At 41.5% G+C, this 72,089-nt stretch overlaps 4 non-coding genes across 4 annotated transcripts; all 4 read left to right on the top strand.

Annotated features, from left to right (window-relative positions):
* The first annotated feature begins 14,911 nt into the window (after positions 1 to 14,911).
* LOC130971857 (small nucleolar RNA R71) lies at positions 14,912 to 15,019 on the top strand. The gene has a single exon (XR_009083062.1). It is a non-coding gene; the product is annotated as a small nucleolar RNA R71 (small nucleolar RNA).
* Positions 15,020 to 19,638: 4,619 nt separating this feature from the next.
* On the top strand, positions 19,639 to 19,746 carry LOC130971614 (small nucleolar RNA R71). The gene has a single exon (XR_009082826.1). It is a non-coding gene; the product is annotated as a small nucleolar RNA R71 (small nucleolar RNA).
* Positions 19,747 to 42,862: 23,116 nt separating this feature from the next.
* Positions 42,863 to 42,970, top strand: LOC130971972 (small nucleolar RNA R71). The gene has a single exon (XR_009083179.1). It is a non-coding gene; the product is annotated as a small nucleolar RNA R71 (small nucleolar RNA).
* A 16,114-nt stretch (positions 42,971 to 59,084) lies between these two features.
* LOC130971342 (small nucleolar RNA R71) lies at positions 59,085 to 59,192 on the top strand. The gene has a single exon (XR_009082566.1). It is a non-coding gene; the product is annotated as a small nucleolar RNA R71 (small nucleolar RNA).
* Positions 59,193 to 72,089: the final 12,897 nt, after the last annotated feature.

The following is a 72,089-nucleotide window of genomic DNA, read 5'->3' as shown; positions in this document are numbered from 1 at the left end:
GTGTGCTTTTTCGTGATCACTAAGCCAAGATTCATCAATATCATGGCTCCTAAGGGAAAACAAACCAATTTAAGAGGCAAGAAAGAGAATAATCCAAAGAATCTTTGGAATCAAGAGAAGTTCTTAACCAAAGAACATGAAGACCATTATCACAAAATAATGGGTCTGAGGTCAGTGATCCCGGAAGTGAAATTTGATCTGAAAGAAGATGAATATCCGGGGATCCAAGAGCAAATTCGAAACAGAGGATGGGAAGTTCTAACCAATCCTGAGACAAAGGTTGGAAGGAACATGGTTCAGGAATTCTACTCAAATCTGTGGCTAACAGATAAGCAGAGAATGACTGGAACCGCTTACCATACCTACAGAACCATGGTCAGAGGGAAAGTTATGTACTTCCATCTGGACAAAATAAGAGAAATCTTCAAGTTGCCTCAACTGCAAGATGATCCTGACTCCTTCAATAGGAGGATGGTGAGAGTAGATAAAGGGTTGGATCAAGTTCTAGAGGACATATGCCTCCCTGGAACTAAGTGGATAACCAATTCAAAGGGTGTCCCAAACCAACTCAAGAGGGGAGACCTCAAACCAATTGCAAGAGGTTGGCTAGACTTTATTGGGCGTTCCATATTGCCCACTAGCAACTGTTCTGAGGTCACCATCAAGAGATCAGTGATGATTCATTGCATTATGCTTGGAAGAGAAGTGGAGGTGCATCATGTGATTGCTTGTGAGATCTACACAATTGCAAATAAGAATTCCACTGAAGCCAAATTGGCTTACCCAAGCTTGATCTCCTTGCTCTGTAAAGAGGCTGGGGTGAAGATGGGAGTAGATGAGTTCATACCCATTGAACATCCAATCACCAAGAAGTCAATAGAGGGACAAGTGCAAGACAACTCTATCAAAAGGAAGGCGCATGAGTTCCTCCCTGAATTCCCTGAAATTGGCTATTGGGCCAACCTAGAAGCATCTATTAACAAGTTGCAAGAGACTATGGAGCAACTGATGGAAGAACAGCAGAATCAAAACTGCATGCTCTGCAAATTGCTGAAGGAACAAGAGAAGCAGGTGCGTGAAATTCAAGAGATGAAACGCCAAAAGCTCTCCTCCCAAGCTGAGGGAGCATCCACTTCTCAAAATCAAGGTTGTTGAGTCCTAACTCTGTGAAAACCTCTATCATTAGGAGCCTATTTTTTTCGTTTTTTTATTTTATTTTTCTATTTCTACTTTCATCTTATATTTATTTTCTGAGTCTTGTTCTTAATTCATAATTAATAAAATTAAAAGTTTATGCCTTAAAGCTATGAATGTCTTATGAATCCATCACCTCTCTTAAAAGAAAAATGCTTTAATCACAAAAGAACATGAAGTACAGGGTTTCGAAATTTATCCTTGAAACTAGTTGAATTAGTTTGATGTGGTGACAATACTTTTTGTTTTCTGAATGAATGCTTGAACAGTGCATATGTCTCTTGAATTTGCTGTTTTAAGAATGTTAAAAAATTGTTGGCTCTTGAAAGAATGAGGAGAAAGAGAACTGTTATTGAGGATCTGAAAAATCATCAAATTGATTCTTAAAGCAAAAAAAGCAGTATTCAAAAAAAAATATATTTTCGAAAAAAAAAAAGAGAAGAAGAAAAGAAAAAGAAAGAAATAAAGTTGTGAACCAAGGCAAAAAGAGTGTGCTTAAGAACCTTGGACACCTCTAATTGGGGACTCTAGCAAAGCTAAGTCACAATCTAAAAAGGTTCACCCAATTTTGTGTCTGTGGCATGTATGTATCCAGTGGTAATACTGGAAGACAGAGTGCTTTGGGCCACAGCCAAGACTCATACACTAGCTATGTTCAAGAATCATCATACTTAACTAGGAGAATCAATAACACTATCTGAGTTCTGAGTTCTGAGTTCTCATAGATACCAATCATTCTGAACTTCAAAGGATAGAGTGAGATGCCAAAACTGTTCGGAGGCAGAAAGCTACTAGTCCCGCTCATCTAATTGGAGCTATGTTTCTTTGATATTTTGGAATCTATAGTATATTCTCTTCTTTTTATCCTATTTTGATTTTCAGTTGCTTGGGGACAAGCAACAATTTAAGTTTGGTGTTGTGATGAGCGGATAATTTATACGCTTTTTGGCATTGTTTTTAGTATATTTTTAGTATCTTTTAGTTAGTTTTTATTATATTTTTATTAGTTTTTAGTTAAAATTCACTTTTCTGGACTTTACTATGAGTTTGTGTGTTTTTCTGTGATTTCAGGTATTTTCTGGCTGAAATTGAAGGTTCTGAGCAAAAATATGATCCAGAGACTGAAAAGGACTGCAGATGCTGTTGGATTCTGACCTCCCTGCACTCGAAATAGATTTTCTGGAGCTACAGAAGCCCAATTGGCGCGCTCTCAACGGCATTGGAAAGTAGACATCCTGGGCTTTCCAGCAATATATGATAGTCCATACTTTGCCCAAGATTTGATGGCCCAAACCGGCGTTGCAAATCAGCATCAGAAATTCCAGCATTAAACGCCGGAACTGGCATTAAACTTGGAGTTAAACGCCCAAACTGGCATGAAAGCTGGCGTTTAACTCCAGAAAAGGTCTCTACACGAAATTACTTCATTGCTCAGCCCAAGCACACACCAAGTGGGCCCGGAAGTGGATTTTTCTGTCATTTACTCATTTCTGTAAACCTTAGGATACTAGTTTACTATTTATAGGACCTTTGGACATTGTATCCGGACCTTATGACCGGATGACACTTTACACGTTTCTTTGTGTACTTCTTACAGCATGAGTCTCTAAACCCCATGGTTGGGGGTGAGGAGCTCTGCTGTGTCTTGATGGATTAATGCAATTACTACTGTTTCTTATTCAATCATGCTTGCTTCCGTTCTAAGATATCACTTGTTCTTAACCCGGATGAATGTGATGATCCGTGACACTCATCATATTCTCAACTATGAACGCGTGCCTGACAACCACCTCCGTTCTACCTTAGATTGAGTAGATATCTCTTGGATTTCTTAATCAGAATCTTCGTGGTATAAGCTAGAATTGATGGCGGCATTCAAGAGAATCCGGAAGGTCTAAACCTTGTCTGTGGTATTCTGAGTAGGATTCAATGATTGAATGACTGTGACGTGCTTCAAACTCCTGAAGGCGGGGCATTAGTGACAGACGCAAAAGAATCACTGGATTCTATTCCGGCCTGATTGAGAACCGACAGATGATTAGCCTATGCTGTGACAGAGCATCAGGGACGTATTTTCACTGAGAGGATGGGAGGTAGCCACTGACAACGGTGAAACCCTACATACAGCTTGCCATGGAAGGAGCCTTGCGTGTTTGATGAAGATGACAGTAGGAAAGCAGAGATTCGGAAGATGGAGCATCTCCAAAGCCTCAGCCTATTCTCCACTACTGCAAAACAAGTACCTTTTTCATGTTCTTTTGCTTTTTACAATCAATCCTGATAATTCCTGATATCCTGACTAAGATTTACAAGGTAACCATAGCTTGCTTTAAGCCAACAATCTCCGTGGGATCGACCCTTGCTCACGCAAGGTATTACTTGGACGACCCAGTGCACTTGCTGGTTAGTTGTGCGGGATTGCAAAAGTGTTATTGCAATTTCGTGCACCATGGGCCAGTTGACTAAGAAAATCACTGAAACTCCTCCTAGTACTCTCCCAAGCAATACTGAAGAGAATACGAAAAGAAAGTGCAAGGCCATTGACATAATCAAAATGGTCAAACCCCATACGTTAGCTTTCCAACACAACTGAAATCGCCTCATTTGGACCTTTGTAGCTTAAGTTATGATCGATTTAGTGCGAGAGGGTCAGGCTGACAGCTTTGCAGTTCCTTCAATTTCTTGTATTCCTTCCACTTTTGCTTGCTTCCTTTTTGTTCTCCAAGTCATTCCTGCCCTGTAATCTCTGAAATCACTTAACACACGTATCAAGGCATCAAATGATAATAAGAGAGGATTAATAATTAGCAAATCTAAGGCCAAAGAAGCATGTTTTCAATCAAAGCACAAAATTAGGAAGGAAAATGTAAAACATGCAATTAGTATGAATAAGTATGCAAAGACTTGATAAAAACCACTCAAGTGAGCACAAGATAGACCATAAAATAGTGGTTTATCCCATTTTTTGATGAATGGATTTCTATCGGTAAAGAATTTCACAAATATAATCGCGTTGTAAGTATAGTTTCTAAACCAATAGAGAATCTTTTCATACAAAAGTTTGGTTGTCACAAGTAACAAACCCAGTAAAATTTATAAACCGAAGTATTCAAATCTCGGGTCGTCTTCTCAAGGAATTGCAGGGAAGTATGATTTATTATTGGGTATGGAAAACAATATTTTTGGGTTTTTGAAAGGTTGAACAAGGAAAATAGATTGCAGGGAATTAAATCAATAGCAAAGAAAACTCTTGGCAAGGTATGAAAACTGGATGTCCTATCTTAGTTATCCTTATCAATGGTGATGAGAATTATATTTTTGCTCCCACTCAGTCAACCTCTAACTATGAAGGTAAGTCAATATTCAGCAAAGATAACAATTATCAATCACGATGAGTTTAACAACTCAAGAGTCACCAATAATCAACCAGAACCAAGAATATAGAAAGCTAAATAAAAATCGTATATCTGAAATACCTCAAATTGCATTAATAAAAGAAATAAAATCTAACATGGAAAATTTCATAAGTTAAATTGGGAAAATAAATAAAAGGAACATTAAACCTGGAAATTGAGAAGAAGAAATCCTAAATCTTTTAAGAGGAATCCTAATCCTAAATCCTAAGAGAGAGGAGAGAGCCTCTCTCTCTCTAAAACTACATCTAAAAACTAAAATTGTGAATTATGAATGAATGATGATGAATGAATGGATTTTCCCACTTTATAGCCTATAATCTGTGTTTTCTGGGCCGAAAACTGGGTCAAAAATAGCCTAGAAATCGCTGATTGCGAATTCTGTCAGGCTTGTCAGCCACCTTGTATAGTTCTAGAGGTATGATCTCATGAACTTCCACTTCCTCTCTAGTCATGATACTATGGATCATGATAGCCCGATCCACGGTTACTTCGGACCGGTTGCTAGTAGGAATGATAGAGCGTTGGATGAACTCCAACCATCCTTTAGCCACGGGTTTGAGGTCAGGCCTTCTCAATTGAACCGGCTTGCTTTTGGAGTCTATCTTCCATTGGGCTCCTTCCACACAGATATCCATGAGGACTTGGTCCAACCTTTGATCAAAGTTGACCCTTCTAGTGAAAGGATGAGGATCTCCTTGCACCATTGGCAAGTTAAATGCCAACCTCACAGTTTCCGGACTGAAATCTAAGTATTTCCCCCAAACAATTGTGAGCCAGTTCTTTGGGTTCGGGTTCACACTTTGATCATGGTTCTTAGTGATCCATGCATTAGCATAAAACTCTTGAACCATTAAGATTCTGAATTGTTGGATGGAGTTGGTGAGCACTTCCCAACCTCTTCTCCGAACCTCACGTTGGATCTCCGGATATTCACTCTTTTTGAGCATGAAAGGGACCTTGGGGATCACCTTTTTCTTGGCCACAACTTCATAGAAGTGGTCTTGATGGGCCTCTGAGATGAATCTCTCCATCTCCCATGACTCGGAGGTGGAAACAACTGCCTTCCCTTTCCTCTTTCTAGAGATTTCTCCTGCCTTAGGTGCCATTAATGGTTATGGAAAAACAAAAAGCAGAGCTTTTTCCCACACGAAACATCAAAAGTTTGCTCGTCCTCGAGCAAAAGAAGAAAGAAAGGAGGAGGAGAAGAAGAAATGGATGGTATAGAAGGGTATGAGTGGTTCGGCCAAGGGGGTGATGAAGTGTTTATGATACGTGAAAGTGGAGGAGGAAGGAGGGGTATTTATAGGGTAAGGGAGAGGGGGAATCCGTGTGAAATGGGGTGAGTTTTTGGTGGGGGGGGGGAATGTTTTGAATTTGAATGGTGACGTAGGTGGGGTTTTATGATGGGTTTTTGGGGAATGGTGGATGGATGTGAGTGGTGAAGAGATTATGGGGAAGAAGGTAGGATTTGATAGGTGAATGGTGTTTGGGGAAGAGTGTGATGGAAAGGTGTGTGATGCCAGGGCATCTTGGCTAGTTTTACTAGCCATTTTTTGTATGCTTTAGGTTGGTTTCATGCATTTTCTTAGGAAATAAGCAAGTATTTGGTTGAAAATGCAATCATACCATGATTCAAGCAAACATTGTGAATTTTGAATGATTTCATGAGAATTATGCATAAATTGAATGATAAATTGGATGATGCATGATCCCATGATTAAGAGCAAGACTTTGATGCACTTTGTTTGATTGATTTCAGGCTAAAAGAAGAAGAGAAGAGCCATGTTAGTGGCTACGTTAGTTACACTAACATGGGCACTAATGTGGAAGGAAGGAAAGCCCCAACGTTAGTGAGAAAAGTTAGTGGCATTAACTTTGAAGAAGGAGAGCATGGAACGTTAGCAAGGAAGACCCACGTTAAGAGTCACGTTAGTTACACTAACGTGAACTCTAACGTAGGGACAAAAGGCACCAAGCAACGTTAATGGGAAAGGTGAGTCCCAATAACGCTTGCGAAAGGGGTATATGCCAACGTTAGTGGAAAAAGTGAGTGCCACTAACGTTGGCGAAGCAAAAAGACCCACGTTAACAGCCACATTAACTAAGTTAACGTGGTAGTTAACGTGGAAGGAAAGGGAGATGCCAACGTTAGTGGAAAAAGTGAGTGCCACTAATGTTGGCGAGGCAAAAAAGACCCACGTTAACTTCTACGTTAACTAAGTTAACGTGGTAGTTAACGTGGGCAAAAGTCCCACATGGCAGCCTGACCATGCCTTTTTCAAACACGCATAACTTGAGCCACAAAGCTCCAAATGAGGTGATTTCAGCGGAATTGGAAAGTAGGATTCCAGAGCTTTCCAAACATATATGGCACTACATGGTTGACACTAAATTTGAGGTAGAAAACCTGCCCCGAAAGTGCAAAGATGAACATGGTATCAACCTGTAGTAAGGCCAACTGACCTCTTCACCTTCCAAGAAGTGTAACTCGAGTTGTAGAGCTCCAAATGATGCACTTCCAAAGACGTTAGAAAGTAGACATCCAGAGATTTCCAAAAATATATAATAGTATGGGGTGGACATTGATTTTGAGCTCCAGAACTTGGAAATATTAAGCCCCTGGTCGCTAGCGTTATCGGGACTCACGTTCTCCATTAATGCTAGCGACTATGCCAGCGACCATGTCCACTTCAAAGGAGTATAACTTGAGTTACAGAGATCCAATTGAGATGATTCTAGTTGCGTTAAAAATATGACATTCAGAGCTTTCTAGAGATATATAATAGTCTATAGTGGGCATGAAATTGAAGCACAAACAAGAGGCATCTTTTAAGCCCCAAAAACACCAACTGGGCAGCATTTCACCATGGGCCTCAATTTGATCACTTCTCTTTCAAGGACCACCCAACCTCAAGGAAGCAAGCCCACAAGTGTCAACCAATCAAGGCCACAAGAAGCATCTAGAATAGTAATTTTCATTTAATTGTAATTTGCTTTTAATTTCATTTTGTAATTTAGGAGAGCCTATATAAAGGCCTTAGTTTGTACATTCAAGGAGGCTGGGAAATTAGGGATTGAAGTGGGGTCTTCGGACTCCCTCCCCTCACACACTTTTCCTTCTTTTCTTTTCTTTGTACTTTTCATTTATGAATTTGGAAGTTTCATTTTTAGTTTTAATCTTCATCTTTACTTTTCTGCACTTTCTTTCTTTCTATTTTGGTAGAGCAATGACCAACTAACTCTTTTCATTGGGTTAGAGAGCTCTATTGTGATTCAATGAATCAATTGTAGTTCTTATTCTTCTTCTTCTTTCTTTTCTCTTGATTTTACTAGAGAGCTTTTGATCTTAATTCAATTGGGTAATTGTCTTGGAAGAGAAATTGCTCATACTTGGATTTCCTCTAAACCTTGGAAGAGGAATGAGGAAATCATGCTAGAAATGCTCTCTCACATTGGATTAGGTTGGGGGTTGGATGGATATTGTGACATGTAATCCTACCAATACTTTGATCTATGAATGTGTGTGGTATAATCAGTGACCAAACTTCATCTCTTCCCATGAGCAATTAAATCAAGGAATTGGGCAATTGTTCAAGCTTAGAGAGATTGGATTGCCAAGAAATTGGGATCCAATCACTTAAGATTGCCAAGGAGATCAATGAATGCATTGATTGAGGAAGAGATGAGAATGAACTTGATCTGGAGGATTGCAATATCTCTTGATCCCAATGTTCATTTTATTTTTAGTTCTTACATTTACTTTTCTTGCCATTTTACTCTTCTGCACTTTATAGCTTGTCTTTACTTTTATGCCATTTACATTTCCTTGTTACTTATCACTCCAATATGATTCGTCTAACTAGGATAATCAATTAATCATTGTTTGCTTAATCCGTTAATCTCTGTGGGATTCGACCTCACTCTATTGTGAGTTATTACTTGACGACAATTCGGTATACTTGCTGAAGGAAAATTTGTTGAGAGACAAGTTTTCACGCATCAGTGTGAAGAGGAGAGAAAGTGAGTTGGGGTAGGTGGGGATCCTGTGGGATCCACAGATCCTGAGGTATCAAGGTTTCCTCATTCCTACACCTTTCTAGCGTTTAAACACCCTCTGTGTGCCATTTCTGGCGTTTAATGCCCAGAATGTTGCCAAACTAGGCGTTAAACGCCCATTCTGCCATCCTTACTGGCGTTTAATGCCAGCCAGACACCATACACCCTTTTCTGGCATTAAACGTCAGTCTGTCTGCCAATTATGGCATTTAACGCCCAGAATGCTGCCAGACTGGGCGTTAAACGCCCATTCTGCTATCCTTACTGGCATTTAAACGCCAGTAAGCTCGTCCTCCAAGGTGTGCTATTTTTGATTCCACTTTTAAGTCTGCAGCTGTTTTTGTGATTCCACATGATCATCAACCTAAAGAAAACATAAACTAATAATGGAAATTGAAATGAAAAAGTAATTAACATAGATAAATAAAATTGGGTTGCCTCCCAATAAGCGCTTCTTTAATGTCAATAGCTTTGCAGTAAGCTCTTACAGAGCTTCACAGATACTCAGAGCATGATTATGGCCTCCCAACACCAAACTTAGAGTTTGAGTTTGGAGGCTTTGCTTGACTCTGTGTGGAGAGAATTGGATGAAGCTTTTCATGCTTTTTCTCTATATTTACAGAAGAAGATCCTTGAGTCTTAAACACAAGGTAGTCCTCATTCAATTCAAGGACTAACTCTCCTCTGTCCACATCAATCACAGCCCTTGCTATGGCTAGGAAGGGTCTTCCAAGGATGATGGATTCATCCTTATCCTTCCCAGTGTCTAGGATTATAAAGTCAGGAGGGATGTAAAGGCCTTCAACCTTCACTAAGACATCCTCTACAAGTCCATAAGCCTGTTTCATTGATTTTTCTGCCATCTCTAGTGAGATTCTTGCAACTTGTACCTCAAAGATCCCTAGTTTCTCCATTACAGAGAGTGGCATGAGGTTTATACCTGATCCCAAGTCACACAAAGCCTTCTTAAAGGTCATGGTGCCTATGGTACAAGGTATTAAGAACCTTCTGGGATCTAGTTTCTTCTGAGGTAATGTTTGCTGAACCATGGCATTCAGTTCATTGGTAAGCAATGGAGATTCATCCTCCCAAGTCTCATTACCAAATAACTTGGCATTCAGCTTCATGATTGCTCTTAGGTATTAAGCAATTTGCTCTTCAGCAATGTCTTCATCTTCTTCAGAGGAAGAATGCTCATTAGAGCTCATGAATGGTAATAGTAAGTTTAGTGGAATCACTATGGTCTCTGTATGAGCCTCAGATTCTTTTGGTTCCTCATTAGGGAACTTCTTAGTGGTCAGTGGACGTCCATTGAGGTCTTCCTCACTGGAAATCACTGCCTCTTCCTCCTCTATAGGTTCGGCCACTTTGGATGTATTGATGGCCTTGCACTCTCTCTTTGGATTTTCTTCTGTATTGCTTGGGAGAGTACTAGGAGGAGTTTCAGTAACTCTTTTACCCAGCTAACCCACTTGTGCCTCCAAATTTCTGATGGAGGATGGTGCGCGAAATTGTGAACAATACTTTTTCACAACTCAAATAATCCCCGGTAATGGCTCCAAGAACTTGGTGGCTCAATACCATGGCATTACACAACTTCGCACAACTAACCAGCAAGTGCACTGGGTCGTCCAAGTAATAAACCTTACGTGAGTAAGGGTCGATCCCACGGAGATTGTTAGTATTGAAGCAAGCTATGGTCATCTTGTAAATCTTAGTCAGGCAAACTCAGATGTATATGGTGATGAACGAAAATAACATAAAAGATAAGGATAGAGATACTTATGTAATTCATTGGTGTAAGAGCTTCAGACAAGTGTATGAAGATGCCTTCCCTTCCGTCTCTCTGCTTTCCTACTGCCTTCATCCAGCCCTTCTTACTCCTTTCCATGGCAAGCTCGTGTAAGGTTTCACTGTTGTCAGCAGCTACCTCCCATCCGCGCAGTGAAAGCTAATGCACACACTCTGTCACAGTGCTGCCAATCACCGGTTTGGTTCCCTCCCCTACCGGAATAGAATAACTCTTTTGCGTCTGTCACTAACGCCCAGTAGGTTACAGGTTTGAAGCACGTCACAGTCATTCAATCATTGAATCCTACTCAGAATACCACAGACAAGGTTAGACCTTTCGGGTTCTCTTGAATGCTGCCATCAGTTCTTGCCTATACCACGAAGACTCTGATCTCACGGAATGGCTGGCTCGTTTGTCAGGCGAGCACTCGGTTGTCAGGCGATCAACCATGCATTGTGCAATCAGAAATCCAAGAGATATTCACTAAGCCTCAGATGCTTGTAGAACAAGAATGGTTGTCAGTCACCTTGTTCATGGATGAGAATGGTGATGGGCGTCAATCATCACCTTCATCAAGTTGAAGAACAAGTGATATCTTGGATAAAGAACAAGCGGAATTGAATGAAAGATCAATAGTAATTGCATTAATACTCGAGGTACAGCAGAGCTCCACACCTTAATCTATGGTGTGTAGAAACTCCACCGTTGAAAATACATAAGCATAAGGTCTAGGCATGGCCGAATGGCCAGCCTCCCAATGATCTAAGATAGCATAAAGCTCAAAGATAGCTACCCAGATCTCCCTAATACAATAGTAAAAGGTCCTACTTATAGAAAACTAGTACATAGATGAGTAAATGACATAAAAATCCACTTCTGGGCCCACTTGGTGTGTGTTTGGGCTGAGCAATGAAGAAATTTCGTGTAGAGACTCTCCTTGGAGTTAAACGCCAGCTTTAGTGCCAGTTTGGGCGTTTAACTCCCAATTAGGTGCCAGTTCCGGCGTTTAACGCTGGAATTTCTTGAGGTGACTTTGAACGCCGGTTTGGGCCATCAAATCTTGGGCAAAGTATGGACTATCATATATTGCTGGAAAGCCCAGGATGTCTACTTTCCAACGCCGTTGAGAGCGCGCCAATTGGGCTTCTGTAGCTCCAGAAAATCCGCTTCGAGTGCAGGGAGGTCAGAATCCAACAGCATCTGCAGTCCTTTTTGGTCTCTGGATCAGATTTTTGCTCGGGTCCCTCAATTTCAGCCAGAAAATACCTGAAATCACAGAAAAACACACAAACTCATAGTAAAGTTCAGAAAAGTGAATTTTAACTAAAAACTAATAAAAATATACTAAAAACTAACTAGATCATATCAAAAACATACTAAAAACAATGCCAAAAAGTATACAAATCACCCGCTCATCACAACACCAAACTTAAATTGTTGCTTGTCCCCAAGCAACTGAAAATCAAATAAGATAAAAGGAAGAGAATATGCAATGAATTCCAAAAACATCTGTGAAGATCAGTATTAATTAGATGAGCGGGGCTTTTAACTTTTTGCCTCTGAACAGTTTTGGCATCTCAATCTATCCTTTGAAATTCAGAATGGTTGGCTTCTTTAGGAACTTAGAATCCAGATAGTGTTAATGATTCTCCTAGTAAAGTATGATGATTCTTGAACATAGCTATTTATTGAGCCTTGGCTGTGGCCCAAAGCACTCTGTCTTTCCAGTATTACCACCGGATACATACATGCCACAGACACATAATTGGGTGAACCTTTTCAGATTGTGACTTAGCTTTGCTAAAGTCCCCAATTAGAGGTGTCCAGGGTTCTTAAGCACACTCTTATTTGCCTTGGATCACAACTCTTATTATTATTTTTTTTCGTTTTCTTTTTTTTTCTTTTTTTTTTTCGGTTTTTTTTTTTTTTTTTGAATAGCAATGCTTTTTCTTGCTTCAAGAATCATTTTATTGATTTTTCAGATCCTCAATAACATGTCTCCTTTTTCATCATTCTTTCAAGAGCCAACATTCATGAACCACAAATTCAAGATACATATGCACTGTTTAAGCATACATTCAGAGAACAAAAATATTGCCACCACATCAAAATAATTAAACTATTATAAAATTCAAAATTCATGCAATTCTTCCTTTTTCAATTAAGCACATTTTTATTCAAGAAAGGTGATGGATTCATAGGACATTCATAATTTTAAGGCATAGACACTAAGACACTAATGATCATAAGACACAAGCATGGATAACATAAAGCACTAAAATTCGAAAAACAAAGGAATAAAGAACAAGGAAATCAAGGAATGGGTCCACCTCAGTGATGGCGGCTCTTCCTTGCTTTTGAAGGTCCTATGGAGTGCTTGAGCTCCTAATGGCATCAAAATCCACGTTTTGAGCCTTTTCTGGCGTTAAACGCCGGGCTGGTGCCCATTCCTGGCGTTTAACGCCAGGTTTTTGCCCTTTACTGGCGTTTAACGCCAGTCTGGTGCCCCTTTCTGGCGTTAAACGCCCAGAAGGGTGCCAGACTGGGCGTTAAACGCCCAACTGCTAGGCTGACTGGCGTTTGAACGCCAGCAGCATCTTCCTCCAGGGTGTGCTGTTTTTCCTCCTGTTTTTCATTTTGTTTTTGCTTTTTTCATTGTTTTTGTGACTTCTTATGATCATCAACCTATAAAAAAGATAAAATAATAAAAGAAAATAATTAATTATAAAACATTGGGTTGCCTCCCAACAAGCGCTTCTTTACTGTCATTAGCTTGACAGAGGACTCTCATGGAGCCTCAGAGATGCTCAGAACCGTGTTGGAACTTCCCAACACCAAACTTAGAGTTTGATTGTGGCCTCCCAACACCAAACTTAGAGTCTGACTGTGGGGGCTCTGTTTGGCTCTGTTTTGAGAGAAGCTCTTCATGCTTCTTTTCCATGATGACAGAGGGATATCCTTGGACCTTAAACACCAAGGATTCTTCATTCACTTGAATGATCAACTCTCCTCTATCAACATCAATTACAGCCTTTGCTGTGGCTAGGAAGGGTCTGCCAAGGATGATTGATTCATCCATGCACTTCCCAGTCTCTAGGACTATGAAATCAGTAGGAATGTAATGGTCTTCAACCTTAACCAGAACATCCTCTACAAGTCCATAGGCTTGTTTTCTTGAGTTGTCTGCCATCTCTAGTGAGATTTTTGCAGCTTGCACCTCAAAGATCCCTAATTTCTCCACTACAGAGAGGGGCATGAGGTTTATACTTGACCCCAAGTCACACAAGGCCTTCTTGAAGGTCATGATGCCTATGGTACAAGGTATAGAAAACTTCCCAGGATCCTGCCTCTTTTGAGGCAATTGCTGCCTAGACAAGTTATCCAGTTCTTTGGTGAGCAAGGGAGATTCATCCTCCCAAGTCTCATTTCCAAATAACTTGTCATTTAGCTTCATGATTGCTCCAAGGTATTTAGCAACTTGCTCTTCAGTGACATACTCATCCTCTTCAGAGGAAGAATACTCATCAGAGCTCATGAATGGCAGAAGTAAGTCCAAGGGAATCTCTATGGTCTCAGTTTGAGCCTCAGATTCCCAAGGTTCCTCATTGGGGAACTCATTGGAGGCCAGTGGACGTCCAGTGAGGCCTTCCTCAGTGGCGTTCACTGTCTCTTCTTCCTCCCAGAATTCGGCCATATTTATAGCTTTGCACTCTCCTTTTGGATTTTCTTCAGTGTTACTTGGGAGAGTGCTTGGGGGAAGTTCAGTAATTTTCTTGCTCAGCTGACCCACTTGTCCTTCCAAATTCCTAATGGAGGATCTAGTTTCAGTCATGAAACTTTGAGTGGTTTTGATTAGATCAGAGACCATGGTTGCTAAGTCAGAGGTATTCTGCTTAGAGCTCTCTGTCTGTTGCTGAGAAGATGATGGAAAAGGTTTACCATTGTTAAACCTGTTTCTTCCACCATTATTGTTATTGAAACCTTGTTGAGGTCTCTCTTGATTCTTCCATGAGAGATTTGGGTGATTTCTCCATGAAGAATTATAGGTGTTTCCATAGGGTTCTCCTAGGTAATTCACCTCTTCCATGGAAGGGTTCTCAGGATCATAGGCTTCTTCCTCAGATGAAGCTTCCTTAGTACTGCTTGGTGCATTTTGCATTCCAGACAGACTTTGAGAAATCAAATTGACTTGTTGAGTCAATATTTTATTCTGAGCCAAAATGGCATTCAGAGTGTCAATTTCAAGAACTCCTTTCTTCTGACTAGTCCCATTGTTCACAGGATTCCTTTCAGAAGTGTACATGAATTGGTTATTTGCAACCATTTCAATCAGTTCTTGAGCCTCAGTAGGAGTCTTCTTCAGATGAAGAGATCCTCCAGCAGAGCTATCCAAAGACATCTTGGATAGTTCAGAGAGACCATCATAGAAAATACCTATGATGCTCCATTCAGAAAGCATGTCTGAAGGACATCTTCTGATTAATTGTTTGTATCTTTCCCAAGCTTCATAGAGGGATTCTCCATCCTTCTGTCTGAAGGTTTGGACTTCCACTCTAAGCTTACTCCATCTTTGTGGTGGAAAGAACTTTGCCAAGAAGGCATTGACTAGCTTTTCCCAAGAGTCCAGGCTTTCTTTAGGTTGGGAGTCCAACCATATTCTAGCTCTGTCTCTCACAGCAAAAGGGAATAGCATCAGTCTATAGACCTCAGGGTTAACCCCATTAGTCTTGACTGTGTCACAGATTTGCAAGAATTCAGCTAAAAACTGATGAGGATCTTCCATTGGAAGTCCATGGAACTTGCAATTCTGTTGCATTAGAGAAACTAATTGAGGCTTAAGCTCAAAGTTGTTTGCTCCAATGGCAGGGATAGAGATGCTTCTCCCATAGAAATCAGGAGTAGGTGCAGTGAAGTCACCCAGCACTTTCCTTGCATTGTTGGCATTGTTGTTGTTTTCGGCTGCCATGTGTTCTTCTTCCTTGAAGAATTCGGTCAGGTCCTCTAAAGAGAGTTGTGCCTTGGCTTCTCTTAGCTTTCGCTTCAAGGTTCTCTCAGGTTCAGGGTCAGCTTCAACAAGAATGCCTTTGTCTCTGCTCCTGCTCATATGAAAGAGAAGAGAAAAAGAAAATGTGGAATCCTCTATGTCACAGTATAGAGATTCCTTGAAATGTCAGAGGAAAAGAGAAATAGAAAGAAGAAGGAGAAGAAGAATTCGAACTTTAGTTAGATAAGGTTCGAATTGTGCATTCAGAAGGAGTGGTACTCCATAAATAGAAGGATGTGGGAAGGAGGGAAGAGAATTTTCGAAAATTAATTATAAAATTTTGAAAACATTTTTGAAGAACACTAATTGATTTTCGAAAACAAAAGTGGGAAAAAAATCAAGTGATTTTCGAAAAAAAAGATTTTGAAATTAGAAATTAAAAAGATTTGATTGAAAATTATTTTGAAAAAGATGTGGTTAAAAAGATTTAATTGAAAAGTTATGGTTTTAAAAAGATGTGATTGAGAAGATATGATTTGAAAACAATTTTAAAAGATATGATTTGAAAACAATTTGAAAAGATATGATTTTAAAAATTAATGACTTGCCTAACAAGAAAAGATATGATTCAAACATAAAACCTTCCTCAACAGAAAAGGCAACAATTTTGAGATGTTCAATCAAATCATTAATTGTTAGTAAGTATCTTTTAAAAAGGAAAGAAATTGATTTTGAAAACATTTGATTGAAAAGATTTGATTTGAAAAAGATTTGATTTTGAAAAACTAAAAAAAAATTGATTTGAAAACAAAATCTTCCCCCTAGCACCATCCTGGCGTTAAACGCCCAGAATGGTATACATTCTGGCGTTTAACGCCCAAAATGCTACCTCTTTGGGCGTTGAACGCCCAACCAGGTGCCCTGGCTGGCGTTTAAACGCCAGTCTGCCTTCTTCACTGGGCATTTTTGAATGCTCAGCTTTTTCTGTGTAATTCCTCTGCAGTATGTTCTGAATCTTCAATTCTTTGTATCATTGACTTGAAAAGACACAAATTAAAAATATTTTTGGATTTTTAATAATCAAAATGCAAAAGGAATCAATTAACAATGCATGCAAGACACCAAACTTAGCAGTTTGTATACTACTGACACTATATGAGACACACAAAATACTTCAAGTCAATAGAATTCAAAGATCAAAACAAAGAAATATATGCATGGATTCGAAAATTATAACAAAAACATGCATTTGACACCAAACTTAGGATGAGACACTAAACTTAAGCAAGAAACATCAAATATTTTTGGTCTTTTTATGATTTTGTAATTTTTTTTTTTTGTGTTTTTCGAAAATTAAATGGGAAAAGGTATCAAAATTCTTAATGAGAATTCCAGGAATCAGTGCAATGCTAGTCTAAGACTCCGGTCCAGGAATTAGACATGGCTTCACAGCCAGCCAAGCTTTCAAAGAAAGCTTCGGTCCAAAACACTAGACATGGCCAGAGGCCAGCCAAGCCTTAGCAAATCACTGCTCCAAAAGCAAGATTGATAAGAAATCAACAAGTTCTTGTGGTGATAAGTTGAAACCTCGGTCCAATGAGATTAGACATGGCTTCTCAGCCAGCCAGATTTCAACAAATCATCATGAAACTCTAGAATTCATCTTCAAGAATTTCGAAAAAAATAATACCTAATCTAAGCAACAAGATGAACCGTCAGTTGTCCAGCCTAAACAATCCCGGGCAATAACACCAAAAACTTGATGTTGTTGCCGGATCTTGGCACTGATGTTACCAAAAGCTTGCTCAAAACTTTGAACAATCCCCGGCAATGGCGCCAAAAACTTGGTGCGCGAAATTGTGAACAATACTTTTTCATAACTCAAATAATCCCCGGTAATGGCTCCAAGAACTTGGTGGCTCAATACCATGGCATTACACAACTTCGCACAACTAACCAGCAAGTGCACTGGGTCGTCCAAGTAATAAACCTTACGTGAGTAAGGGTCGATCCCACGGAGATTGTTAGTATTGAAGCAAGCTATGGTCATCTTGTAAATCTTAGTCAGGCAAACTCAGATGTATATGGTGATGAACGAAAATAACATAAAAGATAAGGATAGAGATACTTATGTAATTCATTGGTGTAAGAGCTTCAGACAAGTGTATGAAGATGCCTTCCCTTCCGTCTCTCTGCTTTCCTACTGCCTTCATCCAGCCCTTCTTACTCCTTTCCATGGCAAGCTCGTGTAAGGTTTCACTGTTGTCAGCAGCTACCTCCCATCCGCGCAGTGAAAGCTAATGCACACACTCTGTCACAGTGCTGCCAATCACCGGTTTGGTTCCCTCCCCTACCGGAATAGAATAACTCTTTTGCGTCTGTCACTAACGCCCAGTAGGTTACAGGTTTGAAGCACGTCACAGTCATTCAATCATTGAATCCTACTCAGAATACCACAGACAAGGTTAGACCTTCCGGGTTCTCTTGAATGCTGCCATCAGTTCTTGCCTATACCACGAAGACTCTGATCTCACGGAATGGCTGGCTCGTTTGTCAGGCGAGCACTCGGTTGTCAGGCGATCAACCATGCATTGTGCAATCAGAAATCCAAGAGATATTCACTAAGCCTCAGATGCTTGTAGAACAAGAATGGTTGTCAGTCACCTTGTTCATGGGTGAGAATGGTGATGGGCGTCAATCATCACCTTCATCAAGTTGAAGAACAAGTGATATCTTGGATAAAGAACAAGCGGAATTGAATGAAAGATCAATAGTAATTGCATTAATACTCGAGGTACAGCAGAGCTCCACACCTTAATCTATGGTGTGTAGAAACTCCACCGTTGAAAATACATAAGCATAAGGTCTAGGCATGGCCGAATGGCCAGCCTCCCAATGATCTAAGATAGCATAAAGCTCAAAGATAGCTACCCAGATCTCCCTAATACAATAGTAAAAGGTCCTACTTATAGAAAACTAGTACATAGATGAGTAAATGACATAAAAATCCACTTCCGGGCCCACTTGGTGTGTGTTTGGGCTGAGCAATGAAGAAATTTCGTGTAGAGACTCTCCTTGGAGTTAAACGCCAGCTTTAGTGCCAGTTTGGGCGTTTAACTCCCAATTAGGTGCCAGTTCCGGCGTTTAACGCTGGAATTTCTTGAGGTGACTTTGAACGCCGGTTTGGGCCATCAAATCTTGGGCAAAGTATGGACTATCATATATTGCTGGAAAGCCCAGGATGTCTACTTTCCAACGCCGTTGAGAGCGCGCCAATTGGGCTTCTGTAGCTCCAGAAAATCCGCTTCGAGTGTAGGGAGGTCAGAATCCAACAGCATCTGCAGTCCTTTTTGGTCTCTGGATCAGATTTTTGCTCGGGTCCCTCAATTTCAGCCAGAAAATACCTGAAATCACAGAAAAACACACAAACTCATAGTAAAGTCCAGAAAAGTGAATTTTAACTAAAAACTAATAAAAATATACTAAAAACTAACTAGATCATATCAAAAACATACTAAAAACAATGCCAAAAAGTATACAAATCACCCGCTCATCAGAGGACCTTGTTTCAGTCATGAAACTGAGAGTGGTCTTAGATAGATCAGAGACTATGGTTGCTAAGCCAGAGAGGCTCTGCTTAGAATTCTCTGTCTGTTGCTGAGAAGATGATGGAAAAGGCTTGCTATTGCTAAACCTATATCTCCCACCATTATTATTATTGAAGCCTTGTTGAGGCTTCTGTTGATCCTTCCATGAGAAATTTGGATGATTTTTGCATGAAGGATTATAGGTGTTCCCATAGGATTCTCCCATGTAATTCACCTCTTCCATTGTAAGATTCTTAGGGTCATAAATTTCTCCTTCAAAGGAAGCTTCTTTAGTACTACCGGATGCAGCTTGCAATCCAATCAGATTCTGAGAAATTATATTGACTTGCTGAGTCAATATTTTGTTTTGAGGCAATATGGCATTCAGAGTATCAATCTCAAGAACTCTTTTCTTCTGAGTAATCCCATTATTCATAGGATTTCTTTTAGAAGTGTACATGAACTGGTTATTTGTAACCATCTCAATGAGTTTCTGGGCTTCTGTAGGGTTTTCTTCAGATGAAGAGATCCACCAGCAGAGTGGTCTAATGACATCTTGTGCAATTCAGACAGACCATCATAGAATATACATAAGATGCTCCATTCTGAAAGCATGTCAGAAGGACACCTTCTGATCAATTGCTTGTATCTTTCCCAAGCTTCATAAAGGGATTCACCTTTCTTCTGTCGAAAGGTTTGGACTTCCACTCTAAGCTTGCTCATCTTTTGAGGTGGATGGAATTTGGCCAAGAAAGCATTGAACAACTTGTTCCAAGAGTTCAAGCTTTCTCTAGGTTGTGAGTCCAACCATATCCTAGTTCTGTCTCTTACAACAAAAGGGAAAAGCATAAGTCTGTAGACCTCGGGATCAACCCCATTGGTCTTAACAGTGTCACAGATTTGCAAGAATTCAGCTAAGAATTGATGAGGATCTTCCAATAGAAGTCCATAAAACTTGCAATTTTGCTGCATTAGAGAAACTAATTGAGGCTTAAGCTCAAAGTTGTTTGCTCCAATGGCCGGAATTGAGATGTTTTTTCCATAGAAGTTGGAAGTTGGTGCAGTAAAGTCACCAAGCATCTTCCTTGCATCTCCACCATTGTTGTTGGGTTCGGCTACCATGTCTGCTTCTTTTTTGAAATTTTCTGTAAGGTCCTCTCCGGAGTGTTGTACTTAGGCTTCTCTTAGCTTCCTCTTCAGAGTCCTTTCAGGTTCATGATCAGCTTCAATAAGAATGTCCTTATCCTTGTTCCTACTCATATGAAAAAGAAGAGAACAAAGAGAGTGGTAGAATCCTCTATGTCACAGTATAGAGATTCCTTTATGTGAGTATAAGAATAGAAGAATAGAAGAATGAGAAGAGAGAGGAGATAAGTAATTCGAACAGAGAGGAGAGATAGGGGTTCGAATTATGAGTAGAAGAGAAGTGTTAGCAATTAAATAAATAGAAGGAGATGAGAGAGAGGGTATTCAAATTTTAAAAGAGGGAAAAGAAAAATATTTTTATTTTTATTTAATTAATTAAGTTAGTTTCAAAACTTTGAAAAAGAAATAAAATAAAATTAAAATTTAAAAGAATTAGTTAATTAAAAAGATTTTTGAAAAAGTGGTTAGTGAATTTCGAAAATTAGAAGTGAAAAAGTAGTTAGGTAGTTTTAAAAAAGATAAGAAATAGTAAACTTTTTAAAATTAAAACAAACAAGTCAAGTAGTTAGTTGAAAAAGATTTGAAAATAAATTTTGAAAAGAAAAGAGGTTAGAAAAAGATTTTGAAATTAAAATTTTAAAAATATATGATTGAAATTTATTTTGAAAAAAGAATTGAAATAGAAAGTTAAAAGATTTGATTTTTAAAATTAAAGTTGATGACTTGACTAACAAGAAACTAAAAGATATGATTCTAGAATTTAAAGATTGAACCTTTCTTAACAAGAAAGTAACAAACTTGAAATTTTTGAATCAAAACATTAATTGTTAGCAAGGATTTTCGAAAATATGAAATAAAATAAAGAAAAAGATTTTTGAAAAATTAGTTTTAAAATTTTCGAAAACATTAAAAGAAAAATGAAAAAGATTTTGAAAAATTTTAAGAATGAAATTCGAAAATCATAAAAAAATGAAAAAGAATTGATTTTTGAAAAAGATTTGAAAAGATGAAGTTTTTAAATTGAAATTTTGACTTGACTAACAAGAAACAACTAAATTTTAAAAATTTTTGACTAAGTCAACTCAAAATTTTGAAAATTATGAAAAGAATAAGGAAAAGATATTTTTTTGACTTTTGAATTTTTAATCAAGAGAGAGAAAAACAACAAAATGAAACAAAACATAAAATTTAAGATCAAAACAAATAATGCGTGCAAGAACACTTTGAATGACAAGATGAACACCAAGAATAGTTTGAAGATCATGATGAACATCAAGAACATATTTTTGAAAATTTTTAAGAAAAGAAACACACGCAAGACACCAAACTTAAAATCTTTTGTAGTAGAGGCACTAACAATTCGAAAATGCACAAGAAAAATAAGAAAAGACACAAAACAAGAAAAATTAAAGACCAAACAAGGAAAATCATCAAGAACAATTTGAAGATCAAAGAAGAACACAATGCATGAATTTTTGAAAATTTTAAGAAAAATTAAAAACATGCAGTTGACACCAAACTTAAAATTTGACACTAGACTCAAACAAGGAACACAAATATTTTTTTGGTTTTATGATTTTATTAATTTTTTTGTGTTTTTATATATTTTTTTGAAAAAAATAAAGGTTGAAACAAGAAAGAAGGTTACCTAATCTAAGCAACAAGATGAAGCGTCAGTTGTCCAAACTCGAACAATCCCCGGCAACGGCGCCAAAAATTTGGTGCACGGAATTGTGATTACACTTTTCACAAGTCCGGCACAACTAACCAGCAAGTGCACTGGGTCGTCCAAGTAATAAAACCTTATGCGAGTAAGGGTCGATCCCACGGAGATTGCTGATTTGAAGCAAGCTATGGTCATCCTATAAATCTTAGTCAGGCGGATTCAATTGGTTAAGAGTTTTGATAATTGAAAGATAAGTAAAACGCAAATTAAAATAAAGATACTTATGTAATTTATTGGTGGGAATTTCAAATAAGCGATTGGAGATGCTTTGTTGCTTCTGAACTTCTGCTTTCCTATTGTCTTCGTACCATCATGCATGCTCCATTCCATGGCAAGCTATATGTTGGTGGATCACCGTTGTCAATGGCTACCATCCGTCTTCTCAGTGAAAATGATCCAGCTACGATTTTTGTACGGCTAATAAACTGTTGGATTTCTCGTCTCGGATGAAAAATACCAGGCACAGCTTCTGCACGGCTAATCATCTGTCGGTTCTCACTTGTGTCGGAATAGGATTGACGTTGGGATTTTCGCCAGTAAAGAATTTCATAAAAACAGTCGCGTTGTAGATATAGTCTCTAAATCGACAAAAATCCCTTCGTACAAATGTTTTGCTTGTCACAAGTAACAAACCCCTTTAAAATTGATAACCGAGTATTTAAACCTCGGGTCGTCTTCTCAAGGAATTGCAGGGAAGTATGTTCTTATTATTGGTTATGAAAAAGTGTGTTTGGGGTTTTTGGATCAAGGTAAAAGGTTAATTGGGCAGTATGTTGTACAAAAAATAATAAGAAAAATAAATAAATAACTATAAAATAAACTCTTGGCAAGGTATGGGAACTGGAGATCCTATCCTAGTTATCCTTATCAATTGTGATGAGAATTGGATTTTTCTCCCACTTTGTTAACCTCTAACTATGAAGGTAAGTTAAGTGGATGAATTCCAATTTTCAATCAACAATGAGTTTGATAACTCTAGAGTCACCAAATATTTAACCAAAGCCAAAAGGAAAGAAAATTGTAACTGCTGGAATAAAAATGCTTTTAGATGGGAAGCAATAATCATGTAAATAAAAGAAAGCAATATTAAACTGAAATACCTCAAATAATAGTAATTCAGAGAAAATCGTAATATGAAGAGTTCATAAATTTAATTGGAAAAATAAATAAAAATAAAGAACCTGGGATTGAGAGTTACTCCTAAAACTAAGAGAAATCCTAAATCCTAAGAGAGAGAGGAGAGAACCTCTCTCCAAACTAAATCTAAAACATGGAAAGTGAATTATGAGAGCCTGATTATGAATGGATGCATTTCCCCACTTTATAGCCTCTAATCTGTGTTCTCTGGGCCGAAAACTGGGTCAGAAACAGCCCAGAAATCACTTCCAGTGCTTTCTGGTCCGTACAGGTCGCGGAAAAGTGACGCGGCCGCGTCGTCCACGCGGCCGTGCGGGTTGCGCTCCTGCCAGGTCACGCGTCCGCGTGACCCACACGTTCACGTTGCCTGGCGTCGAGGCAGCTATGGCAAATTATATATCAAATCGAAGCCCCGGACGTTAGCTTTCCAACGCAACTGGAACCGCATCGTTTGGACCTCTGTAGCTAAAGTTATCGCTGTTTTAGTGCGAAGAGGTCAGGCTGGACAGCTTAGCAGTTTCTCCAACTTCTTGTATTCCTTCCATTTTTGCATGCTTCCTTTCCATCCTCTGAGCCATTCCTGCCTTATAATCTCTGAAAACACTTAACACATATATCAAGGCATCTAATGGTAATAAGAGAGGATTAACAATAAGTAAATATAAGATCAAAGAAGCATGTTTTCAATCAAAGCACATAATTAGGAAGGGAAATGTAAAACATGCAAATAGTATGCATAAGTGGGTAAAGAGTTGATAAAATCCACTCAATTGAGCACAAGATAAACCATAAAATAGTGGTTTATCAACCTCCCCACACTTAAACAAAAGCATGTCCTCATGCTAAGCTCAAGAGAAACTATAAAGATGAAGAGGAATGATAGAATGTATGAGATGCAACCTATGAATGCAACTAAATGAAAAATGTTTCTACTTACTTGGTTAAAAGCAAATAAATCCCCAAGAATAAATATGAACTGGATTTCACTAATTCAAATCATAAAAATGAAGTACAAATAGACTTGTAGAAGAAAATAGCTCATGAAAGCCGGGAACAAAGAATCGAGCATCGAACCCTCACTTAGTAGTGTATATCACTCTAATCACTCAAGTGTTTTAGGTTCGATTCTCTCAATTCTCTACTAACCTTGCTTTCTAAGGCTTGCTCTTCATCTAATAATCAACATAAATTTAATGCATAAATACACATATCAAGAGGTCTTTTAAAGGTTGTAATGGGGTTAGGGTCAAGGTAGGATTGTATTTGGCCAAGTGGACTAAAATCTGAATCCTTAATTAACTGAAACTTTCCCACTTAAACAATCCATGTAATCATAATACAACATCTAACCATCCATTAACCATGTTTTCCACATATTCATGCATTCTAATTTCAAGTACAACTGATATGCATTGCTTTCACTACTTACTTTGGGGCATTTTGTCCCCTTTCACTTATTTTGCTCTCTTTTTTTTTTTTATGCATATGATTAATTTATTGAATGCATGAACATGTCCTAAACATTTCTTTCACATTTTTAGAAAATTCTAACATACTCAATTCTCAAACCAGATGTTTCCAAACCCATTTTTCCCCACACTTAATTCATAAGCATTCTCACTAGTCTAAGCTAACCAAGGATTCAAATTTAAGGACATTATTGTTTTTCGCTTAGAGTTAATGATATGCTAAAGTAAAGAACAAAGGGGTAAAATAGGCTCAAATTGGTTTGCAAAGGATAATGAAAGGTAAGGCCATATGGGTATGTAAGCTTAGTGAAACAAAGACCTCAATCATGTAAGTGCATGCATACATCAAATACTGGAAATATAGAATTAAGCAAGACAGAGATCACAATTTTAGAGAGAAAAACACACTAAAACAAAATTTTTGGTTGATAAAATGCAACCAATTCAAATAGGCTCAAAAATCTCACAGGTTTTGTGTGTTCGAGTTCTAAACCATGTTCCAGTATAATATCTCTTCAAACAAGTGTAACATTAAACTTTATTCAAATTAGTGAAATTTTCTAAAGGTTTCTTGAAAAAGAAAATATTACTTTAACCAAGTGGTAAAATATGCACAAAAATCAAACAAATATGCAATCAAATATGCAGATGCAACAATGAACAAATAAAGAAAATAAGATTATTGGTGTTGAAAAGAAAGTACTAACCCACGGAGATCGGTATCGACCTCCCCACACTTAAAGGTTGCACCGTCCTCGGTGCATGCTGAGATTTGCAGGTGAATGGGTTGTTTCAACTGTTGCTTTTCTCTAAGGATTGTGCAGATGGGCTTGTTTGTCTCTCCCATTAAGAAGCTTTTCCTCTCCCTTTGTGGTGGCCATCCTGAAAGAAGAGGAAAAAGAAAAAGTAACCCAAAAATAAAGATAGAAAATAAATAAAATATGGGTGTTAATGCCAGATAATAAGGGTCTCAATTACATGGTAGCTACAACATGCAAGTGAGAAAATAATAGAAGTACATGGCAGATCAAAAAATTTGCAACATAGGGAAGAGAGTGGGTAATGAAAGACAATGTAAGTTCATGTCAATGCAAAAGGAATAGCAGTGATATAAAAATTAGCATTGATTTAAATAATATTACCCAATCAGAATAAAACAAGTTATGAAGCACCCAAATTAATTCAAGAGAAAATTGCAACAGTGAAATAAGAAAATTTTAACACCAAGAGAAAAATAATTAATGTTAGAAAATAAAATAAAAATATGCACAAAATTAAGATGCAATGAATGAAATATGCAAATAGAATGGAGGTGAAGGAAAATAAGGAAGGAAGAAGAAAGAAATAAGAAAAGAGAAGAAAAATAAGGAATAGAGAAGAAAGAATAAGAAAATTGGCTAATCTAGATATTCTGTGCGCCGCTTGTGACGCGGTCGCATGAGTGACGTGGTCGCGTGGTGCGCAAGAAGGTCAGGTGACGCGGACGCGTGGGTCACGCGATCGCGTGGCCTGTTTTGTGCGATTAGCGCAAGTGCAGCCTCGCGGTCGCGCAACTCTCTGTTTGAAACTCTTTTTGCCAAAATTCTGGGTGACGCGATCGCGTGGTCGACGCGATCGCGTGAGTGGCCATCTTTTAAAAATGACGCAGACGCGTGGGGCACGCGTTTGCGTGGGAGGGCTTGGGCTTCCAGCACGAGTCCAGCCCAACTCCTGCACAACTTTCGGCCATACACCCCTTTTACGCCGATTTCAGGTCACGCGGCCACGTGGGTGACGCGGTCGCGTGGGAGGCCATTATTCCCATGTGACGCAGTCGCGTCAGCAACACGGTCGCGTGGGTCGATTTGTGCCATTGGCACGCCTCCAGCGCTGCTCCTACGAAACTCTCTGTTCATATTAATACTGTCTCCCATCTCCTTGCGACGCGGACGAGTCGCTGATGCGGTCGCGTCGCGTGCTCACTTTTTTTTTTAATCTGAAAAATGCAGAATGCAGTGTTAATATGAATGTGATGCAAAACTCCAGGTTCAATATAACAGAATAAAATAAAATTCAAAAACAAATAAAACTAAATAAAAATGAAAAAGGACGATCATACCATGGTGGGTTGTCTCCCACCTAGCACTTTTAGTTAAAGTCCTTAAGTTTGACATTTGGTGAGCTCTTTGTTATGGTGGCTTATGCTTGAACTCATCCAGGAATCTCCACCAATGTTTGTATCTCCAGTAACCTCCGGGGTCCCAGACTAAGCACGTAAAGCCCTTATGAAGCTTCAAACAGATTCTTAGGCTCCCGGGGTGACAAATGTCAGAACAGATTTCAGGATCCCAAATCTTGCTTTTACACCCGTCTTCGTGTTGATTATCATGATTCCATCTGGGTAGCAAGCAATCTGAATTCTCACTAAAGCGGCCAAACAACTTCCTAGACCCATTCAGTTGAGCTCTATACCAACCTTTACGTTTAAGCTTAAAGCTTCCAACCATGATGAACCTTGCAGGACAATTCTTACCACTGACCATCTTCCTTTTACTCTTAATGCCACAAAGAGCTCTAAGTTGACCATTCGTCTCCAGTAGCCCATATTCAAGTGGGATTAGAAAGCTATGAGATATGAATTTTACCCACCTGAATGTTGTGAAGGATGATGGCAAGTTAGGGGGAGGTGTTTTTAATGAAATTGCAAGCTCCACTCTCTTGTGCTCTTCTCTGATAATTACCACCTCTTTGCAAGCTTCTTCAATTTCAACCTCTTCCTCTTGGTAGCTTTCTTCCAATTCAATCTCCTTTTCATTGCTTTCCAAGGGCATGGGAGGTTGTGCTTCTTCTTCTTGAATCTCCATCACTTGATCAACCTCTTCCAAGTCTTCTACTGTGATATGCATTGGAAGTTGTACACCCTCCTCAGCATCAATTTCAACTGTCTTGGAAGGAGGCTCGATGTCTTGACTTTCCCATGGAGGTTCTGCATCTCCTAAGTCTTCAACCACTTTTTCTTCCTCTTGAACAATGACAGCTTCTTCTACTTGTTCTAGTACGAATTCATTCTCTGTCTTGTTCACTGGGGTTTCTGGTATCTCCTTTATGCTATGCTCTTCACTAGACTGTCCACATGGAGCTGTGGCTAATCCTTGTGTATTTAAGCGTCTAGAAGCCCATTGAATTAATACTTGCCCCAGTTGTTGAGTGGTTGCCTGAAATCGATCCATTATTTCCTTGAGACGATTCTTTGCCTCTTGATTCACTCGGTTTTCATAAGTAGGATCATAATGCTCTTGGATTGATGGATATGGAGATGGTGAATATTGAAGTGGTGCTTCTTGTGAGTAATTGGGTTGGAATTGGGGTGGTTCTATATATGGTTCATATGGCTCATAAGGTGGTTGGTATGGTGGTTGAGGGTTAGGGTCATATGGAGGTGAATGGCGGGAAGGGGCTTGTGAGTGTGGTGGTCTAAAGTCATGTTGAGGAGGGGGTTCATAGGCATATGGTGGTGGTTGTTGATAATCAAAAGAGTGCTCACCATAGCCATCATCTTGATATGCATCACAGAATGGTTGTTGATAGTCCATTGGAGGTGGTTGTTGCCATGAGGATTGATCAAATCCTTGTGGCTCCTCCCATCTTTGATTGTTCCAACCATGGTGCATGTTGTCATTATAATCTCCTCTTCCTGCAACATAATTGTAACCAGACTCATAGCCAAAGGGGTGAGAGTTCATGGTAGTAAGAGAAAATAAAAACAAAAATTAATAAAAAGAAAATATTTGTTTTTTGAAAAAGATATGATTTTTGAAAAAAAATAAGATAAGATAAAAAAAAATTTAAAATAGAAATCTGAAATTTTTTTTTGAAAAATATTTACAATGACCAATAATAAGGCACACGTTTGCAATTCCCCGGCAACGGCGCCATTTTGACGTTGGGATTTTTGCCAGTAAAGAATTTCATAAAAACAGTCACGTTGTAGATATAGTCTCTAAACCGACAAAAATCCCTTCGTACAAACGTTTTGGTTGTCACAAGTAACAAACCCCTTTAAAATTGATAACCGAGTATTTAAACCTCGGGTCGTCTTCTCAAGGAATTGCAGGGAAGTATGTTCTTATTATTGGTTATGAAAAAGTGTGTTTGGGGTTTTTGGATCAAGGTAAAAGGTTAATTGGGCAGTATGTTGCACAAAAAATAATAAGAAAAATAAATAAATAACTATAAAATAAACTCTTGGCAAGGTATGGGAACTGGAGATCCTATCCTAGTTATCCTTATCAATTGTGATGAGAATTGGATTTTTCTCCCACTTTGTTAACCTCTAACTATGAAGGTAAGTTAAGTGGATGAATTCCAATTTTCAATCAACAATGAGTTTGATAACTCTAGAGTCACCAATTATTTAACCAAAGCCAAAAGGAAAGAAAATTATAACTGCTGGAATAAAAATGCTTTTAAATGGGAAGCAATAATCATGTAAATAAAAGAAAGCAATATTAAACTGAAATACCTCAAATAATATTAATTCAGAGAAAATCGTAATATGAAGAGTTCATAAATTTAATTGGAAAAATAAATAAAAATAAAGAACCTGGATTGAGAGTTACTCCTAAAACTAAGAGAAATCCTAAATCCTATGAGAGAGAGGAGAGAACCTCTCTCCAAACTAAATCTAAAACAAGGAAAGTGAATTATGAGAGCCTGATTATGAATGGATGCATTCCCCCACTTTATAGCCTCTAATCTGTGTTCTCTGGGCCAAAAACTAGGTCAGAAACAGCCCAGAAATCACTTCCAGCGCTTTCTGGTCCGTACAGGTCGCGGAAAAGTGACGCGGCCGCGTCGTCCACGCGGCCGTGCGGGTTGCGCTCCTGCCAGGTCACGCGTCCGCATGACCCACGCGTTCGCGTCACCTGGCATTGGGGCAGCTATGGTAAATTATATATCAAATCGAAACTCCGAACGTTAGCTTTCCAACGCAACTGGAACCGCGTCATTTGGACCTCTATAGCTAAAGTTATCGCTGTTTGAGTGCGAAGAGGTCAGGCTGGACAGCTTAGCAGTTTCTCCAACTTCTTGTATTCCTTCCATTTTTGCATGCCTCCTTTCCATCCTCTGAGCCATTCCTGCCTTGTAATCTCTGAAAACACTTAACACACATATCAAGGCATCTAATGGTAATAAGAGAGGATTAATAATAAGCAAATATAAGATCAAAGAAGCATGTTTTCAATCAAAGCACATAATTAGGAAGGGAAATGTAAAACATGCAAATAGTATGCATAAGTAGGTAAAGAGTTGATAAAATCCACTAGATTAAGCACAAGATAAACCATAAAATAGTGGTTTATCAAGGATATCTCTATCCTTTTGCACATTGTCACTGCGCCCAACATTTGCGAGTTTAAAGCTCGTCACAGTCATCCCGTCCCAGATCCTACTCGGAATACCACAGACAAGGTTTAGACTTTCTGGATCTCAAGAATGCTGCCAATTGGTTCTAGCCTATACCACGAAGGTTCTAATCTCACGGATTCGAATGCTCTGTTGTCAGGAGAGGCAAGTCAAATACGTGGATCAGAGACCCAAGAGACTATACTCCGGCTGTCATCCAATGACTACGTTGAACCTCATGTAGACCGCTTGTGGTTGTCAGGCACGCGGATCTTGGCTAAGCGAGTAACAAAGATAGTGGGTGTTTCGAGGGTTACCTAAAACTGTAGGCCGATCTTGGATGAGATCTTCTGTGAGGGCTGGAGCTGTTGTGTCCGACTTGTTGGACTTGGTGATGGTGCTGATCCTTCGTCCCCGGAGGGTGGGGGGTACCTGCAAGGGACTCCAATGCTTAAGTTAGCAAGGATATTAAGCAGGTTTTTAGTAGAATCAGAGTATGATTATACTTGGGTGCTCCAGTGTATTTATAATGGTGTAGACTGACCTTCTTAGATAAGATAAGTTAGTTATCTTATCTTATCTTTATCTTCGAGCGAGGTCATCTTATCTTTAAGGGAACCGCCTTTATCTCTATAGGCTTGGGCCGCCCTTGGATTCGGGTCGTGTTCCTCTGCTTGGGCCTTTTTATTGGGCTTTCCTGTGACTTGGCCGAGCTCTTTAAGAAGAGGTCGGGTCATCCTGATCGGAAGAGGTCGGTCACTTTGTCTATAGAACATCCCGGGTCGGACACCTCGATCCAGGGCATGAACAGTGCCCCTGCTCGAGCTTGGTCTTTTATTTGGCAGTTGAGTCTTGGTTTTAGGACTTCAAGCCTTCTCGGGTAAAGCCAAACTCGAGCATTTTGTCTCTTTATCTTCCGTAGAGCTCTTTCTTGAATGCGGAACGTTTTTGTTCCGTTTCTTCTGAAAGTGCGCGCTTTTGCCTTTTAGCGTTTTCCTTGGGAATGTGCGAGGGTTTTTAATGCCCCCATCAATTTGTTCTGTTTCTCTTGACTTTCTCTTTTCAAATTTTTGTGTTTGAGAGACGGTTTTCCTTTCCCTGTAACTTCCCTTTTCTTTCGCCGTTTCCTGTTCTGCACTTCTCGTCTCTCTGTGAAGCTTTGGCCTTCGCTTGGTGCTTCTGCTTTGTGATCGATTCTCTGCTACTCGCTTTTCAAAGTTTTCTTCCTTCTTCTAGGTTGGTTTTGCTTTCTTCCTCACCTTTTTTATTTCTGCTACTTTTGCTTTTGGTCCTTTTGATGACGCCTTGATTTTGTATGCTTGGAAAGCTTGAACTTTTTTCTTCGTTTCTGTTTTTGCTTTGGAATGTGATTCTCCAATAAAGTTTTGATTTTGCCTGAGTTGTTGTTGGAAAGCTTGCATCTTTTCGTACCACTATGCTTGACTGTCGCTATGATGTATGTTTCTGATTTTCTTTTTGTCTTTCTGTATGTTTTCGGCTGGATTTCCTGGCTCTGGCTTCTTTTTAGGGTTGATTTTCGTACTGCCGTTTTGAAAAAGGTTATTCCTTTGATAAATTGCTTGCTTCGTTGATGATTTTGCTATACTGGTTGATGACTGCCCTTCAGTAAAGATGGTGGTTTTTGATGACTTTCTTTTGACTTTTTGCCTTTTTCTTCTCGGGACGCTCGTTTTGCTTGAAAATATGATTTTATCTTTGTAGCTCTTTCACTTTGCTATTGCCTCCAAAGGATGCCCCTGGACCTTGGTGTGCGTCTTGGGGTTTTCCTTTTACTGTTTTTGTGTGCTTTAAGGTCGTGTTTGCTCGAGTTGCTTCCTTTTTGTCCAGACCTATTTTTTGGGGTTGGTAACCCGTTTCCTTTTCTTTGTAGGATTAGTTGGCCATGTCGTCTCGCAAAAATATTGTTGAGGCGTCCTCTAAGGTACCTGAGGGGATGTCCGAGTGGTTGGACTCCCTGGTGTTGCTATGTGTATCCCTAGCTAATGCAGAATTCTGCACAGAGCTTAGGAAACACCATTGGATCTGTAGTAGCGAGAATCAAGAACGCAATTATGAGTTAGTGGAACCCGATTCTGATGACAGGGTCTACTTTCCTACTTCGACCCAGGGAGAACGTCCTTTCTTTTATGCTTACGATTTCTTCTTTAGCCAGATGGGAATTACCCTTCCTTTTACTTCCTTTGAGACCGACCTGTTGTGGTCTTGCAACGTGGCCCCCTCTCAGCTTCATCCGAACTCTTGGGGCTTTATCAAGATCTTTCAGATGGTTTGTCATGAGTTTGGCGTTAAACCCTCTTTAACCCTTTTTCTGTATCTCTTTGTGTTGACCAAGCCTGGGACTACCAAAAAGAAAGCTTCTTGGATTTCTTTTAGGTCGGCCCAGGGACATAAAGTCTTCTCTATATATGATGAGTCTTTCCATGATTTTAAGAATTATTTTTTCAAGATCCGAGCTGTTGAAGGAGCTCGTCCTTTCTTCCTTGATGAGAATGGTGAGCCTCGTTTTCCTTTAGAGTGGCAGAGGAATGTAGTTGTGTCTAGGTATACCTGGGAGATGTTAGACGAGGTCGAGCAGGCCTTCGTTGCTGCTTTAGAGGACATTTGGGGGGAGCCTCCTCATCTTGAGACCAAGAAATTTCTGGGGGATCCGTCCTTGATTCGTGCTGTTCTGTGTATTTTATAAACTGTGTTCCCGTGTCTTTTGTTCTCTGCTTTCTTTTCTGGGTATTCACAAGTCGTTTGTATTTTTCCTGTTTTTCAGAGATGTCGAAGAATAATGACTCACTAAAGGCCTTTAAGAAGGCGAGGAAGGCTACCGCGGCTCAGAACATCCCGGCAAAGGTGGTCGAAGAAGGGTCTTCCCAAGTTTTATCGAAACCGTCCATCCCGAGTTCTCCTGGGCCGAGGAGGATGATCCCGATTCCCCTGGTTCGTTTGGTCGACCCACCTTAGCCTTCAGTGGGTACCTCTGCTCCTCCAGTTGCTCCTCCTCCAAAAAGACCTCGGACTGTCGAGCCGTTTAATCTTGGTGCTCCCGATTTTGATGTCGTTGGGATTGTAGACCAACAAATTGCTCCCTATGGTGTGATGCCTACCGACTATATATCCATTCTTCATCATCTAGAGTTTATTACTCGGGGTGGTGTTACTCTGGCACACATGGGGGCGGCTTTGTACCGAACTGCTCAAGATCTTCCTATTCATGCTACCAAGGCTTTTTTGGAGGAGGCGAAATTAGAATTTGACCGAATTAAGGGTTTGAAGGAGGAGCTCGAGGTGGAAGTGGCCGAGCTGAAAAAAGAGCTAAAGGGGGAAAAAGCCCGGGCTGTTGGTCTGGCGGCTGCTATGCAACTGGCCGAGGATACAGCTCAAAAGCACAAGGATAGCTATGTTACTACTTATAAAGAGGTGATGGAGCTCAGGAGTAGGTTGGAGTCTGTTTAGGCCGATTATTTTGAACTTCAAAGTCATCTCGTAGGTAGTGTTACTGCGGCTTATGAAAATCTGAAAAAGCAATTCCAAGTTCTTACGCCAGATCTCGACCTTTCCCTTATTAGTCTGGATAATATTGTTAGGGATGGTAAAATTGTCTCTGACGACCCCAATGATGATAATGATGTCGTCCCTCCTCCAGTAACTTCTGTCAAAGCCTCTGTTGTCCCGCCTTCCTCAACCTTGGCAGTTGAAGCTACTCAGCCGGAATCGGATCCAGACGTCCAGATTTTGAACCGGGAAGACGGGACAGTGGACGCAGTTCCCCTTCAGACTCGCCCTCCTTCTCCCCAAGATGTTGCTACTGGGAAGCCTTTGGATCCTTGATAATTTTTCTGATATGTTTGTGTATATCCCGGTTTTTGTGGGCTTTTGAACTCTTTATTTTTGTAAGTTTGTGATCTCTGACTTTTGGATGCTCCAGTTGCTACTTTAGCAACTTTATTTTGAAAAACAAAATAGTTTCTCTTGCTCTTGGGATTGGCTTCAAGCGGCCTCTTGAGTCTTTGTTTTATGGTAACTGCCTTGTTTTTGTGATATGCTTGCTTGCAGCTTTCTTTAGCGTTTACCTGGAATCTTCAGAGTGTTTTTTATCCGACCTCTTTTGATTGCCTTTGTGCTCCTCGTTTTTGCCTTAGTTGAAGCGTCCGTTTAAGGCTAGGTATTTGTTTGAGTATTCTTTTGATAGAATACTTTTTTGATTGACTTTGGTGAGGTTGAGGTCTATCGGGTCGAGTTATCTCCCCTCTGTTGGTTGATTCTCTCAGTTGATCTTTCTTGAGTTATTTTTAGTAACCCCTTGGGATTACTTTTTATAAGTTTTTGTAGCTTTAACCCGACTTCTTCATGTTGGTCCCTGTTCTGTTACTAGGTGATCCTTTTTCTTAGATCTTGTTCAGATTTCTTTTGAGGCTTTACCTTTTGTAACTTTATCTTTTTCGGGCCGACTTTGTCATGTCAGATTTCGTCGAGTTACTCGATAATCCTCTTTCTTGGACCTTGTTCAGGTCTCTTTCAGGGATTATCTTTTGTAACTTTATCTTTCCGGGCCGACTTCATCAGGTTGGACCCTGTCGAGTTGACTTGATAATCCTCTTTCTTGGACCTTGTTCAGGTCTCTTTCAGGGATTACCTTTATGGCTTTACATCTTTCTAGGCCGACTTTGTCACGTCGGGCCCTGTCGAGTTACTTTGATAATCCTCTTTTTTGGACCTTGTTCAGGTCTCTTTCAGGGATTACCTTTGTAGCTTTACATCTTGGACCGACTTTGTCATGTCGGATCCTGTCAAGTTACTTGGTAATCCTCTTTCTTGGACCGGGTTCGTGTCTCTTTCAGGGATCACCTTTTGTAACTTTTATCATCCCGGGCCGACTTTGTTACATCGGACCCTGTCGAGTTACTTGATAATCCTCTTTCTTGGACCTTGTTTAGGTCTCTTTCAGGGATTATCTTTTGTAACTTTTTGTAGGAGTCCGACTTCGTCATGTCGGGCTCTTCGAAGTTATAGTAATCCTCTTTTATAGTGTTGGCCAGACCTCTTTCCAGGGCTTTACTTATAAGTTGGTTTGTTAGGGCTGGTCCGACTTTAGGTGTCGGCCAGCCTTTAAGCTATTTTATAGCAATCCATTTTATTAGGACCTCGTCAGGTCCTTTCTATGGATCACTTTCTATAGCTTCTTGTATTATTCTATTTTCACCTTTGCCGATTTTGTAGAATTTTGGGTTTTAACCCTCGTTTTTATCGTGATTGCACAGTGAATTTGGTTTTCATTTTTTGACGATCTGTAGCTTTATAATCGGGCGATGATTATTTTTAGAATAATACGAGTTGAATGTTTGAAGAAAATCTAAAAAGAATTTATTAAAAGAAATGCAAATATATACATGCGGGGTTTAGTTTGTAGGTCTTGGGCCTGGCACCTCGTTAAAAAACCTTTTCAGGAAAAAGAGTGTGCCTTGTCCCAAGATCCCTTATCCTCCCTAACTATAGTACCTTCTTAAGTTGCAGGCGTGCCATGACCTTGGCAGCTCTCGCCCGTCGAGTTCGGAAAGCCTGAAGTAGCCCTTCCCTAGTACTTCTATGACTCGGTAGGGTCCTTTCCAATTTGCAGCCAGCTTTCCTTCTCCAGGTCGAGTTATTCCAATGTCATTTCAGATTAGAATGAGGTCATTCTCCATGAAGGTCCGCTGTATTACCTTTTGAATGTATCTGGAAGCCATTCATCGCTTCAATGCTTCTTCCCTTATCCGAGCTCTTTCTCGGACTTCTGGGAGTAATTCGAGCTCTTCCCTTTGAAGTTGGGAATTGGTGTCTTCACTATAGTAGATCACTCTGGGGGATCTTTCTTCAATCTCTACTGGGATCATGGCCTCCATCCCGTAGGCTAATCGGAAAGGTGACTTTTTTGTCGTGGAATGTGGAGTCATTCGATATGCCCATAGGACTTGCGGGAGCTCTTCAGCCCAGGCTCCCTTTGCATCTTGTAATCTTTGTTTTAACCCTGCTAATATAACTTTGTTAGCAGCTTCAGCTTGCCCATTGGCTTGTGGGTGCTCAACAAAGGTGAATTGTTGTTTTATATTCAGGTCGGCCGCTAGTTTTCTGAAGCCTGCATCTGTGAACTGGGTACCATTGTCTGTAGTGATAGAGTATGGAAATCCGAACCTTGTGACGATATTTCGATACAGGAATTTCCGACTTCTTTGAGCTGTGGCATTGGTTAGGGGTTTTGCCTCGATCCATTTTGTGAAGTAGTCTATTCCTACTATGAGGAATTTGACTTGTCCTAATCCTTGGGGAAAGGGTCCGAGGAGATCGAGTCCCCATTTTGCGAATGGCCATGGTGAGGTTACGCTGATGAGTTCCTCGGGTGGAGCGGTGTGAAAGTTGGCATGCTTCTGACATGGCAAACATGTCCTTATGAAATCTGTGGCTTCTTTTTGTAGGGTTGGCCAACAGAATCCGGCCCGTAGTACTTTTTTGGCGAGTGCTTGTGCTCCGAGGTGATTACCATAAATGCCACTGTGTACTTCTTCTAAGATATCCTTAGTATTGTAAGTCGGCACGCATTTTAGCAATGGTGTTGAAATCCCTCTTTTGTATAAAATATTATTTATGATGGTTGGTGCACGAAATTGTGATCAATACTTTTCAAAACATAAACAATCCCTAGTAATGGCTCCAAAGACTTGGTGCTCAATACCATGGCATAAACACAACTTCGCACAACTAACCAGCAAGTGCACTGGGTCATCCAAGTAATAAACCTTACGCGAGTAAGGGTCGATCCCACGGAGATTGGTGGTATGAAGCAAGCTATGGTCATCTTGTAAATCTCAGTCAGGCAGACTCAAATGTATAATGGTGATGAACGAAAATAACATAAAAGATAAGGATAGGGATACTTATGTATATCATTGGTGTAAGAGCTTCAGACAAGTGTATGAAGATGCATTCCCTTCCGTCTCTCTGCTTTCCTAATGTCTTCATCCAATCCTTCTTACTCCTTTCCATGGCAAGCTTGTGTAGGGTTTCACCGTTGTCAATGGCTACCTCCCATCCTCGCAGTGAAAGCTAATGCACGCACTCTGTCACAGTACTGCCAATCACCGGTGTGGTTCCCTCCCCTACCGGAATAGAATCCAGTGATTCTTTTGCGTCTGTCACCAACGCCCAGCAGGTTACAGGTTTGAAGCACGTCACAGTCATTCAATCATTGAATCCTACTCAGAATACCACAGACAAGGTTAGACCTTCCGGATTCTCTTGAATGCCGCCATCAGTTCTTGCCTATACCACGAAGACTCTGATCTCACTGGCTGGCTCGTTTGTCAGGCGAGCACTCGGTTGTCAGGCGATCAACCATGCATCATGCAATCAGAAATCCAAGAGATATTCACCAAGCCTCGAATGCTTGTAGAACAAGAATGGTTGTCAGTCACCTTGTTCATAGGTGAGAATGATGATGAGTGTCAATCACCACCTTCATCAAGTTGAAGAACAAGTGATATCTTGGTAAAAGAACAAGCGGAATTGAATAGAAGAACAATAGTAATTGCATTAATACTCGAGGTACAGCAGAGCTCCACACCTTAATCTATGGTGTGTAGAAACTCCACCGTTGAAAATACATAAGAACAAGGTCTAGGCATGGCCGAATGGCCAGCCTCCCCAAATGATCTAAGATAGCATAAAATTAGAAGATAGCTACCCAGATGTTGTAATACAATAGTAAAAGGTCCTACTTATAGAAAACTAGTAGCCTAAGGTGTACAAAGATGAGTAAATGACATAAAAATCCACTTCCGGGCCCACTTGGTGTGTGCTTGGGCTGAGCAATGAAGCATTTTCGTGTAGAGACTTGTCTTGGAGTTAAACGCCAGCTTTTATGCCAGTTTGGGCGTTTAACTCCCATTTAGGTGCCAGTTCCGGCGTTTAACGCTGGAATTTCTTGAGGTGACTTTGAACGCCGGTTTGGGCCATCAAATCTTGGGCAAAGTATGGACTATCATATATTGCTGGAAAGCCCAGGATGTCTACTTTCCAACGCCGTTGAGAGCGCGCCAATTGGGCTTCTGTAGCTCCAGAAAATCCACTTCGAGTGCAGGGAGGTCAGAATCCAACAGCATCTGCAGTCCTTTTCAGTCTCTGAATCAGATTTTTGCTCAGGTCCCTCAATTTCAGCCAGAAAATACCTGAAATCACAGAAAAACACACAAACTCATAGTAAAGTCCAGGAAAGTGAATTTTAACTAAAAACTAATAAAAATATACTAAAAACTATCTAGATCATACTAAAAACATACTAAAAACAATGCCAAAAAGCATACAAATTATCCGCTCATCACAACACCAAACTTAAATTGTTGCTTGTCCCCAAGCAACTGAAGATCAATTAAGATAAAAAGAAGAGAATATGCAACGAACTCCAAAAACATCTATGAAGATCAGTATTAATTAGATGAGCGGGGCTTTTAGCTTTTTGCCTCTGAATAGTTTTGGCATCTCACTTTATCCTTTGGAACTCAGAATGATTGGCTTCTTTAGGAACTCAGAATCCAGATAGTGTTATTGATTCTCCTAGTTAAGTATGATGATTCTTGAACACAGCTACTTTATTGAGTCTTGGCTGTGGCCCAAAGCACTCTGTCTTCCAGTATTACCACCGGATACATACATGCCACAGACACATAATTGGGTGAACCTTTTCAGATTGTGACTCAGCTTTGCTAAAGTCCCCAACTAGAGGTGTCCAGGGTTCTTAAGCACACTCTTATTGCCTTGGATCACAACTCTTTTTTTTTTCTTTTTCTTTCTTTTTTTCTTTTTTTTTTCGGTTTTTTTTTTCGTTTGCTTCTTCTTTTTTTTTTTGTATTCACTGCTTTTTCTTGCTTCAAGAATCATTTTTTTATGATTTTTCAGATCCTCAGTAACATGTCTCCTTTTTCATCATTCTTTCAAGAGCCAATATTCATGAATCACAAATTCAAAAGACATATGCACTGTTCAAGCATACATTCAGAGAACAAAAGTGTTGCCACCACATCAAAATAACTAAACTGTTATAAAATTCAAAATTCATGCAATTCTTTTCCTTTTCAATTAAGAACAATTCTCAAGAAAGGTGATGGATTCATAGGACATTCATAACTTTAAGGCATAGACACTAAGACACTAATGATCACAAGACACAAACATGGATAAACATAAGCAAAAAAAAATTCGAAAAACAGAAGAATAAAGAACAAGGAAATCAAGGAACGGGTCCACCTTAGTGATGGCGGCTCTTCCTTCCTCTTGAAGGTCCTATGGAGTGCTTGAGCTCCTCAATGTCTCTTCCTTGCCTTTGTTGCTCCTCTCTCATGATTCTTTGATCTTCTCTTATTTCATGGAGGAGAATGGAGTGTTCTTGGTGCTCCACCCTTAGTTGTCCCATGTTGGAACTCAATTCTCCTAGGGAGGTGTTTAGTTGCTCCCAATAGTTTTGTGGAGGAAAGTGCATCCCTTGAGGCATCTCAGGGATCTCATGATGAGAGAGGTCTCTTGTGTGCTCCATCCTTTTCTTGGTAATGGGCTTATCCTCATCAATGGTGATGTCTCCCTCTATGTCAACTCCAACTGAATAACAGAGGTGACAAATGAGGTGAGGGAAGGCTAACCTTGCCAAGGTAGAGGACTTATCCGCCACCTTGTAGAGTTCTTGGGCTATAACCTTATGAACTTCCACTTCTTCTCCAATCATGATGCTATGGATCATGATGGCCCGGTCTAAAGTAACTTCGGACCGGTTGCTAGTGGGAATGATTGAGCGTTGGATAAACTCCAACCATCCTCTAGCCACGGGTTTGAGGTCATGCCTTCTCAATTGAACCGGCTTGCCTCTTGAATCTCTCTTCCATTGTGCGCCCTCTTCACATATGGTTGTGAGGACTTGGTCCGACCTTTGATCAAAGTTGACCCTTCTTGTGTAAGGATGTTCATCTCCTTGCATCATAGGCAAGTTAAACGCCACCCTCACACTTTCCGGACTAAAATCCAAGTATTTCCCCCGAACCATAGTAAGATAATTCTTTGGATCCGGGTTCATACTTTGATCATGGCTCTTGGTGATCCATGCATTGGCATAGAACTCTTGAACCATCAAGATTCCAACTTGTTGCATGGGGTTGGTAAGTACTTCTCAACCTTTTCTTTGGATCTCTTGGCGGATCTCCGGATATTCACCCTTTTTGAGTGAAAAGGGGACCTCGGGGATCACCTTCTTCAAGGCCACAACTTCATAGAAGTGGTCTTGATGCACCCTTGAGATGAACCTATCCATCTCCCATGACTCGGAGGTGGAAGCTTTTGCCTTCCCTTTCCTCTTTCTAGAGGTTTCTCCGGCCTTGGATGCCATAATGGTTATGAAAAAGCAATGCTTTTACCACACCAAACTTAAAATGTTTGCTCGTCCTCGAGCAAAAGAAGAAAGAAGAGAGTAGAAGAAGAAGAAATGAGGAAGAGGGAGATGGTGGTGTATTCGGTCAAAGAAGGGGAGAAGTGTTGTTTTGGTTGTGTGAAAATGAAGGAGTGAAGAAGGGTATTTATAGGAGAGAGGGGAGATGGGGTTCGGCCATATTGGGTGGGTTTGGGAGGGAAAGTGGTTTGAATTTGAAGGGTGAGGTTGGTGGGGTTTTATGAAGGATGGATGTGAGTGGTGAAGAGAAAGATGGGATTTGATAGGTGAAGGGTTTTTGGGGAAGAGGTGTTGAGGTGATTGGTGAATGGGGAAAGAAGAGAGAGAGTGGTGGTGGGGTTGGTGGGGATCCTGTGGGGTCCACAGATCCTGTGGTGTCAAGGAAAAGTCATCCCTGCACCAAATGTTGCTCAAAATCACGTTTTGAGCCATTTCTGGCGTTAAACGCCGGGCTGGTGCCCATTCCTAGCGTTTAACGCCAGGTTCTTGCCCTTTTCTGGCGTTTAACGCCAGTCTGGTGCCCCTTTCTGGCGTTAAACGCCCAGAATGGTGCCAGACTGGGCGTTAAACGCCCAACTGCTAGGTTTACTGGCGTTTGAACGCCAGCAACATCTTCCTCCAGGGTGTGCTGTTTTTCTTCCTATTTTTCATTTTGTTTTTGCTTTTTCAATGGATTTTGTGACTTCTTATGATCATCAACCTACAAAAAACATAAAATAACAAAAGAAACTATATAAATTATAATCATTGGGTTGCCTCCCAACAAGCGCTTCTTTAATGTCAGTAGCTTGACAGAGGGCTCTCATGGAGCCTCACAGATACTCAGAGCAATGTTGGAACCTCTCCAACACCAAACTTAGAGTTTGAATGTGGGGGTTCAACACCAAACTCAGAGTTTGGTTGTGGCCTCCCAACACCAAACTTAGAGTTTGACTGTGGGGGCTCTTCTTGACTCTGATTTGAGAGAAGCTCTTCATGCTTCATCTCTATGGTGACAGAGGGATATCCTTGAGCCTTAAACACAAAGGATTCTTCATTCACTTGAATGATCAGTTCACCTCTATCAACATCAATCACAGCCTTTGCTGTGGCTAGGAAGGGTCTGCCAAGGAGGATGGTTTCATCCATGCACTTTCCAGTCTCTAGGACTATGAAATTAGCAGGAATGTAGTGGTCTTCAACCTTTACCAAAACATTCTCTACAAGTCCATGAGCTTGTTTTCTTGAGTTGTCTGCCATCTCTAATGAGATTCTTGCAGCTTGTACCTCAAAGATCCTTAGCTTCTCCATTACTGAGAGAGGCATGAGGTTTACACTTGACCCTAAGTCACACAGAGCCTTCTTGAAGGTCATGGTGCCTATGGTACAAGGTATGGAAAACTTCCCAGGATCTTGTCTCTTTTGAGGTAATTTCTGCCTAGACAAGTCATCCAGTTCTTTGGTGAGCAAAGGAGGTTCATCCTCCCAAGTCTCATTTCCAAATAACTTGTCATTTAGCTTCATGATTGCTCCAAGGTATTTAGCAACTTGCTCTTCAGTGACATACTCATCCTCTTCAGAGGAAGAATACTCATCAGAGCTCATGAAAGGCAGAAGTAAGTCCAATGGAATCTCTATGGTCTCATTTTGAGTCCCAGATTCCCATGGTTCCTCATTGGGGAACTCATTGGAGGCTAGTGCACGCCCATTGAGGTCTTCCTCAGTGGCGTTCACTGCCTCTCCATCCTCTCCAAATTCGGCCATATTGATGGCTTTGCACTCTCCTTTTGGATTTTCTTCTGTGTTGCTTGGAAGAGTACTTGGAGGGAGTTCAGTAACTTTCTTACTCAGCTGTCCCACTTGTCCTTCCAAATTTCTAATGGAGGACCTTGTTTCATTCATGAAACTCTGAGTGGTTTTCATTAGATCAGAGACCATGGTTGCTAAGTCAGAGTGGTTCTGCTTAGGATTCTCTGTCTGTTGCTGAGAAGATGATGGAAAAGGTTTGCCATTGTTAAACCTGTTTCTTCCACCATTATTATTGAAACCTTGTTGAGGTCTCTCTTGATTCTTCCATGAGAGATTTGGATGATTTCTCCATGAAGAATTATAGGTGTTACCATAGGGTTCTCCTAGGTAATTTACCTCTTCCATTGAAGGGTTCTCAGGATCATAAGCTTCTTCCTCAGATGAAGCCTCCTTAGTACTGCTTGGTGCATTTTGCATTCCAGACAGACTTTGAGAAATCAAATTGACTTGTTGAGTCAATATTTTATTCTGAGCCAAAATGGCGTTCAGAGCATCAATCTCAAGAACTCCTTTCCTCTGACTTGTCCCATTTTTCACAGGATTCCTTTCAGGAGTGTACATGAATTGGTTATTTGCAACCATTTCAATGAGCTCTTGAGCCTCTGTAGGCGTCTTCTTCAGATGAAGAGATCCTCCAGCAGAGCTATCCAAAGACATCTTGGATAGTTCAGAGAGACCATCATAGAAAATACCTATGATGCTCCATTCAGAAAGCATGTCAGAAGGACATTTTCTGATCAATTGTTTGTATCTTTCCCAAGCTTCATAGAGGGATTCACCATCCTTCTGTCTGAAGGTTTGGACTTCCACTCTAAGCTTACTCCATCTTTGTGGTGGAAAGAACTTTGCCAAGAAGGCATTGACTAGCTTTTCCCAAGAGTCCAGGCTTTCTTTAGGTTGAGAGTCCAACCATATTCTAGCTCTGTCTCTTACAGCAAAAGGGAATAGCATCAGTCTATAGACCTCAGGGTCAACCCCATTAGTCTTGACTGTGTCACAGATTTGCAAGAATTCAGCTAAGAACTGATGAGGATCTTCCATTGGAAGTCCATGGAACTTGCAATTCTGTTGCATTAGAGAAACTAATTGAGGCTTAAGCTCAAAGTTGTTTGCTCCAATGGCAGGGATAGAGATGCTTCTCCCATAAAAATCAGGAGTAGGTGCAGTAAAGTCACCCAGCACCTTCCTTGCATTGTTTGCATTATTGTTGTTTTCGGCTGCCATGTCTTCTTCTTCTTTGAAGAATTCGGTCAGGTCCTCTAAAGAGAGTTGTGCTTTGGCTTCTCTTAGCTTTCTCTTCAAGGTCCTTTCGGGTTCAGGGTCAGCTTCAACAAGAATGCCTTTGTCTCTGCTCCTGCTCATATGAAAGAGAAGAGAACAAGAAAATGTGGAATCCTCTATGTCACAATATAGAGATTCCTTGAGGTGTCAGAGGAAAAGAGAAATAGAAAGAAGAAGGAGAAGAAGAATTCGAACTTTACTTAGGTAAGGTTCGAATTGTGCATTGAGAAGGAGTGGTACTCCATAAATAGAAGGATGTGAGAAGGAGGGAAGAAGATTTTTGAAATTAAATTAAAATATTTTGAAAACATTTTTGAAAAACATTAATTGATTTTCGAAAATCAAAGTGGAAAAGAAACCAAGTGATTTTTGAAAAAGATTTTTAAATTGGAAATCAAAAAGATTTGATTGAAAACTATTTTGAAAAAGATGTGGTTAAGAAGATATGATTGGTTTTAAAAAGATGTGATTGAAAAGATATGATTTGAAAACAATTTTAAAAAGATATGATTTGAAAACAATTTTAAAAGATTTGATTTTGAAAGTTAATGACTTGCCTAACAAGAAAAGATTTGATTCAAACATTTAAACCTTTCTCAACAGAAAAGGCAATATACTAGAGATGTTCAATCAAATCATTAATTGTTAGTAAGTATCTTTGAAAAAGGGAAGAAATTGATTTTGAAAACATTTGATTGAAAAGATATGATTTGAAAAAGATTTGATTTTGAAAAACTTTGAAAACTTGAAAAAAATTGATTTTGAAAACAAAATCTTCCCCCTAGCACCATCCTGGCGTTAAACGCCCAGAATGGTATCCATTCTGGCGTTTAACGCCCAAAATGCACCCTTTTTGGGCGTTAAACGCCCAACCAGGTACCCTGGCTGGCGTTTAAACGCCAGTCTGCCTTCTTCACTGGGCATTTTTGAATGCCCAGCTTTTTCTGTATAATTCCTCTGCAGTATGTTCTGAATCTTCAATTCTCTGTATTATTGACTTGAAAAGACACAAATTAAAAATATTTTTGGATTTTTTTTTTTATAAAATGCAACAAGAATCAAATAACAATGCATGCAAGACTCCAAACTTAGCAGTTTGTATACTATTGACACTATATGAGACACATAAACACTTAAGTCAAAAGAATTCAAAGATCAGAGTAAGAAATCATCAAGAATTACTTGAAGATCTTTAAGATACATGGATGAATGCATGCAATTGACACCAAACTTAAGATGAGACACTAGACTCAAGCAAGAAACATTTTTGGTTTTTATGATTTTCTAATTTTTTTGTGATTTTTCGAAAATTAAGTGAAAACATCAAAATTCTTAATGAGAATTCCAGGAATCAGTGCAATGTTAGTCTAAGACTCCGGTCCAGGAATTAGACATGGCTTCACAGCCAGCCAAGCTTTCAAAGAAAGCTTCGGTCCAAAACACTAGACATGGCCAAAGGCCAGCCAAGCCTTAGCAGATCACTGCTCCAAAAGCAAGATCAACAAGCTCTTGTGATGATAAGTTGAAACCTCGGTCCAATGAAATTAGACATGGCTTTACAGCCAGCCAGATTTCAGCAAATCATCATGAAACTCTAGAATTCATCTTCAAGAATTTCGAAAAAAATAAATGCCTAATCTAAGCAACAAGATGAACCGTCAGTTGTCCATACACAAGAACAATCCCCGGCAACGGCGCCAAAAACTTGGTGTTGTTGCCGGATCCAAAACATGGCACTGTTATTGCAGGGAACAAATGCGAAACTGTAGTTAGGACATTTAATTCCCCGGCAACGGCACCAAAAACTTGGTGCACGAAATTGTGATCAATACTTTTCAAAACATAAACAATCCCTAGTAATGGCTCCAAAGACTTGGTGCTCAATACCATGGCATAAACACAACTTCGCACAACTAACCAGCAAGTGCACTGGGTCGTCCAAGTAATAAACCTTACGCGAGTAAGGGTCGATCCCACGGAGATTGGTGGTATGAAGCAAGCTATGGTCATCTTGTAAATCTCAGTCAGGCAGACTCAAATGTATAATGGTGATGAACGAAAATAACATAAAAGATAAGGATAGGGATACTTATGTATATCATTGGTGTAAGAGCTTCAGACAAGTGTATGAAGATGCCTTCCCTTCCGTCTCTCTGCTTTCCTAATGTCTTCATCCAATCCTTCTTACTCCTTTCCATGGCAAGCTTGTGTAGGGTTTCACCGTTGTCAATGGCTACCTCCCATCCTCGCAGTGAAAGCTAATGCACGCACTCTGTCACAGTACTGCCAATCACCGGTGTGGTTCCCTCCCCTACCGGAATAGAATCCAGTGATTCTTTTGCGTCTGTCACCAACGCCCAGCAGGTTACAGGTTTGAAGCACGTCACAGTCATTCAATCATTGAATCCTACTCAGAATACCACAGACAAGGTTAGACCTTCCGGATTCTCTTGAATGCCGCCATCAGTTCTTGCCTATACCACGAAGACTCTGATCTCACTGGCTGGCTCGTTTGTCAGGCGAGCACTCGGTTGTCAGGCGATCAACCATGCATCATGCAATCAGAAATCCAAGAGATATTCACCAAGCCTCGAATGCTTGTAGAACAAGAATGGTTGTCAGTCACCTTGTTCATAGGTGAGAATGATGATGAGTGTCAATCACCACCTTCATCAAGTTGAAGAACAAGTGATATCTTGGTAAAAGAACAAGCGGAATTGAATAGAAGAACAATAGTAATTGCATTAATACTCGAGGTACAGCAGAGCTCCACACCTTAATCTATGGTGTGTAGAAACTCCACCGTTGAAAATACATAAGAACAAGGTCTAGGCATGGCCGAATGGCCAGCCTCCCCAAATGATCTAAGATAGCATAAAATTAGAAGATAGCTACCCAGATGTTGTAATACAATAGTAAAAGGTCCTACTTATAGAAAACTAGTAGCCTAAGGTGTACAAAGATGAGTAAATGACATAAAAATCCACTTCCGGGCCCACTTGGTGTGTGCTTGGGCTGAGCAATGAAGCATTTTCGTGTAGAGACTTGTCTTGGAGTTAAACGCCAGCTTTTATGCCAGTTTGGGCGTTTAACTCCCATTTAGGTGCCAGTTCCGGCGTTTAACGCTGGAATTTCTTGAGGTGACTTTGAACGCCGGTTTGGGCCATCAAATCTTGGGCAAAGTATGGACTATCATATATTGCTGGAAAGCCCAGGATGTCTACTTTCCAACGCCGTTGAGAGCGCGCCAATTGGGCTTCTGTAGCTCCAGAAAATCCACTTCGAGTGCAGGGAGGTCAGAATCCAACAGCATCTGCAGTCCTTTTCAGTCTCTGAATCAGATTTTTGCTCAGGTCCCTCAATTTCAGCCAGAAAATACCTGAAATCACAGAAAAACACACAAACCCATAGTAAAGTCCAGGAAAGTGAATTTTAACTAAAAACTAATAAAAATATACTAAAAACTATCTAGATCATACTAAAAACATACTAAAAACAATGCCAAAAAGCATACAAATTATCCGCTCATCAATGGTATAGTATTGTGCTTCCCGTTTTAACCTTTTTTCCTCTTTCTCCTCTGTAGGGAGGGCCTCTGTTGTGAGGTAATTAATTATGGGGGTCATCCATCCCTGATCGCGACTTGTTATGGCTAGGACCTTTTCTTCTTCCGAGATTGATGGCTTCTGTAGAATTTCTTGGATAAGGCTTTTATTATTACCTCCTGGTTTGGTGCTGGCTAGTTTTGAGAGTGCATCGGCTCGGGCATTCTGTTCTCGGGGTATGTGTCGAATCTTATGCTCTCCGAGTTGTCCGAGCTGTTCCCTGGTTTTGTCCAAGTACTTTTTCATAGTGGGATTCTTGGCTTGGTAGCTGCCTGTTATTTGTGAAGTGACTACCTGTGAATCGCTGAAGATGATAAGTTTTTGAGCTCTGACCTCCCTAGCCAGCTTCAAACCTGCTAGTAGTGCTTTATATTCCGCTTGATTATTCGAGGCGGGGAACCCAAATTTGAGGGAGAGTTCGATCTGGGTCCCCTGATCGCTTTCGATTATTACGCCTGCACCACATCCCGTTTTATTTGAGGATCCGTCCACGTATAGATTCCATTTGTGGGGACTTCCAGTGTGTCCGTAAATTCCGCAATGAAGTCGGCCAGGTATTGAGATTTGATGGCCATCTGAGCTTCATATTGAAGGTCAAATTCGGACAACTCGACTGCCCATTGCAAGATTCTGCCTGCCAAGTCTGTTTTCTGTAAGATTCCTTTTATGGGCTGGTTGGTCCGAACTTTAATGGTGTGAGACTGGAAATATGGGCAAAGTCATCAAGATGTTACTATCAGAGCGTAAGCGAACTTTTCTATTTTTTGGTAGTTCAACTCGGATCCTTGTAATGCTTTGCTGATAAAGTATATGGGTTGTTGCCCATTGTTGTCTTCTAGGACCAGTGCTGAGACTATTGCCCGATTTTCCACTGCGAGGTATAAGATGAGTGGTTCCCCTTCCCGTGGCCGACTCAATATAGGTGGCTGTCCCAGAAATTTTTTGAAGTCTTGGAAGGCTTGCTCGCATTCAACTGTCCATTCAAACTCCTTTCCCTTCCTTAGAGTGGCGTAGAAGGGGAGAGATCTTATTGCGGATCCCGCCAGGAATCTGGACAAGGCTACGAGCCACCCGTTGAGTTGTTGTACCTCTTTGATACAAGTCGGGCTTTTCATGTCGAGTACGGCCCTGCACTTGTCCGGGTTTGCCTCGATTCTTCTCTGTGTGATCATAAAACCCAAGAATTTACCAGCTTCTACTGCGAAAGTACGTTTTGTGGGATTGAGTCGCACGCCGTGTTGTCTTATGGTGTTGAATACTTGTGTCAGGTTGGATAATAACATCTCTTCGTTTTGCGTCTTCACTAGCATGTCGTCTACGTAGACCTCCATGATCTTTCCGATGTGTTCCGAAAAAACTTTATTCATTAATCTTTGGTAAGTGGCTCCCGCGTTCTTGAGACCGAAGGGCATAACAATGTAGCAGTAATTTGCCTTTGGGGTTAAGAAAGAGGTTTTTTTCTTGGTCGGGTGGGTACATTGGGATTTGGTTATATCCCGAGTATGCATCCATAAAGGAGATGTATTTGTATCCGGAGGAGGCATCTACCAGTGCGTCGATGTTTGGGAGCGGATAAGGATCTTTCAGGAAAGCTTTGTTGAGATCGGTATAGTCAGTGCACATTCTCCACTTCCCATTTGACTTTTTTACCAAAACGACATTAGCAAGCCATAGCGGGTATTTGACTTCTCTTATGAAGCCTGCCTCTAGTAGAGCTCGTACCTGTTCTTCCACCGCTTGAAAGCATTCTGGTCCTAGCTTTCTGCGCCTTTGTTGTACCGGCCGAGATCCTGGGTAGACTGCTAGCTTGTGGCACATTAGTTTGGGATCTATGCCTGGCATGTCTGCGGCCTTCCACGCAAAGAGGTCGGCATTGTCACGTAGGAACTGTATGAGTGATTCTTTTATGTCCCCTTTTAGGAGTGTGCCGATTTTGGTTATTTGGTCCGGGGTGTTCCCGATATGGATTTTCTCTTTTTCTCCTTCAGGTTGTGGGCGGAGTTCCTCCCGCCTCCGAACTCCACCGAGCTCGATTGTGTGGAATTCTTCTCCTCTGCCTCTGAGGTTTAGACTTTGGTTGTAACAGCGGTACACCATTTTTTGGTCTGCCTTTACTGTGGCTATTCCTTCTGCGGTTGGGAACTTCATGCATAGATGCGGAGTCGAGACTATTGTGCCGAGTTGATTTAATGTTGTCCGACCTATTAGGGCATTGTAGGCTGAGCCTACGTCAACGACGATGTAATCTATTTTGAGTGTTCTTGACTGACTTCCCTTTCCAAAAGTTGTGTACAGCGGGATGTATCCCATTGGTTGAACCGGGGTATCTCCTAACCCGAACAGGCTGTCCGGATATGGTCTGAGTTCCTTTTCTTCCAAGCCAAGTTTGTCGAAGGCAGTTTTGAATAAGATATCGGCAGAGCTCCCCTGGTCTATCAATGTGCGGTGAAGATTTGCGTTTGCCCGTATAATAGTGATCACTATGGGATCGTCATGCCCTGCCGGGACGCCGAATGCGTCTTCCTTGGTAAAAGTGATCGCCGGGATGTTGGGTGTTTCCTTCTTTTCTGCGACGTGGTATACGTCTTTGAGATGTCTCTAGCGGGATGATTTGGAGATTTCTCCCCCGGTGAATCCACCGTGTATCATGTGGACATGTCTTTCTGGCGTCCGGGATGATCGTGCGGTTGGTCCGACGTCTTCTGCTCTTCTTCTTTTCCTTTGTTCATCATCACGGGTGGCTAGGTAGCGATCTAGCTTCCCTTCTCGTACGAGCTTTTCTATGACGTTTTTCAAGTCAAAACATTCATTGGTGGAGTGCCCGCGGATCCGATGGTATTCACAATATTCATCCCGGTTTCCTCCTCCTTTTTTGCCTTTGAGTGGTCGAGCTGGTGGTATTTTTTCTGTGTTGCAAACCTCTCTGTAGACATCCACAAGAGACACCCGAAGAGGGGTGTAATTGTGGTACTTTTTTATTTTCTCTCCATGTAGATCTTCCTTTTTTCTTAAATCTTTGTCTTTATCCCGAGGGGTGAACCCTGCTTTTGAGGTCTCTCCTAATCTGGAGTTTTCCTCCATGTTGATGTACTTTTTCGCTCGCTCCTGCACCTCGTTCAGAGATGTGGGGTACTTCTTTGATATGGATTGACTAAAAGGCCCTTCTCGTAGACCATTAATGAGACCCATGATGGCAGCTTCTGTTGGAAGGTTTTGTATATCCATGCATGTTTTGTTGAATCTATCCATGTAGTTATGCAGGGTTTCCCGCTCTCCTTGTCTGATTCCTAGTAAGCTCGGAGCGTGTTTAGCTTTGTCCTTTTGGATGGAGAATCTGGCCAGGAATTTTTTAGCCATGTCATTGAAACTTGAGATGGACCTACGAGGGAGATTGTCGAACCATCTAATTGCTGTTTTTGTTAAAGTGGTTGGAAAGGCTTTGCAACGAACTGTATCTGAGGCATCGGTGAGGTACATTCTGCTTCTGAAGTTGCTGAGATGATGGCTGGGATCTGTAATGCCGTCGTATAAGGTCATGTTTGGGAGTTTAAAGTCCTTTGGGATTTTTGTCTTCATGACTTCCTTGGTGAATGAGTCTTGCTCCTTTCGTGCGTTATCTTCGGGAGTGGATCGGCTGGCTTTCTGGTGCACGAAATTGTGATCACTACAACTTCGCACAACTAATCAGCAAGTGCACTGGGTCGTCCAAGTAATACCTTACGTGAGTAAGGGTCGATCCCACGGAGATTGTTGGTATGAAGAAAGCTATGGTCACCTTGTAAATCTTAGTTAGGCAGACTCAAATGGGTATAGATGATGAATAAAACATAAAGATAAAGATAGAGATACTTATGTATATCATTGATGAGAGCTTCAGATAAGCGAATGAAGATGCCTTCCCTTCCGTCTCTCTGCTTTCCTACTGTCTTCATCCAATCCTTCTTACTCTTTTCCATGGCAAGCTCATGTAGGGTTTCACCGTTGTCAATGGCTACCTCCCATCCTCTCAGTGAAAATGTTCCTATGCTCTGTCACAGCATATGGCTAATCAGCTGTCGGTTCTCGGTCAGGCCGGAATAGAATCCATCGATTCTTTTGCGTCTGTCACTAACGCCCCGCCTGCTAGGAGTTTGAAGCACGTCACAGTCATTCAATCATTGAATCCTACTCAGAATACCACAGACAAGGTTAGACCTTCCGGATTCTCTTGAATGCTGCCATCAGTTCTTGCCTATACCACGAAGACTCTGATCTCACGGAATGGCTGGCTCGTTTGTCAGGCGAGCACTCGGTTGTCAGGCGATCAACCATGCATCGTGTATCAGGAATCCAAGAGATATTCACTAAGCCTTGATTGCTTATAGAACAAGAATGGTTGTCAGTCACCTTGTTCATGAGTGAGAATGATGATGAGTGTCACGGATCATCACCTTCATCAAGTTGAAGAACAAGTGATATCTTGGACAAAGAACAAGCGGAATTGAATAGAAGAACAATAGTAATTGCATTAATACTCGAGGTACAGCAGAGCTCCACACCTTAATCTATGGTGTGTAGAAACTCCACCGTTGAAAATACATAAGAACAAGGTCTAGGCATGGCCGTGAGGCCAGCCTCCCAGTGATCTAAGATAGCATAAAACTCAAAGATAGCTACCAAGATGTCAAATACAATAGTAAAAGGTCCTACTTATAGAAAACTAGTAGCCTAAGGTGTACAAAGATGAGTAAATGACATAAAAATCCACTTCCGGGCCCACTTGGTGTGTGCTTGGGCTGAGAAAATGAAGCATTTTCGTGTAGAGACTCCTCTTGGAGTTAAACGCCAGCTTTGGTGCCAGTTTGGGCGTTTAACTCCCATTTAGGTGCCAGTTCCGGCGTTTAACGCTGGAATTTCGTGAGGTGACTTTGAACGCCGGTTTGGGCCATCAAATCTTGGGCAAAGTATGGACTATCATATATTGCGGGAAAGCCCAGGATGTCTACTTTCCAACGCCGTTGAGAGCGCGCCAATTGGGCTTCTGTAGCTCCAGAAAATCCACTTCGAGTGCAGGGAGGTCAGAATCTAACAGCATCTGCAGTCCTTTTGAGTCTCTGGATCAGATTTTTGCTCAGATCCCTCAATTTCAGCCAGAAAATACCTGAAATCACAGAAAAACACACAAACTCATAGTAAAGTCCAGAAAAGTGAATTTTAACTAAAAACTAATAAAAATATAATAAAAACTAACTAGATCACACTAAAAACATACTAAAAACAATGCCAAAAAGCGTACAAATTATCCGCTCTTCACAACACCAAACTTAAATTGTTGCTTGTCCTCAAGCAACTGAAGATCAAATAGGATAAAAAGAAGAGAATATGCAATGAACTCCAAAAACATCTATGAAGATCAGTATTAATTAGATGAGCGGGGCTTTTAGCTTTTTGCCTCTGAATAGTTTTGGCATCTCACTTTATCCTTTGGAACTCAGAATGATTGGCTTCTTTAGGAACTCAGAGTCCAGATAGTGTTATTGATTCTCCTAGTTAAGTATGATGATTCTTGAACACAGTTACTTATTGAGTCTTGGCTGTGGCCCAAAGCACTCTGTCTTCCAGTATTACCACCGGATACATACATGCCACAGACACATAATTGGGTGAACCTTTTCAGATTGTGACTCAGCTTTGCTAGAGTCCCCAACTAGAGGTGTCCAGGGTTCTTAAGCACACTCTTATTGCCTTGGATCACATCTTTATTTCTTTCTTTTTCTTTCTTTTTTCTTTCTTTTTTTTTCGGTTTTTTTTTTGCCTCTTCTCTTTTTTTTTTTTGTATTCACTGCTTTTTCTTGCTTCAAGAATCATTTTTATGATTTTTCAGATCCTCAGTAACATGTCTCCTTTTTCATCATTCTTTCAAGAGCCAACATCCATGAACCACAAATTCAAAAGACATATGCACTGTTCAAGCATACATTCAGAAGACAAAAGTGTTGCCACCACATCAAAGTAATTAAACTGTTATAAAATTCAAAATTCATGCAATTCTCATCTTTTTCAATTAAGAACAATTCTCTAAGAAAGGTGAAGGATTCATAGGACATTCATAACTTTAAGGCATAGACACTAAGACACTAATGATCATAAGACACAAACATGGATAATATAAAGCACTAAGATTCGAAAAATAGAAAAATAAAGAACAAGGAGATTAAAGAACGGGTCCACCTTAGTGATGGCGGCTTGTTCTTCCTCTTGAAGGTCTTATGGAGTGCTTGAGCTTCTCAATGTCTCTTCCTTGTCTTTGTTGCTCCTCTCTCATGATTCTTTGATCTTCTCTAATTTCATGGAGGAGGATGGAATGTTCTTGGTGCTCCACCCTTAGTTGTCCCATGTTGGAACTCAATTCTCCTAGGGAGGTGTTTACTTGCTCCCAATAGTCTTGTGGAGGAAAGTGCATCCCTTGAGGTATCTCAGGGATCTCATGATGAGAGGGGTCTCTTGTTTGCTCCATCCTTTTCTTAGTAATGGGCTTGTCCTCATCAATGGGGATATCTCCTTCTATGTCAACTCCAACTGAATAACAAAGGTGACAAATGAGATGAGGAAAGGCTAGCCTTGCCAAGGTGGAAGACTTGTCCGCCACTTTGTAGAGTTCTTGGGCTATGACCTCATGAACTTCCACTTCTTCTCCAATCATGATGCTATGAATCATGATGGCCCGGTCTAGAGTAACTTCGGACCGGTTGCTAGTGGGAATGATTGAGCGTTGGATGAACTCCAACCATCCTCTAGCCACGGGTTTGAGGTCATGCCTTCTCAATTGAACCGGCTTGCCTCTTGAATCTCTCTTCCATTGTGCGCCCTCTTCACATATGGCTGTGAGGACTTGGTCCAACCTTTGATCAAAGTTGACCCTTCTAGTGTAAGGATGTTCATCTCCTTGCATCATAGGCAAGTTGAATGCTAACCTTACATTTTCTGGACTAAAATCCAAGTATTTCCCCCGAACCATAGTAAGATAATTCTTTGGATCCGGGTTCACACTTTGATCATGGTTCTTAGTGATCCATGCATTGGCATAGAACTCTTGAACCATCAAGATTCCGACTTGTTGAATGGGGTTGGTAAGCACTTCCCAACCTCTTCTTCGGATCTCATGGCGGATCTCCGGATATTCACCCTTTTTGAGTTGAAAAGGGAACCTCGGGGATCACCTTCTTCAAGGCCACAACATCATAGAAGTGGTCTTGATGCACCCTTGAGATGAATCTATCCATCTCCCATGACTCGGAGGTGGAAGCTTTTGCCTTCCCTTTCCTCTTTCTAGAGGTTTCTCCGGCCTTGGATGCCATAAATGGTTATGGAAAAATGAAAAAGCAACACTTTTACCACACCAAACTTAAAAGGTTTGCTCGTCCTCGAGCAAAAGAAGAAAGAAGAGAGTAGAAGAAGAAGAAATGAGGAAGAAGGAGATGTGATGTGTGGAAAACGATCCAACACAAAACTCACCGGCAAGTGTACCGGGTCGCATCAAGTAATAATAACTCACATGAGTGAGGTCGATCCCATAGGGATTGAAGGATTGAGCAATTTTAGTTTAGTGGGTGATTTAGTCAAGCGAATCAAGTTTTGGTTGAGTGATTTGTGTTTAACAAGAATTAAATGACAGTAAATGTAAAGGGTGAAGGGAGAAGTGCAGTAAAATAAAGAACAGGAAAGTAAAAGTGCAGAAACTTAAAGAGCAAGAAAGTAAATGACTGAAACTTAAAGTGCAAGAAACTTAAATTGCAGTAACTTAAATGGCAAGAAAGATAAATGGCTTGAATATAAAAGGGAATTGAGGAATGGGATTACACGATCTAAACAAAGAAGAAGTAAATTGCAGCAATTGATTGAGCAGAATTTGAATCAGAAGCAAAGAGCATTCAAACAGAAAGAAAATAAAATGCAGCAAAGGTTCACAGAAGAACCAAGAGTGAATTATGATCTCAGGATCCCAAGGGCTTAGGTAGCAGAGCCTAAAACCCAATTTCCTTCCCAGATCTGAATTATCTAAGCAATTGACAGAAAATTAAAGAAGAAGCAATAGAAGAACAGAATTGAAATTGAATTATGCAGAAAACAATTTGAGAAGAGTTTGAATGGGAATTGGGACAGAATTTCCCCAATTTCACACACCCAAAACTCAAAAACAGAAGAGTAGAATTGCCCAAGGGAAATGAGGAAGGAGATCAGTCAATTCTCCCTTGATCCTCTTAGTGCTCGGCCAATTCTCTCAAGAAAACTCAAAGAAAGTGAAACTCAAAATAAAAGTCAAAATTCAAAGCTCAAAGTAAAGGTAGCTAAAAAGGTCCTAATTACATCAAACTAACTCCTATTTATACACTTTCTATTCTTGGATAATGGGATTTGGATGGGCTTTTGATTTGGTGAAGAAATGGATTCAAATGAATTTTTAATTTGAATTCTGGCCCAAAAAGTCACTCCCAGGAGGCTGCCCTGCCCTTGTGGAGGGCAGGGCAGAAAATTGATGCATGGTGCATGGATTTGGTGCGAGTCTGGCGCTAGTTGGTGCGGGTCTGGCGCTAGTTGGTGCGGCCAGATGCTGCCCTGCCCGCGCCAAGGGCAGGGCAGAAAAGTTGATGCGCCAGATTTGAGTTGGTGCGCGCGCTTGGTGCTGCCAGGAAAAAGATTGGTGCGCCAGGAAGAAAATTGGCGCGCCAGGATGCGCGTTGGTGCATGGGACGCTGCCCTGCCCGCGCCAAGGGCAGGGCAGGAAGGCTTTAGTGCGCCAGGGGAGGAACGCGCGCGTCAGATGCTTGCCAGGACGAGAGTTTGGTGCGCCAGGAAGCAAAGTTGGTGCGCCAGAAATTTTTGTGTGGTGCGCCAGTCCAATTGCTGCCCTGCCCGCGCCAAGGGCAGGGCAGTGTTGCCATATTGCACGCCCGTGTTCGAAACACGGAGAAAACACAAATTCAATTAATTTCCTTGGCTTCTTGGCACGGCAATCACCCTTAGTCTTTGACTTCCTCATGGTCCCTTGTTCGAACCTTGTAGCATGCATTGGTGACCCTTTTTCTTGATTTCTTTCCTTGAAGTGCCCGATTCTGCCCTCCACAAGGGCAGGGCAATGTTTTCCTTCTCTTGGCTCCAAGGCATCATTTTGTGCTCTGCCCTTGGAGTGGGCAGGGCAGAGTTACCTATTCTCGCTTGGTCACCTAATGTTGCTCTCCTAGAGGGTAGTCTGCCCTTGTGGAGGGCAATGTTGCTTCTCCCATTAGTTGCGGCACGCTTCTTCTTGATTCGGCCACGCTTTTCTTTCCTCGGCTACACTTTTTATGCCACGGTGTTCCTTTTCTCTTCTTTTCTTCACCTATAATAAACCAAACAACCTCTCAAAGTATCACTAAAATCAAGAGGCTTATAAATCAATTAAAATTCAATTAAAATTAGCTTAAACCTCATGATTTAACATTAATTTCATAGTGGTTGCTTGATTTAGAGAAGTTATGCATTTTCACTCCAAATCACTTACTTAGGATGCAAGAAAGTGCATAAATGCTAACAAAACAAGTGAAATTAGCTTAAAAAATGGGTATATGATGACTTGTCATCAAGATGGCTTATGTGTTCGGCCAAAGAGGGGGAGAAGTGGTGTTTAGGTTGTGTGAAAATGAAGGGGTGAAGAAGGGTTTTTATAGGAGAGAGGGGAGATGGGGTTCGGCCATTATGGGTGGGTTTGGGAGGGAAAGTGGTTTGAATTTGAAGGGTGAGGTTGGTGGGGTTTTATGAAGGATGGATGTGAGTGGTGAAGAGAAAGATGGGATTTGATAGGTGAAGGGGTTTTGGGGAAGAGGTAATGAGGTGATTGGTGAATGGGGGAAGAAGAGAGAGAGTGGTGGTGGGGTAGGTGGGGATCCTGTGGGGTCCACAGATCCTGTGGTGTCAAGGAAAAGTCATCCCTGCACCAAATGGCATCAAAAATCACGTTTTGAGCCATTTCTGGCGTTAAACGCCGGGCTGGTGCCCATTCCTGGCGTTTAACGCCAGGTTCTTGCCCTTTTCTGGCGTTTAACGCCAGTCTGGTGCCCCTTTCTGGCGTTAAACGCCCAGAATGGTGCCAGACTGGGCGTTAAATGCCCAACTGCTAGCCTCACTGGCGTTTAAACGCCAGTGAATTCTTCCTCCAGGGTGTGCTGTTTTTCTTCCTGTTTTTCATTCTGTTTTTGCTTTTTCAATTGATTTTGTGACTTCTTATGATCATCAACCTACAAAAAACATAAAATAACAAAGAGAAATATATAAAATATAATCATTGGGTTGCCTCCCAACAAGCGCTTCTTTAATGTAAGTAGCTTGACAGAGGGCTCTTATGGAGCCTCACAGATACTCAGAGCAATGTTGGAACCTCCCAACACCAAACTTAGAGTTTGAATGTGGGGGTTCAACACCAAACTTAGAGTTTGGTTGTGGCCTCCCAACACCAAATTTAGAGTTTGACTGTGGGGGCTCTGTTTGTCTCTGATTTGAGAGAAGCTCTTCATGCTTCCTCTCCATGATGACAGAGGGATATCCTTGAGCCTTAAACACATAGGATTTTTCATTCACTTGAGTGATCAGTTCACCTCCATCAACATCAATCACAGCCTTTGCTGTGGCTAGGAAGGGTCTGCCAAGGATGATGGATTCATCCATGCACTTCCCAGTCTCTAGGACTATGAAATCAGTAGGGATGTAATGGTCTTCAACTTTTACCAAAACATTCTCTACAAGTCCATGAGCTTGTTTTCTTGAGTTGTCTGCCATCTCTAGTGAGATTCTTGCAGCTTGTACCTCAAAGATCCCTAGCTTCTCTATTACAGAGAGAGGCATGAGGTTTACACTTGACCCTAAGTCACACAGAGCCTTCTTGAAGGTCATGGTGCCTATGGTACAAGGTATTGAAAACTTCCCAGGATCTTGTCTCTTTTGAGGTAATTTCTGCCTAGACAAGTCATCCAGTTCTTTGGTGAGCAAAGGAGGTTCAGTCTCCCAAGTCTCATTTCCAAATAACTTGTCATTTAGCTTCATGATTGCTCCAAGGTATTTAGCAACTTGCTCTTCAGTGACATACTCATCCTCTTCAGAGGAGGAATACTTATCAGAGCTCATGAAAGGCAGAAGTAAGTCCAATGGAATCTCTATGGTCTCATTTTGAGCCTCAGATTCCCATGGTTCCTCATTGGGGAACTCAGTGGAGGTTAGTGCACGCCCATTGAGGCTTTCCTCAGTGGCATCCACCTCCTCTATTTCCTCTCCATATTCGGCCATGGTTATGGCTTTGCACTCTCCTTTTGGATTTTCTTCTGTATTGCTTGGGAGAGTACTAGGAGGGAGTTCAGTAATTTTCTTGCTCAGCTGTCCCACTTGTGCCTCCAAATTCCTAATGGAGGACCTTGTTTCATGAAACTTTGAGTGGTTTTGATTAGATCAGAGACCATGGTTGCTAAGTCAGAGGGGTTCTGCTTAGAATTCTCTGTCTGTTGCTGAGAAGATGATGGAAAAGGCTTGCCATTGCTAAACCTGTTTCTTCCACCATTATTGTTGAAACCTTGTTGAGGTCTCTCTTGATTCTTCCATGAGAAATTTGGGTGATTTCTCCATGAAGAGTTATAGGTGTTTCCATAGGGTTCTCCTAGGTAATTCACCTCTTCCATTGAAGGGTTCTCAGGATCATAAGCTTCTTCTTCAGATGAAGCTTCCTTAGTACGGCCAGGTGCATTTTGCATTCCAGACAGACTTTGAGAAATCAAATTGACTTGTTGAGTCAGTATCTTGTTCTGAGCCAGAATGGCATTCAGAGTATCAATCTCAAGAACTCCTTTCTTCTGATTAGTCTAATTGTTCACAGGATTCCTTTCAGAAGTGTACATGAATTGGTTATTTGCAACCATTTCAATTAGCTCTTGAGCTTCTGTAGGCGTCTTCTTCAGATGAAGAGATCCTCCAGCAGAGCTATCCAAAGACATCTTGGATAGTTCAGAGAGACCATCATAGAAAATACCTATGATGCTCCATTCAGAAAGCATGTCTGAGGGACATTTTCTGATTAATTGTTTGTATCTTTCCCAAGCTTCATAGAGGGATTCTCCATCCTTCTGTCTGAAGGTTTGGACTTCCACTCTAAGCTTACTCCATTTTTGAGGTGGAAAGAACTTTGCCAAGAAGGCATTGACTAGCTTTTCCCAAGAGTCCAGGCTATCTTTAGGTTGTGAGTCCAACCATATTCTAGCTTTGTCTCTTACAGCAAAAGGGAATAGCATCAGTCTGTAGACCTCAGGGTCAACCCCGTTAGTCTTGACTGTGTCACAGATTTGCAAGAACTCAGCTAAAAACTGTTGAGGATCTTCCATTGGAAGTCCATGGAACTTGCAATTCTGTTGCATTAGAGAAACTAATTGAGGCTTAAGCTCAAAGTTGTTTGCTCCAATGGTAGGGATAGAGATGCTTCTCCCATAGAAGTCGGGAGTAGGTGCAGTAAAGTCACCCAGCACCTTCCTTGCATTGTTGGCATTGTTGTTGTTTTCGGCTGCCATGGGTTCTTCTTCTTTGAAGAATTCGGTTAGGTCCTCTACAGAGAGTTGTGCCTTAGCTTCTCTTAGCTTTCGCTTCAAGGTCCTTTCAGGTTCAGGGTCAGCTTCAACAAGAATGCCTTTGTCTCTGCTCCTGCTCATATGAAAGAGAAGAGAACAAGAAAATGTGGAATCCTCTATGTCACAGTTTAGAGATTCCTTGAGGTGTCAGAGGAAAAGAAAAATAGAAGAAAGAAGGTAGAAGAATTCAAACTTTGATTAGATAGAGTTCGAATTGTGCATTAAGAAGGAGTAGTACTCCATAAATAGAAGGATGTGGGAAGAGAGGAAGAAGATTTTCGAAAATTCAATTAAAAAGATTTTGAAAACATTTTGAAAAACACTTAATTGATTTTCGAAAATAAAAGTGAGAAAGAAATCAAGTGATTTTTGAAAAAAGATTTTGAAATTAGAAGTTAAAAAGATTTGATTGAAAACTTATTTTGAAAAAGATGTGGTTAAGAAGATATGATTGAAAAGATTTGATTTGAAAACAATTTTAAAAGATATGATTTGAAAACAATTTTTTAAAAGATTTGATTTTGAAAATTAATGACTTGCCTAATGGTGCACGAAATTGCAATAACACTTTTGCAATCCCGCACAACTAACCAGCAAGTGCACTGGGTCGTCCAAGTAATACCTTGCGTGAGCAAGGGTCGATCCCACGGAGATTGTTGGCTTGAAGCAAGCTATGGTTATCTTGTAAATCTTAGTCAGGATATCAGAAATTATCAGGATTGATTGTAAGAAGCAAAAGAACATGTAATGGTTACTTGTACTGCAGTAATGGAGAATGGGTTGAGGTTTGGAGATGCTCCATCTTCCGAATCTCTGCTTTCCTACTATCTTCTTCATCAAACACGCATGTCTCCTTCCATGGCAAGCTCGTGTAGGGTCTCACTGTTGTCAGCAGCTACCTCCCATCCGCGCAGTGAAAGCTAATGCACACACTCTGTCACAGTGTTGCCAATCACCGGTTTGGTTCCCTCCCCTACCGGAATAGAATCACTCTTTTGCGTCTATCACTAACGCCCAGTAGGTTACAGGTTTGAAGCACGTCACAGTCATTCAATCATTGAATCCTACTCAGAATACCACAGACAAGGTTTAGGCCTTCCGGATTCTCTTGAACGCTGCCATCAGGTCCTGCCTATACCACGAAGATTCCGATTAAAGAACCCAAGAGATAACTACTCAATCTAAGATAGAACAGAGGTGGTTGTCAGGCACGTGTTCATGGTTGAGAATGATGATGATTGTCACGGATCATCACATTCATCCGGATTAAGAACAAGTGTTATCTTAGAATGGAAACAAGCATGATTGAATAGGAAACAGTAGTAATTGCATTAATCCATCAAGACACAGCAAAGCTCCTCACCCCCAACCATGGGGTTTAGAGGCTCATACTGTGGGAAGAAACGTGTACAAAATGTTATGAGGTCATAAGGTACGGATACAATGTCAAAAGATCCTATAAGTAGTAAACTAGTGTCCTAAGGTTTACAGAATTGAGTAAATGACAGAAAAATCCACTTCCGGGCCCACTTGGTGTGTGCTTGGGCTGAGCAATGAAGGAATTTCGTGTAGAGACCTTTTCTGGAGTTAAACTCCAGCTTCCATGCCAGTTTGGGCGTTTAACTCCAAATTTTATGCCAGTTCCGGCGTTTAACGCTGGAATTTCTGTAGGTGACTTTGAGCGCCGGTTTGGGCCATAAAATCTTGGGCAACGTATAGACTATTATATATTGCTGGAAAGCCCAGGATGTCTACTTTCCAATGCCGTTGAGAGCGCGCCAATTGGGCTTCTGTAGCTCCAGAAAATCCACTTCGAGTGCAGGGAGGTCAGAATCCAACAGCATCTGCAGTCCTTTTCAGTCTCTGGATCAGATTTTTGCTCAGGACCCTCAATTTCAGTCAGAAAATACCTGAAATCACAGAAAAACACACAAACTCATAGTAAAGTCCAGAAAAGTGAATTTTAATTAAAAACTAATAAAAGTATACTAAAAACTAACTAAAAGATACTAAAAACATACTAAAAACAATGCCAAAAAGCATACAAATTATCCGCTCATCACAACACCAAACTTAAATTGTTGCTTGTCCCCAAGCAACTGAAAATCAAAATAGGATAAAAAGAAGAGAATATACTATAGACTCCAAAATATCAAAGAAACATAGCTCCAATTAGATGAGCGGGACTAGTTGCTTTTTGCCTCCGAACAGTTTTGGCATCTCACTCTATCCTTTGAAGTTCAGAATGATTGGCATCTATAAGAACTCAGAACTCAGATAGTGTTATTGATTCTCCTAGTTAAGTATATTGATTCTTGAACATAGCCAGTGTATGAGTCTTGGCTGTGGCCCAAAGCACTCTGTCTTCCAGTATTACCACCGGATACATACATGCCACAGACACATAATTGGGTGAACCTTTTTAGATTGTGACTCAGCTTTGCTAAAGTCCCCAATTAGAGGTGTCCAGGGTTCTTAAGCACACTCTTTTGCCTTGGATCACAACTTTATTTCCTTCTTTTTTTCGAATTTTTTTTTTCACTGCTTTTCTTGCTTCAAGAATCAATTTGATGATTTTTCAGATCCTCAATAACAGTTCTCTTTCTCCTCATTCTTTCAAGAGCCAACAATTTTAACATTCTTAAAACAACAAATTCAAAAGACATATGCACTGTTCAAGCATTCATTCAGAAAACAAAAAGTATTGTCACCACATCAAACTAATTCAACTAGTTTCAGAGATAAATTTCGAAACCCTGTACTTCTTGTTCTTTTGTGATTAAAGCATTTTTCTTTTAAGAGAGGTGATGGATTCATAGGACATTCATAGCTTTAAGGCATAAACTTTATTAATTTTATTAATTAAGAACAAGACTCAAATATAGATATAAGATGAGACTAAAAATAATAAAAAAAAACGAAAAATACTAGGCTCCTAATGATAGAGGTGTTCACAGAGTTAGGACTCAACAACCTTGATTTTGAGAAGTGGATGCTCCCTCAGCTTGAGAGGAGAACTTTTGGCGTTTCATCTCTTGGATTTCACGCCCCTGCTTCTCTTGTTCCTTCAGCAATTTGCAGAGCATGCAGTTTTGATTCTGCTGTTCTTCCTTCAGTTGCTCCATAGTCTCTTGCAACTTGTTAATAGATGCTTCTAGGTTGGCCCAGTAGCCAATTTCAGGGAGTTCAGGGAGGAACTCATGCGCCCTCCTTTTGATGGAGTTGTCTTGCACTTGTCCTTCCATTGACTTTTTGGTGATTGGGTGTTCAATGGGTATGAACTCATCTACTCCCATCTTCACCCCAGCCTCTTTGCAGAGCAAGGAAATCAAGCTTGGATAAGCCAATTTGGCTTCAGTGGAATTCTTATTTGCAATTGTGTAAATCTCACAAGCAATCACATAGTGGACCTCCACCTCTTTTCCAAGCATAATGCAATGAATCATCACTGCTCTCTTGATGGTGACCTCAGAACGGTTGCTAGTGGGCAATATGGAATGCCCAATAAAGTCTAGCCAACCTCTTGCAATTGGTTTGAGGTCTCCCCTCTTGAGTTGGTTTGGGACACCCTTAGAATTGGTTATCCACTTAGTTCCAGGGAGGCATATGTCCTCTAGAACCTGATCCAACCCCTTATCTACTCTCACCATCCTCCTATTAAAGGAATCAGGATCATCTTGCAGTTGAGGCAACTTGAATATTTCTCTTATTTTGTCCAGATGGAAGTATATAACTTTCCCTCTGACCATGGTTCTATGGGTATGGTAAGCAGTTCCAGTCATTCTCTGCTTATCTGTTAGCCACAGATTTGAGTAGAATTCCTGGACCATGTTCCTTCCAACCTTTGTCTCAGGATTGGTTAGAACTTCCCATCCTCTGTTTCGAATTTGCTCTTGGATCCCCGGATATTCATCTTCTTTCAGATCAAATTTAACTTCCGGGATCACTGACCTCAGACCCATTATTTTATGATAATGGTCTTCATGTTCTTTGGTTAAGAACTTCTCTTCATTCCAAAGATTCTTTGGATTATTCTCTTTCTTGCCTCTTAAATTGGTTTGTTTTCCCTTAGGAGCCATGATATTGATGAATCTTGGCTTAGTGATCACGGAAAAGCACACCAAACTTAGAGGTTTGCTTGTCCTCAAGCAAAAGAGAAGAGAGAAGAGAGGGGGAGGAAGAGAAAATTCTAATGGTGTGGTTGGAAGAGTGGAACAAACGTGCATTTATAAGGTGGGGAGGGGAGTTTTTCGAAAACAAAGAGGAATTTGAAAGGAGATTTGAGAAGATTTGAGAAGAAATTGAGAAAAGGGTGAAATTTTTGAACAATGTTTGTAATTGATTTGAAATAAATTTGAAAAAAAAGTTTTGATTTTTGAAGATTTGGAAGTGAATAATGAATGATTGAAGTGTGATTTTGTAGAAAAGTATGGGTGAGAAAAGGAAAGTTTGAAAAAATCTGATTTGAAAACAAAATTGTGGTCCCCCCACCAAGCTGGCGTTAAACGCCCAGAATGGCACCCATTCTGGCGTTTAACGCCCATCTGTTGCCCCACTTGGGCGTTTAACGCCCAGCCAGGTACCCTGGCTGGCGTTAAATGCCAGAAATTCTTCCTCACTGGGCGTTTTTCCAAAACGCCCAGGATACTACACACCTGGCGTTAAACGCCCAGAATGGTGCCCATTCTGGCGTTTAACGCCCAAAATGGCACCATTCCTGGCGTTAAACGCCCAGAATGGTACCTGTTCCGAGGGTTACCTGAAACGTGCAGCTCGGTCTTCCGGCAAGGCCCGAGGTGGTGGGTCTGAGACCCGAGCTGGTTGTGCTGAACGGCGGGGGGTTGTACCTGCAATGACACTCCGATGCTTAAGTTAGCATGGGTCCAAGCAGATATCAAGTAGAATTAGAGTATGAGTTATACCTGGGTGCTCCAGTGTATTTATAGTAGTTGGCTGCGATCATCCCTGGATAAGATATTCTTATCTTATCTTATCTTTTGGGAGATTCATCTCTATCTTTGCGGAACCGCCTTTCCCAGGCCCTTTCGGCCTTTAGGTTTTGGGCTTAGTTCCTTCTGATGGGCCTTTCTTTGGCCTGTTTGTCCGAGGTCCGACCTCGAACGTGGGCTTTGGGTCGAGGTCGGGCCTTCTATCAGCTTTACCGAGTTTGGAGAGCTCGGTCAGGGTATGAACAGTGCCCTGCCCGAGTTCGTCTTTTTTCGGAAGGTCGAGCTCGGGCATAGTAGTTTTTTCAAAATTTGAAAACGGTCGTTTCAGCATTTATTGCTTGTTACCGTTTCTTCCTCGATTTCCGTGCGGCGCTCTGTGGAGGCTTTATTTATTTGCCCCTTTCTTCATTTTTCTTTGTTTATTCATCACTTCTTTTCGAGCATCTTCTCTTCTTTCTCTCTGTTCTTCGTCTTCCATTTTTTGTGCGTTTTTTCAGAGTTCTTTTCTGCGCCGCCGTTTTCCTTTCGTCGAAGCTCGTCGCTTTCTTCTTTTCCAGGTTTGCTTTTTTCGCTTTTATTCTTCGTACGCTTCTTTTTTCTGATATCTTCTATGCCCGGGTTGCCCGAAAAGAGGCGCCGCTATTGCTTTGTATGTGTGTGTGGGGGGACTCTTTTCTCCGATCCATTTTTGTTATTCGAGTTGCTGCCTTCTTGTTTGTAAAAGAACTTTGCTTTCTTTTGTTTTTGTTGAATTTGGTTTTCTGCCTTTGTGTGATTTTTGTCTTGCTGTTGTATTCTTTCTTTGTAGGCAAGATTTTTTTATGTCTCGAAAGGTGTTTCAAGCAATGTCGACCAAGATTCCGAGTGGTCTAGGTTGGGTAGATCCTGCTCCTTTAAGGGTCCCGTCTGTTGTAGATTCTGAGTATCTGATTAGGTTCCGTAGGGAGTGTAGTATTTGTGAGAACAGGGAGTCTGAGCGGGATTACGAGTTAGCAGCCCCGGAGTCCGAGGAGAGGGTATGTTTTCCGCCGTTAGAGAGTTCCGAGAAACTTTTCTTCTATGCTTATGATTGTTTCTTCTCCAAGCTAGGTGTCCGTCTTCCTTTCACCGACCTGGAATCCGAGGTCCTTTGGTCTTGTAACCTTGCCCCTACACAACTCCATCCGAACTCTTGGGCGTTTTTAAAGCTTTTCCAACTTTTGTGTCAGATTTTAGGCGTCTCCCCTTCTGTTTCTCTTTTTTCTTATCTGTTTGTACTGACGAAGCCGGGGTCGGGTGCTGGGAAGGTGTCCTGGGTTTCGTTTAGGGCTAACCAGGGTAGGAAATTTTGCACTTTGTATGATGAGTCGTTTCACGATTTCAAAAACTATTACTTCAAAGTCCGGGCTGTTGGAGATTTCCGACCTTTTTTCTTAGATGAGAGTGGGGAGCCTTCGTTTCCTCTTTGTTGGCAAAAGAGTGTGGTGTCGGTTAAGTACACTTTCGAGAGTCTAGATGAGGTGGAACAGGCTTTCGTTGGTGTGTTGAGCAGTCTATGGGGTCGGGCGCCTTACTTGGATACGAAGAAAATGTTGGGAGATCCAAGCCTTCTCCGTTCCGAGTTAGGTAGCTCCCGACCTCTTTTTGAGATTTCATTTTCATATTTTGACTTTGTTTTGATCTTTCTGTTTGATAACCTCTTTGTTTCGTTTCTGCAGAGATGTCTTCTCAGGCTGATTCTATGAAGTTTCTCCGTCGAGCGAAGAAATCTGCGGCATCTCGGAATATCGAGGCTGAAGCTTCTCCCCGACCTTCTCCGCAGAAGACTACAATTGGTGTTCAGACTCGGTCGAAGACCATTCCGGTCCCTCAGTTCCGAGCTATAACTCAGGATCCTCCGACCTCCGGACCCGGTCAGCTTTCCCCGACCTCGACCTCGGGTCCTCCCCCCAAGAAACAGAAGACTTCCCGAGAGCCTGCTGGTTTCAATGACAAGGATTTCGATGCTCTCGGTTAGGTTGAGCAGCACATTCTTCCTCAGACTTTTATTTCTACTGATGATGCGTCCATGGAGCATCACTTTCAGTATATGGCGCGGAGTTGTGTTCGGATGGCTAGCCTTCATGCCGCCATTGCTCGGGAGTTTAAGAAAGCTCCCCTTGGGGCGACCAGCTCCCGACTTGAGAAGGCCCGGTCCGAGCTTGATAAGGTTAGTCAGCTGAAGGATGCTAGGATTGCCGAGCTGGAGGAGTCTTTGGAGGAAGAGAAGACTAGGGCTACCGCGGCTGTGGCGGTGGCGAAGACGTCTGAGGAGATGGCGAGGGTGGCGACGGAGAACTATACCAAGCTGTATGCTGAGCTTGTGGAGACGAAGGAGAAGCTGCAATCTGCTCGGGATGACTTTTATGAGCTGGAAGATAATGTGGCCAAGGGTATGGATGCTATGTTTGTGAATTTGAGGGATCAGGTCCGGGTTCTTGCTCCCGAATTAGATCTCAGTTTGTTCAGTACGGATAACATGGTTGTGGAGGGGAAGATTGTTCCTGCCCCTGTTGAGGATGAGGTTCCGATGTCCGACCCCAAGGCTCCGGTGTCCGACCCCGAGGCTCCGGTCGTGAACCCGACTTCACCTTTGGCCGAGGATAGAGTTGGTATGGAGGTTCCAAGCGATGGTGCTGTTCCTGCAGTCCCGATATCCATGTTTCAGCCAGGTGTTGATGCGGAGTCTGGAAAGGGCCTTGATCCTCTGTAATTTTTTGTACTTTTTGTGCTTTTGCCCGACCTGTGGGCTTTTTGTTTTTTGGATGTTTTCTGCAAACATTTTGGACACCTGTTCTGCTATTTTAGCTACTCTTGTAGCTTTATTATGCCATGCTTTGTGTTTCGATTGTCTCGTTCCGCTTTTATGCTTTTTAGTTGTTCTCGGGTAACAACTTTTTAGCTAGCATTTTGACTTCTCGCTTTTTGCTTTTTTAGTTGTTTTTGGGTAACAACTTTTTAGCTAGCGCTTTGACTTCTCGCTTTTTGCTTTTTAGTTGTTTTTGGGTAACAACTTTTTAGCTAGTGCCTTGACTTTCTCGCTTTTTGCTTTTTAGTTGTTTTTGGGTAACAACCTTTTAGCTAGCGCCTTGACTTTCTCGCTTTTTGCTTTTTAGTTGTTTTTGGGTAACAACTTTTTAGCTAGCGCCTTGACTTTCTCGCTTTTTGCTTTTTAGTTGTTTTTGGGTAACAACTTTTTAGCTAGCGCCTTGACTTTCTCGCTTTTTGCTTTTTAGTTGTTTTTGGGTAACAACTTTTTAGCTAGCGCCTTGACTTTCTCGCTTTTTGCTTTTTAGTTGTTTTTGGGTAACAACTTTTTAGCTAGCGTTTCTCGAAGTCCTGGTTCTTTGCCAGCTTCCTTCTTGGGTCCGAGTTTACTCTCGGACATCGGGATCCTTGAGTACCCCTTTGGTCAGGTCCGACTTCGTTGTTTGGTCGGCCTTTTTTAAGTTATTTTTGTAACTTCTTTTCTATTTGGCTTTTTGAGCCATTTCAGAGTTACTTTTATAACTTCTCACATTAATTTGAACCTCGTCGCTTCATCTTTGCCGACCTCGTATGGCCTTTGGCAAATGATTTTTTGCGTTTTGCCGAGCATAAATTAATGCGCCTTGGTGGGGTACTTTTTAGGATATGCTTTATAACGAGAAAGAGAAAATAAAGAAATTTGATTAGTATTAAAAAGAAGAATATGTACAAAGTGTTTACCCTTTTGACTAGGCCGGGTGTCCTACTTAACCGGGTGTCTCATTAAAAAACCCTCGTGGGGAAAAAGAGTACACCTCGGGTTAAGTTTTTCTAGCTGTAGTATCGTCTTAGGTTACAGGCGTGCCAGGTTCTGGGCAGCTCATTGCCTTCTAGGTCGGATATCTTGTAGTAGCCTGTCCCTAAAACTTCTGTTACTTTGTAGGGCCCCTTCCAATTTGCGGCTAGCTTTCCTTCTCCCGATTTTTGTGTTCCGATGTCGTTTCGGATTAAAATCAGGTCGTGAGTGGAGAAGCTTCGTTTTATCACCTTTCGGTTATATCTGAGGGCCGTTCGTCGTTTTAAGACTTCTTCTCTGATTCGGGCTCTTTCTCGGACCTCGGGTAGGAGGTCGAGTTCTTCCCTTTGTGCCTGAGGGTTGCCTCCTTCGTTGTAGAAGATGGTTCTGGGTGATCCTTCGTCTATTTCGACGGGAATCATTGCCTCCATTCCGTAGGCTAGTCGGAATGGGGATTCTCCTGTTGTAGAGTGCGGGGTTGTCCGATATGCCCATAATACCTGGGGGAGTTCATCGGCCCATGCCCCTTTGGCCTCTTGGAGTCTTCGTTTTAACCCGGCCAAGATGACTTTATTTGCGGCCTCTGCTTGTCCATTGGCTTGCGGGTGTTCGACCGATGTGAACTGCTGTTGATTTTTAGCTCGGCCACCAAGTTCTGAAAACTTGTGTCTGTGAACTGTGTTCCATTGTCTGTTGTGATGGAGTAGGGGACTCCGAACCTCGTGACAATGTTTTTGTATAGGAATTTACGGCTTTTCTGAGCCGTAATAGTGGCTAAGGGTTCAGCCTCGATCCACTTTGTGAAGTAGTCGACCCCTACTATGAGGTACTTGACTTGCCCCGGTCCTTGTGGGAATGGGCCGAGTAGGTCGAGTCCCCACTTTGCGAAGGGCCATGGTGCGGTGATGCTTATGAGGTCTTCGGGCGGTGCTTTGTGAAAATTGGCGTGTTTTTGGCAGGGGGGCATATTTTCACAAACTCTGCCGCGTCTCTTTGCAAGGTCGGCCAGTAGAACCCGGCTCTGACTATTTTCTTGGACAGGGCCCGGGCTCCGAGATGGTTCCCACACATGCCTTTGTGGACTTCCTCGAGGACGCTCTTTGTTTCTGTGGTCGGGACGCACCTCAGGAGGAGGTTTGAGAATCCTCTTCTGTATAATACGTCGTGGATTAACGTGTAGTTCTGGGCGTCTTTTGTAAGCCTTTTAGCTTCTTTTCTTTCGGCGGGGAGAGTTCCCGATTTCAGATAGTTGAGTATGGGGGTTATCCATCCTTGTTGTTGCCCGGATATATTTAGTATTTCTTCCTCCCTTAACACGGAGGGGGATTGTAGAGTTTCTTGGAGGAGACTTCTGTTGTTCCCTCCGGGCTTGGTGCTAGCAAGTTTGAGAGGGCGTCTGCCCGGGCATTTTGCTCCCGGGGTATGTGCTGGATTTGTATTTCCGGGAAGTGTCGTAATTGCGCCTGTGTTTGGTCTAGGTATTTTTTCATAGTAGGGTCTTTGGCCTGGTAGCTTCCATTTACTTGTGATGTGACGACCTGGGAGTCGCTGAAGATCGTGATCCTCTTTGCTCTGACCTCTTCGGCTAGTTTTAGTCCCGCTAGTAGGGCTTCGTATTCGGCTTGGTTATTTGAGGCCTGGAACTCGAATTTTAGGGATAGCTCAATCCGTGTTCCTTGATCGCTTTCGAGTATAACACCGGCCCCGCTTCCTGTTTTGTTTGAGGATCCGTCGACATACAGATTCCATGAGAGTGGGGTTCCCGGGGTCTCAGTGTATTCTGCGACGAAGTCGGCTAGGTATTGAGATTTTATGGCAGTCCGGGCTTTATAGTGGAGGTCGAACTCGGACAATTCCACCGCCCATTGTAGGATTCGTCCTGCCATGTCTGTCTTTTGTAGGATGTGTCTCATGGGTTGGTTTGTCCGGACTTTGATGGTGTGGGCTTGAAAGTAGGGGCGGAGTCTCCGAGCTGTGAACACTAGTGCATAGGCGAATTTCTCTATTTTCTGATAGTTTAATTCGGCCCCTTGTAGTGCTTTGCTTACGAAGTATATGGGGTGTTGCCCCTCCTCATTTTCTCGTATTAGTGCCGAGGCGACTGCCCGATGTCCGACCGACAGGTATAGTACGAGCTCTTCCCCTTTTAGAGGTCGGGTTAAGATTGGTGGCTGCCCGAGGAATTCCTTGAATTCTTGGAAGGCCTTTTCGCATTCCGGGGTCCAAGAGAAGGGTTTCCCTTTCTTTAGGAGTGAGTAGAGAGGGAGTGATCTTATCGCTGATCCTGCCAAGAATCTTGATAGGGCGGCTAGTCTCCCATTTAGTTGTTGTACTTCTTTGACACACGTCGGGCTTTTCATATTGAGTATTGCTTGGCATTTGTCCGGGTTTGCTTCGATGCCTCTCTGAGTCAGCATGAAGCCTAAGAACTTCCCGGCTTCTGCGGCGAAGGTGCACTTTGTCGGGTTAAGTCTCATGTTGTGTTTCCGGAGGGTGTCGAAGATACTGCTGAGGTCGGCGACCAAGTTTCTGTCTTCTTGTGTCTTTACTAGCATGTCGTCGACGTACACCTCTAGCTGTAGTCCGATGTGTTCTGAGAACATTTTGTTCATTAGCCTCTGGTAGGTTGCCCCTGCGTTCTTCAGCCGAAGGGCATTACTACGTAGCAGTAGTTTGCCCTTGGGGTTATGAACGAGGTCTTTTCTTGGTCGGGTCCATACATCGGGATTTGATTGTATCCCGAGTATGCATCCATGAAGGAGAGGTATCTGTAGCCCGAAGCGGCATCGACTAAGGCGTCGATGTTCGGTAGTGGATATGGATCTTTGGGGCAGGCTTTGTTGAGATCCGTGTAGTCGACGCACATCCTCCATTTTCCATTGGGCTTCTTCACTAGGACCACGTTTGCGAGCCATAGGGGGTACTTTACTTCCCTAATGAACCCTGCATCTAGTAGTGCTTGCACTTGTTCTTCTATTGCTTGCATGCGTTCGGGCCCGAGCTTCCTGCGTCTTTGTTGGACAGGTCGGGATCCCGGGTATACTGATAGCTTATGGCACATCAGGTCGGGGCTTATGCCTGGTATATCGGAGGCTTTCCAGGCGAAGAGGTCGGAATTCTCCCTTAAGAGGGTTGTGAGTTCCTCCTTTAGGCCTGCTTCGAGGTTTGCCCCTATGTTTGTTACTTTCTCGGGTGTGTTCCCGATCTGGATCTTTTCGGTCTCTCCTTCTGGTTGTGGCCGAAGATCTTCTCGGGCTTGGACTCGCCCGAGTTCTATTGTGTTGACCTCTTTCCCTTTTAGGCTCAGGCTTTCGTTGTAGCATCGTCGTGCTAGTTTTTGGTCGCCTTTTAGGGTAGCGATTCCCTTTGCGGTAGGGAACTTCATACAGAGGTGTGGGGTCGAGACTATAGCCGCTAGTCTGTTTAGGGTTGGTCGTCCGATGAGGGCATTGTATGCTGAAGTGACGTCGACTACAATGTAGTCGATGCTTAGTGTTTTGGTTTGCTCGCCTTTTCCAAAGGTAGTGTGTAATGAGATGTATCCCAAGGGGCGGATCGGGGTATCTCCTAGTCCAAACAGGTCAGTGGGATAGGCTTTTAGCTCTTTTTCTTCGAGTCCGAGCTTGTCGAAGGCTGCTTTGAACAGGATATCTGCTGAGCTTCCTTGGTCGATCAGGGTTCGATGTAAGTTGGCGTTGGCTAGGA

Source organism: Arachis stenosperma, chromosome 3 (genome assembly GCF_014773155.1).
Source record: "Arachis stenosperma cultivar V10309 chromosome 3, arast.V10309.gnm1.PFL2, whole genome shotgun sequence".
Classification (NCBI taxonomy): Eukaryota; Viridiplantae; Streptophyta; class Magnoliopsida; order Fabales; family Fabaceae; genus Arachis; species Arachis stenosperma.
Note: the sequence above shows the minus strand (reverse complement) of the source record. Positions and strands in the feature narration are given on the sequence as shown.